This window comes from Notolepis coatsorum (assembly GCF_963971535.1).
Source record: "Notolepis coatsorum genome assembly, chromosome: 11".
In the NCBI taxonomy this organism is placed as follows: Eukaryota; Metazoa; Chordata; class Actinopteri; order Aulopiformes; family Paralepididae; genus Notolepis; species Notolepis coatsorum.
In genome coordinates this window covers 98,269,730-98,341,818 of record NC_140175.1, presented here as the reverse complement: position 1 = coordinate 98,341,818, position 72,089 = coordinate 98,269,730, and the positions used below count along the sequence as shown (strand labels likewise).

Sequence of the window (72,089 nt, the reverse complement as noted above, 5' to 3'; positions counted from 1 at the left end):
GGTTGTAGTTCTGGTTCTTCAGGTTGTAGACATAGGGTTCTGGAAGGAGTCAGGGTTCTTATGGTTGTAGTTCTGGTTCTTCAGGTTGTAGACGTAGGGTTCTGGAAGGAGTCTGGGTTCTTCTGGTTGTAGTTCTGGTTCTTCAGGTTGTAGACGTAGGGTTCTGGAAGGAGTCGGGGTTCTTCTGGTTGTAGTTCTGGTTCTTCAGGAGTCTCCTCCTCAACTGAAAGGAACAGCAGATTACAGATGAATGTGTGTTTGGGTCAAAAGGTAACGGAGGGACAAAGCAACATTGCATATAACATTTTCATCAGAAGGCCGTTCTTTAGTTGTTCTTGTTTCATTGAATCAGGATACATTAAGATGGGAGCCTCGTCGTTCCATTGTTACTGCACTGTGCAAACCTGTCCCACAGCATCCACAACAGTCACATCAACAGAGAGGCAGGAGAATAAGGTCAAATCAACGCAAATAAAAACTGACCAATCAATGGACTAGTGAAAATTCACTAGAATGCAGGATTTGAAAAAAAAATTTAATTTTCTTTTTTAAATCCTGCATTCTAGTGAACGTTCATAGTAACACTGCACTTCAGACAACCTACAGCTGGTGATGGTGTCTAGGTCTTCACGTGTTAAACAGCTGAGAGCAGTCACTGCTGTTTTTTGTAGTCTTCTTTCATACACAGTACACACATCTAGGGCTGCATTTTACATTTCGTTGTACCATTCTTGTGACAATGACAATAAAGATCATTCATTCATTCATTCATCTGTACTAGTTTCAAGTTTCTTTAATAGTTGTCATACAGAAGTACAGAATACTTTCATACAAAATGCTTCTTACTGTTACGCTCCAGAGACTGTGCTAGACAAGATAGTATCAAATAACATAGTATAGCATGTAATTTAGAAGAAGAAAATGAGGTCACAGTGTTCGGTATAGACATATGTACAATGTTCTGAGTTACCATATAATATACAATACTATGCAGTGTACTAATGTACAGTACTATATAGTGCAAAGCAGAAATGGGATGAGGTACAGTTTAGGTACAATTTACAGTAAGGTGTACGAGTTGTAGTGCAATCCTTCATCAATAAATATAAAGTGTGGGGAGTGGGTGCTACAGTGTGTTTGTTTAAAGTGGGTGTGTGCTATAAAGTGTGTGGAGTGGGTGCTACAGTGTGTCTGTTTAAAGTGAGTGTGTGCGTGTGGATGTGTGTGCTATGTGCGTTTGGTGGTTGTTGTTGTGTAGTGTTCATTGTTCGTTTAGCAGTCTGATGGCCTGGGGATAGAAGCTTCTTCTGAGTCTTTCTGTGCTCGCCTTGAGACTCCGGTATCGCTTGCCTGACCGCAGCAGTTCAAAGAGGCAGTTGTTCGGGTGACTGGAGTCTTTAATGATTCTCTTAACCTTGCCCTTGCAACGCTTGTTGTAAATGTTCTGGAGGGTGGGGAGCCCCCCTCCAATTGTGCGTTCGGCTGAACGTGTCACTCTTTGTAGTCTGCTTCGGTCTTGTGCAGTGCTATTCCCAAACCAGGAGGTGATGTTGCCAGTCAAGATGCTCTCTATTGTACATGAGTAGAAGTTCTTAAGGATCTTCTGACTGACTTGGAACTTCCTTAGGCGCCTGAGGAAGTAGAGGCGTTGTCGTGCCTTCTTCACAACACTGTCAATGTGTGTGGTCCATGTCAAGTCCTCGGATATGTAGGCTCCGAGGTACTTAAAGCTGTTGACTCTCTCAACCGGTTCCCCCGTCGATGCTGAGGGGGCTGTAGTCCTTGACCCCCGACCTCCTGAAGTCCACAATCATCTCCTTTGTTTTGCTGACGTTCAGGGAGAGGCTGTTTTCCTGGCACCATCCCGCCAGGACCTTGACCTCTTCCAGGTAGGCCCTCTCGTCGTTGGCAGAGATCAGGCCCACCACCACTGTGTCGTCAGCAAATTTGATGATTGTATTGCTACTCCGCTGAGCCACACAGTCGTGTGTGTACAGGGAGTAGAGGAGGGGACTCAGAACACAGCCCTGGGGGGCCCCTATGTTGAGGGTGATGGATGAGGAGGTGCAGTTGCCTGCTCTCACCACCTGGGGTCTGCCAGTCAGGAAGTCCAAGACCCACTGGCAGAGGTCATAGTTCAAGCCCAGGTCCCTGAGCTTGGCTATGAGTATCGAGGGGACTATGGTATTGAATGCCGAGCTGTAGTCGATGAATAGCATTCTCACATAGTTCCCCTGCCTAGAGCTGCCGCGGTACTGATGTTTTCCTTACCGCACGGATTTGCAAAATATTTCCTACCGCCGCGGTATTACCGCACGCACAAAAAAAAAAAAAAAAAAAATTTGAATGCATTTTTTTTTTGTAGTAGTCTACTTTTTATAGCATATAGCCTGCCTCTAGTCTAAATGTCGATCTTTAGAGGATGACTTTGCAGCATGAATATTGTTTGGGATTCGGCAAGCACGCATTAGTTATTGAAAGTGAAACACGGATTCGAAGTTCCCCTCTGGTCGTGCGCCGTTCACTCGGTGTCGCGGGCAGGGGTGGTTACCCCCCCGACCCTTCCTTATTATTATTACTATAAAGTTACTACTTTATAATAAAGGCATTCGTTTTGTGGCATTACCATTATATAGTTATACGTTCAATATCAGCGTATTTACCGGACCATCTCAGTTCCTTTCTTTGCTCAGAGCGTGCTGAGTTGTCCCATTCTGCGGTCTGTTAATAAAGTTTTCAATCAGACAAGTGTATAGAACGAAGGGCTTTTATTATAACATTCGTTGCAGACAGTAAAATCATTATGTCTCGTTTAGTACTCCTGATGAGCGATGGTAGTCCACTCCGGCGGGGAGCTAAAGCTAACGTTATTAGCCGTATTGTGATGAGCTCTGATCAATGGCTGGCATTCAGGATGTAAAAAACTGCAGGACGCTCCCAACGTGTGACTAGGGGTGGACGGTATGGTCTAAAATTTATATCACGGTATAATTTGAAGCATAGACGGTAACGGTATATATCACGGTATCAGTGTTTCTGTTAGAATAATTTTTTTTGCCTGATAGGCAGGCTATATAAAGAATGACATCCTCAAGGCATGTAGATTTATAATATTTTAACTTAAAACTAGGCTACTTTTGCGTATAAAGTCATTATATTCCAAATAAAATAAGTCCCGAGTCGAGACTCCTGCTCCCATTGCAAACAGCGGGGCTGGATTTAGCTAGAAGCATATGTAGCTGCAGAGCCGCAGAGCGAATTGAATTGAATAAGAATTGAGACAAAGGTGCCACTCATCCTCAGCTTTAAGAATTGACAATTGTGTCAACAAATTGACACATGTGTCAACAAATTGACACATGTGTCAACAAATTGACACACAAAATGCTTAGAGACGATGGGGGTCAGAACGGCGCAAGGGTGGGGGGGGCGCTGTTTGACGGGCCTGTGACCAGACCTGAAAGAGCCACTGGCTCTGCGGCTCTGCAGCTGCATGCTATTCGCAAATCCACTGCTGCACGCCTTCCTCCCGGCTCCCGCTGCTGCCGTCGTTATCATAACACTACACACATATCGTAATGTTTACAGCAAACTGTAGTTGATCACCAGGTATGTTTTATTAACGTAGAATAATTCATATAAGAAAAACGATAGGGAAATATCTTACCTTTCTCCACTGGTTAAAAATGCCAGGAACTGAAATTGAAACTTGCTGTGCGCCGCGGTGATATGTGTTTATTATGAGATGACAATTGCATGTTGACACGCCCACTGCGCGAAGCCTTCTAAATAACTTTTTCCAGTTTGCACATATCTATTATCTATGACTAATTCTATCTATTTTTAGGGGCAAATGCGATTGAAATAGTCGCGCTGTGGTTACATGACGTCATTGCTATTTTAGAGCTGCTCTACCGGTTAAACGGTATAGTCAAAATCCATACCGTAGAGCAAATTAATACCGTTTATACCGTATACCGTTTATACCGTCCACCCCTATGTGACGCGTCTCTCTTCTGACCAATCAGTGGTCTGCAATGTTTCACGTGACTTTTCTGGTACCCAATAGGGTCGCTTGGAACCTCGATAGAGAAGTAGGGTATATCTGCAGAGCCGAAAGCCCAACGAGAGGAGGGTACTTCATTATTATTATTATAAAAAACAGCGGTGATGCGGTATTCAGCCTACTCTGCGGTGGCCGTGATGCAACAGCGATACCGCGGTAATGCGGTAATCGCGGCAGCTCTACCCCTGCCTCTTGTCCAGGTGTGATGCTGCTGTGTGCAGCACATGGGCTATGGCGTCCTCCGTGGACCTGTTGGGGCGGTATGCAAATTGCAGGGGGTCCATGTTGATGGGGAGGGAGGAGCAGATGTAGCCCTTTACTAGCTTCTCAAAGCACTTCATGGCTATGGAGGTGAGAGCTACAGGGCGGTAGTACTATATATACATTTATGGCGTGATTATGAATCTCGGCCATCATGTACCGGGCCGTCGGGCTTAAAGGAATCACACACACATACCGTGATTTGTTATTATGGTGACATTTATTGTGACAGAGTTAGGGGGGGGGGGCACCGTCCCTGGAGGTCCTGAAGACCAGGTCGATGCGTGGAGTGGACGGAGCCCCTTCTCCATCTCCCTGCTCCAAACATCTATTTAATATATGTCAGATATTAAACTGATAACTACTAGAACCCACCTCACCCCTGCCCACTTTGACAACCTAGGATGGCTTAGAGTAGACGACAGAGTACAGCAACTTGCAATGGGCCTGGTCTACAAGATACACTACACCACTAAGGTACCCATGTACATGTCAAAATACTTCCCAAAGGTCAGTGAATACCACGACCACAACACCAGAGGGAGCTCCACAAATCATGTTAAACCCAGATTCGGCTCAAACAAGGGACTAAACACGTTTAGCAATTATGCCACATCAATGTGGAACGCCCTACCCAAAGCTGTAAAGGAATGTGAACACTACCCACTTTCAAAAACACTCAAAGAACAGTACGGGAGACTGCAATTCGAAACTGGCCCCTACAAATGTCCTAACCCAAGGGCGGCTAGGTGGTGTAGTGGGCAAGGCACTCGCCACCAGTGTGGAGACGCTAGGATTCGCGTGTTCGAATCCAGCTCTCCACATTGTTTTCAGTTTAGCTGGTCGTCCGCAGTAATACACATTGGCCGTATTACGGGGAGGGAAAACTGAAGGGTGGGGATCGAACGTTGTGAACAAGCGACTCCTACAAGTCGGTTGGTGCGCCTGCGCAGTAGAATCAGGAAGTGTCGGGGGCAGCGTGAGCCTCCCACGCGTTACGCGTCTCTACAATTCGTAGCCGCATTTCTGCAGACCCCTCTCTGATTGGTTGAACTCCATTTTTGCAGACCCCTCCCATTTCTGCAGACCCCTCTCTGATTGGCCCCCCGCATGAGCCGAGACAAGCTCCTCTAGCCAGGAGTCGAAACTCCGTTAACTCCAGAGAGAGAGGCTGAACGCAATTTATACGCATGGAAGTATTGATTACGCCATAACGAATCATTAAAAGATATATACCGTTAACTGGAATATGTTGTGTGTGCCTTTACACATGTTGGATAGGATTATGTAATTGGTTTGTATAGCGTCGCGTATAACGTTATTTCGTGTGACTTCACGGTTTATTCACATTTCACAATTCATCGTCTTGTTTACATCAGGGTCCCCCATGTTCAATTCATGATAACATATATGACATACAGGTAGACAGATGGACAGTACTGCTACATCTAGACATTTATGACATACCAGATTTTGAACTTGTGGTAGGCCTAGACATTTTCAATTCATCGTCTTGTTTACATCAGGGTCCCCCATGTTCAATTCATGATAACATATATGACATACAGGTAGACAGATAGACAGTACTGCTACATCTAGACATTTATGACATACCAGATTTACAAATACAGTACTGTTTGGGATACAAAAAGAGTCCAGAAAAGAAAGGCTATACATTTGACGTAGAAACTGTACATTGGAGGAGGTTGGGTGGGTGGGGGGGACCATACATTGCTTCTTCTAAGTGTCTATGCTTTTTTTTGTCAGTATTTACTGGCTTTCAAAAAAATAACATCTTGTTGCTTGTGTGTTGAAGGACTTTTACCGAAGGGTTACACATATCATGTCTGCACGTACAGACGTGCGGTGAACCCATTCTGGACCTGCGTTGACCATACCTCTTTTGAGGCCACTGTGCGAATGACTCACCAGTCTGAGGAGGAGATCCTGGTGTGGGCAAGGTCGATGCAGGTCACCTGGAGAGTGGCCCATACATATATGTCATATATGTTATCATGAATTGAACATGGGGGACCCTGATGTAAACAAGACGATGAATTGAAAATGTCTAGGCCTACCACAAGTTCAAAATCTGGTATGTCATAAATGTCTAGATGTAGCAGTACTGTCCATCTGTCTACCTGTATGTCATATGTTATCATGAATTGAACATGGGGGACCCTGATGTAAACAAGACGATGAATTGAAAATGTCTAGGCCTACCACAAGTTCAAAATCTGGTATGTCATAAATGTCTAGATGTAGCAGTACTGTCCATCTGTCTACCTGTATGTCATATATGTTATCATGAATTGAACATGGGGGACCCTGATGTAAACAAGACGATGAATTGAAAATGTCTAGGCCTACCACAAGTTCAAAATCTGGTATGTCATAAATGTCTAAATGTAGCAGTACTGTCCATCTGTCTACCTGTATGTCATATATGTTATCATGAATTGAACATGGGGGACCCTGATGTAAACAAGATGATGAATTGAAAATGTCTAGGCTAATAAACAACTTGTGACAAATAACTCTTGACTTGACTTGACCACCAGCCTCTCTCTCTTAAGGCATTAACTGGGTTAATTAATCTAAATGTTATATTGTAACTGTCTAGTTATTGATTGATTGAATTGATTGAAAACTTTATTAACAGATTGCAGAATGGGTATACAGTACACAGTACAGCTCAATACATACAATTGTTAAGGGAATGCAGACCCCAGAGAAAGACTTTCGTCTTGTTTACATCAGGGTCCCCCATTTTCAATTCATCGTAACATATGACATACAGATAGACAACTGGGTTAATCTAAATGTTACATTGTACAGTAAGTGGGGAGTGTAAACAAGTTGACCGCTGGCTGTGTTGTGAAATGTGAATAAACCGTGAAGTCACGCGAAATAACGTTATACGCGACGATATACAAACCAATTACATAATCCTATCCAACATGTGTAAAGGCACACACAACATATTCCAGTTAACGGTATATTTTTTTAATGATTCGTTATGGCGTAATCAATACTTCCATGCGTATAAATTGCGTTCAGCCTCTCTCTCTGGAGTTAACGGAGTTTCGACTCCTGGCTAGAGGAGCTTGTCTCGGCTCATGTGGGGGGCCAATCAGAGAGGGGCTTCGCTCAACCAATCAGAGAGGGGTCTGCAGAAATGGGAGGGGTCTGCAAAAATAGAGTTCAACCAATCAGAGAGGGGTCTGCAGAAATGCGGCTACGAATTGTAGAGACGCACGCGTTACTCCTCGACACTGAGAGATCGAGCTGCGCAGGTGAAAGGATGCGACTGCTGTTACCTCAAGTACCGGAGGGGACTTGTGCTATGTATGACTTAGTCCACATTGCAGCCGGCTTGTGGGAGGCAAGAAACAGCGTTCGTGACAGGGGAGGGTTGAATTGGATGATACGAAATTGGGATGGGAGAAAATATAGAAAAATGGGAGAAAAAGTGGATAAAAAAAAAAAAAAAAAATCCTAACCCAACCCGCTCCAATGTACAGTAAATGACCAAGTATGGTTGTCAATATTCCAATGTACAGTTTTGCTTGTACAGTTGTACAGTGTGTCCCCCCCCCCACCCAACCACCTCCAATGTACAGTCCCCCCCCCACCCCACCTACCCAACCTCCTCCAATGTACAGTTTCTACGTCAAATGTATATACTCTCTTTTCTGGACTCTTTTTGTATCACAAACAGTACTGTATTTGCAAATCTGGATGTCATAAATGTATAGATGTAGCAGTACTGTCTATCTGTATGTCAGATATATGTTATGATCGCTTAGAGTAGAGGCTTAGAGTAGACGACAGAGTACAGCAACTTGCAATGGACCTGGTCTACAAGATACACTACACGACCAAGGTACCCATGTACATGTCAAAATACTTCCCAAAGGTCAGTGAATACCACGATCACAACACCAGAGGGAGCTCCACAAATCATGTTAAACCCAGATTCGGCTCAAACAAGGGACTAAACACGCTTCGCAATTATGCCACATCAATGTGGAACACTGCGGTCAAGTGAGCCGTCTTTTGCTTTTGCGTGGTCAAGCGAGCCGCTCTTGTTTTTCGAGTGCGCGATTAGTTCCAGGTTTACGGTAATGCATTCAAACAACCCTGGGAGGCTGTTGTAATGAACCGACGTGACTTTTGAACACAGTCTCGCAAGTAGATCTTACAGAAATACTTAATATGACATTGAATGCGCATCGAATCAATAGGACGTTTAGTCTAATCAATAGGACGTTTCGTATGTGCAGTATTATTGAACATCGAATCAATAGGACGCGCAGTATATTCGACCACTAAACAAAAGCTAGACAATTCCACAGAGGAACACTTCCGGTGAGGATTTCAAAGTAAAGGATGGCATGTGGTTCATTTCTATTATTTCATAAGTAGTTTATTACACTGCCATGTTTGTACTTAATACTTCTCAAGACTACTTGCACAAATAATATTAACTACTTTTACTGTGTACTTTGAGTAATTTGAGTTTCAAAGTCCTTTTTATAGAACAATGAGTATTTTCGACTAACTTTGATGTGGGATAAAAAAAAAGATTTTCCCATAAGCACTTTATGAAACTGCCATGGTTGTACTTAGTACCCCTTAGACTACTTGTACAAATTATATGAAATATTTTTACTGTGTACTTTTTGAGTAATTTCAGTTTTAAAGTCCTCAGAATCAGCATTTTCGACTAACTTTGATGTGGGATAAAAAAAGATTTTCCCATAAGCACTTTATGAAACTGCCATGGTTGTACTTAGTACCCCTTAGACTACTTGTACAAATTATATGAAATATTTTTACTGTGTACTTTTTGAGTAATTTCAGTTTTAAAGTCCTCAGAATCAGCATTTTCGACTAACTTTGATGTGGGATAAAAAAAGATTTTCCCATAAGCACTTTATGAAACTGCCATGGTTGTACTTAGTACCTCTTAGACTACCTGTACAAATTATATGAAATATTTTTACTGTGTACTTTTTGAGTAATTTCAGTTTCAAAGTCCCCAGAATCAGCATTTTCGACTAACTTTGATGTGGGATAAAAAAAGATTTTCCCATAAGCACCTTATGAAACTGCCATGGTTGTACTTAGTACCTCTTAGACTACCTGTACAAATTATATGAAATATTTTTACTGTGTACTTTTTGAGTAATTTGAGTTTCAAAGTCCCCAGAATCAGCATTTTCGACTAACTTTGATGTGGGATAAAAAAAGATTTTCCCATAAGCACTTTATGAAACTGCCATGGTTGTACTTAGTACCTCTTAGACTACTTGTACAAATTATATGAAATATTTTTACTGTGTACTTTTTGAGTAATTTCAGTTTTAAAGTCCTCAGAATCAGCATTTTCGACTAACTTTGATGTGGGATAAAAAAAGATTTTCCCATAAGCACTTGATGAAACTGCCATGGTTGTACTTAGTACCTCTTAGACTACCTGTACAAATTATATGAAATATTTTTACTGTGTACTTTTTGAGTAATTTCAGTTTCAAAGTCCCCAGAATCAGCATTTTCGACTAACTTTGATGTGGGATAAAAAAAGATTTTCCCATAAGCACTTGATGAAACTGCCATGGTTGTACTTAGTACCTCTTAGACTACCTGTACAAATTATATGAAATATTTTTACTGTGTACTTTTTGAGTAATTTGAGTTTCAAAGTCCCCAGAATCAGCATTTTCGACTAACTTTGATGTGGGATAAAAAAAAGATTTTCCCATAAGCACTTTATGAAACTGCCATGGTTGTACTTAGTACCTCTTAGACTACTTGTACAAATTATATGAAATATTTTTACTGTGTACTTTTTGAGTAATTTCAGTTTTAAAGTCCTCAGAATCAGCATTTTCGACTAACTTTGATGTGGGATAAAAAAAGATTTTCCCATAAGCACTTGATGAAACTGCCATGGTTGTACTTAGTACCTCTTAGACTACCTGTACAAATTATATGAAATATTTTTACTGTGTACTTTTTGAGTAATTTCAGTTTCAAAGTCCCCAGAATCAGCATTTTCGACTAACTTTGATGTGGGATAAAAAAAGATTTTCCCATAAGCACCTTATGAAACTGCCATGGTTGTACTTAGTACCTCTTAGACTACCTGTACAAATTATATGAAATATTTTTACTGTGTACTTTTTGAGTAATTTGAGTTTCAAAGTCCCCAGAATCAGCATTTTCGACTAACTTTGATGTGGGATAAAAAAAGATTTTCCCATAAGCACTTTATGAAACTGCCATGGTTGTACTTAGTACCTCTTAGACTACTTGTACAAATTATATGAAATATTTTTACTGTGTACTTTTTCAGTAATTTCAGTTTTAAAGTCCTCAGAATCAGCATTTTCGACTAACTTTGATGTGGGATAAAAAAAGATTTTCCCATAAGCACTTGATGAAACTGCCATGGTTGTACTTAGTACCTCTTAGACTACCTGTACAAATTATATGAAATATTTTTACTGTGTACTTTTTGAGTAATTTCAGTTTCAAAGTCCCCAGAATCAGCATTTTCGACTAACTTTGATGTGGGATAAAAAAAGATTTTCCCATAAGCACCTTATGAAACTGCCATGGTTGTACTTAGTAACTCTTAGACTACGTGTACAAATTATATGAAATATTTTTACTGTGTACTTTTTGAGTAATTTGAGTTTCAAAGTCCCCAGAATCAGCATTTTCGACTAACTTTGATGTGGGATAAAAAAAGATTTTCCCATAAGCACTTTATGAAACTGCCATGGTTGTACTTAGTACCTCTTAGACTACCTGTACAAATTATATGAAATATTTTTACTGTGTACTTTGAGTAATTTCAGTTTCAAAGTCCCCAGAATCAGCATTTTCGACTAACTTTGATGTGGGATAAAAAAAGATTTTCCCATAAGCACCTTATGAAACTGCCATGGTTGTACTTAGTACCTCTTAGACTACTTGTACAAATTATATGAAATATTTTTACTGTGTACTTTTTGAGTAATTTCAGTTTCAAAGTCCCCAGAATCAGCATTTTCGACTAACTTTGATGTGGGATAAAAAAAGATTTTCCCATAAGCACCTTATGAAACTGCCATGGTTGTACTTAGTACCTCTTAGACTACGTGTACAAATTATATGAAATATTTTTACTGTGTACTTTTTGAGTAATTTGAGTTTCAAAGTCCCCAGAATCAGCATTTTCGACTAACTTTGATGTGGGATAAAAAAAGATTTTCCCATAAGCACCTTATGAAACTGCCATGGTTGTACTTAGTACCTCTTAGACTACCTGTACAAATTATATGAAATATTTTTACTGTGTACTTTTTGAGTAATTTCAGTTTCAAAGTCCCCAGAATCAGCATTTTCGACTAACTTTGATGTGGGATAAAAAAAGATTTTCCCATAAGCACCTTATGAAACTGCCATGGTTGTACTTAGTACCTCTTAGACTACGTGTACAAATTATATGAAATATTTTTACTGTGTACTTTTTGAGTAATTTGAGTTTCAAAGTCCCCAGAATCAGCATTTTCGACTAACTTTGATGTGGGATAAAAAAAGATTTTCCCATAAGCACTTGATGAAACTGCCATGGTTGTACTTAGTACCTCTTAGACTACCTGTACAAATTATATGAAATATTTTTACTGTGTACTTTTTGAGTAATTTGAGTTTCAAAGTCCCCAGAATCAGCATTTTCGACTAACTTTGATGTGGGATAAAAAAAGATGTTCCCATAAGCACTTTATGAAACTGCCATGGTTGTACTTAGTACCTCTTAGACTACTTGTACAAATTATATGAAATATTTTTACTGTGTACTTTTTGAGTAATTTCAGTTTTAAAGTCCTCAGAATCAGCATTTTCGACTAACTTTGATGTGGGATAAAAAAAGATTTTCCCATAAGCACTTGATGAAACTGCCATGGTTGTACTTAGTACCTCTTAGACTACCTGTACAAATTATATGAAATATTTTTACTGTGTACTTTTTGAGTAATTTCAGTTTCAAAGTCCCCAGAATCAGCATTTTCGACTAACTTTGATGTGGGATAAAAAAAGATTTTCCCATAAGCACCTTATGAAACTGCCATGGTTGTACTTAGTAACTCTTAGACTACGTGTACAAATTATATGAAATATTTTTACTGTGTACTTTTTGAGTAATTTGAGTTTCAAAGTCCCCAGAATCAGCATTTTCGACTAACTTTGATGTGGGATAAAAAAAGATTTTCGTATAAGCACTTTATGAAACTGCCATGGTTGTACTTAGTACCTCTTAGACTACCTGTACAAATTATATGAAATATTTTTACTGTGTACTTTTTGAGTAATTTCAGTTTCAAAGTCCCCAGAATCAGCATTTTCGACTAACTTTGATGTGGGATAAAAAAAGATTTTCCCATAAGCACCTTATGAAACTGCCATGGTTGTACTTAGTACCTCTTAGACTACTTGTACAAATTATATGAAATATTTTTACTGTGTACTTTTTGAGTAATTTCAGTTTCAAAGTCCCCAGAATCAGCATTTTCGACTAACTTTGATGTGGGATAAAAAAAGATTTTCCCATAAGCACCTTATGAAACTGCCATGGTTGTACTTAGTACCTCTTAGACTACGTGTACAAATTATATGAAATATTTTTACTGTGTACTTTTTGAGTAATTTGAGTTTCAAAGTCCCCAGAATCAGCATTTTCGACTAACTTTGATGTGGGATAAAAAAAGATTTTCCCATAAGCACCTTATGAAACTGCCATGGTTGTACTTAGTACCTCTTAGACTACCTGTACAAATTATATGAAATATTTTTACTGTGTACTTTTTGAGTAATTTCAGTTTCAAAGTCCCCAGAATCAGCATTTTCGACTAACTTTGATGTGGGATAAAAAAAGATTTTCCCATAAGCACCTTATGAAACTGCCATGGTTGTACTTAGTACCTCTTAGACTACGTGTACAAATTATATGAAATATTTTTACTGTGTACTTTTTGAGTAATTTGAGTTTCAAAGTCCCCAGAATCAGCATTTTCGACTAACTTTGATGTGGGATAAAAAAAGATTTTCCCATAAGCACTTGATGAAACTGCCATGGTTGTACTTAGTACCTCTTAGACTACCTGTACAAATTATATGAAATATTTTTACTGTGTACTTTTTGAGTAATTTGAGTTTCAAAGTCCCCAGAATCAGCATTTTCTACTAACTTTGATGTGGGATAAAAAAAGATTTTCCCATAAGCACCTTATGAAACTGCCATGGTTGTACTTAGTACCTCTTAGACTACTTGTACAAATTATATGAAATATTTTTACTGTGTACTTTTTGAGTAATTTCAGTTTTAAAGTCCTCAGAATCAGCATTTTCGACTAACTTTGATGTGGGATAAAAAAAGATTTTCCCATAAGCACTTGATGAAACTGCCATGGTTGTACTTAGTACCTCTTAGACTACCTGTACAAATTATATGAAATATTTTTACTGTGTACTTTTTGAGTAATTTCAGTTTCAAAGTCCCCAGAATCAGCATTTTCGACTAACTTTGATGTGGGATAAAAAAAGATTTTCCCATAAGCACCTTATGAAACTGCCATGGTTGTACTTAGTACCTCTTAGACTACGTGTACAAATTATATGAAATATTTTTTACTGTGTACTTTTTGAGTAATTTGAGTTTCAAAGTCCCCAGAATCAGCATTTTCTACTAACTTTGATGTGGGATAAAAAAAGATTTTCCCATAAGCACCTTATGAAACTGCCATGGTTGTACTTAGTACCTCTTAGACTACGTGTACAAATTATATGAAATATTTTTACTGTGTACTTTTTGAGTAATTTCAGTTTCAAAGTCCCCAGAATCAGCATTTTCGACTAACTTTGATGTGGGATAAAAAAAGATTTTCCCATAAGCACCTTATGAAACTGCCATGGTTGTACTTAGTACCTCTTAGACTACCTGTACAAATTATATGAAATATTTTTACTGTGTACTTTTTGAGTAATTTGAGTTTCAAAGTCCTCAGAATCAGCATTTTCGACTAAATTTGATGTTGGATAAAAACAAATCTTCCCATAAGCACTTTATGAAACTGCCATGGTTGTACTTAGTACCTCTTAGACTACCTGTACAAATTATATGAAATATTTTTACTGTGTACTTTTTGAGTAATTTCAGTTTCAAAGTCCCCAGAATCAGCATTTTCGACTAACTTTGATGTGGGATAAAAAAAGATTTTCCCATAAGCACCTTATGAAACTGCCATGGTTGTACTTAGTACCTCTTAGACTACGTGTACAAATTATATGAAATATTTTTACTGTGTACTTTTTGAGTAATTTGAGTTTCAAAGTCCCCAGAATCAGCATTTTCGACTAACTTTGATGTGGGATAAAAAAAGATTTTCCCATAAGCACCTTATGAAACTGCCATGGTTGTACTTAGTACCTCTTTACTCAAAAAGTACACAGTAAAAATATTTCATATAATTTGTACAGGTAGTCTAAGAGGTACTAAGTACAACCATGGCAGTTTCATAAAGTGCTTATGGGAAAATCTTTTTTTATCCCACATCAAAGTTAGTCGAAAATGCTGATTCTGAGGACTTTAAAACTGAAATTACTCAAAAAGTACACAGTAAAAATATTTCATATAATTTGTACAAGTAGACAGTCTAAGAGGTACTAAGTACAACCATGGCAGTTTCATAAGGTGCTTATGGGAAAATCTTTTTTTATCCCACATCAAAGTTAGTAGAAAATGCTGATTCTGGGGACTTTGAAACTCAAATTACTCAAAAAGTACACAGTAAAAATATTTCATATAATTTGTACACGTAGTCTAAGAGGTACTAAGTACAACCATGGCAGTTTCATAAGGTGCTTATGGGAAAATCTTTTTTTATCCCACATCAAAGTTAGTCGAAAATACTCATTGTTCTATAAAAAGGACTTTGAAACTCAAATTACTCAAAGTACACAGTAAAAGTAGTTAATATTATTTGTGCAAGTAGTCTTGAGAAGTATTAAGTACAAACATGGCAGTGTAAATAAACTACTTATGAAATAATAGAAATGAACCACATGCCATCCTTTACTTTGAAATCCTCACCGGAAGTGTTCCTCTGTGGAATTGTCTGTAGCTTTAGTTTAGTGATCGAATATACTGAATGAATGAATGAATGAATGAAAACTTTATTAACAGATTGCAGAATGGGTACAGTGCAGTACAGCTCAATACATACAATTGTTAAGGGGACTGCGCGTCCTATTGATTCGATGTTCAATAATACTGCACATACGAAACGTCCTATTGATTAGACTAAACGTCCTATTGATTCGATGCGCATTCAATGTCATATTAAGTATTTCTGTAAGATCTACTTGTGAGACTGTGTTCAAAAGTCACGTCGGTTCATTACAACAGCGTCCCAGGCTTGTTTTAATGCATTACCGTAAACCTGGAACTAATCGCGCACTCGAAAAACAAGAGCGGCTCACTTGATCACGCAAAAGCAAAAGACGGCTCACTTGACCGCAGTATGTGAAACGCCCTACCCAAAGCTGTAAAGGAATGTGAATCACTACCCACTGTAGGAAGACGCGCACCGTTAGCCTAGCTTAGCGTCAGTCACTGGAAGTAGGTTCCTCCATTAGCCTTGTTCCCAACGTCTTCCTACTCCTACTGCATGCACAGAGAAGAAAATGTATGCATCTTCTTGTCTAACTCCAGGGTAGATGGCAAATAAGCTAATTTCCCAAAATGTTGGAGTGTTCCTTTAAGGTTAAAACAAATCCCATAATTAACTCTGGACTGGTCCTCCGCGAAACGCAGTACAAGTATGAGGGAATTTTAATGGAATTTAACTTACCAACACGGTGTCTTCGTGTTAACTAGATAACCAAAACGTTTCTTCTTCGGGTTGTTCATCGTAAAAGTTATGATATTCCATCATTCCAATGATTACAGCAAAGGGAAAGCAGCGTGCGACTTGAAAACACATGATGATGCCGCTGAACTGTGCAGTGGGTTCGACTCGAGTCCAGGTGAAGTGAGGAGGCGCCATCAATTAACTATGCAGATTGTAGTGAGCAGATGAACCAGTCAGAGGAGAGGAGGCAGTTGTTTATCTAACCGAGGAGTGTGCAGATGAACCAGTCAGATGGAGAGGAGGCAGTTGTTTATCTCACCGAGGAGAGGTGTAGTGCAGGGTGAGCCAGTCAGACAATAGAGTCAGAGGAGAGGTGTTAAGCTGTTGTTTATCTCACCGAGGAGATACAAGTGGGAACGAGGTTAACCCTTTCAGTGCCGCACTACCAAACGGTTAATGTTTGTACCACTAGGATAGGATACTCTACAGTGTTGGGGAATCTTTTACCAAACTACTAACGTTAGCTACTTCATAATGAAAAGTAGAACTCAAATCTATCTAAAATAATAATACAATAAAAGGCGGGGTGGGTACATTGGATTATCGACAAAACCTTACTTGGTCCCAAGAAGAGGGTCTTGTGTATTATTGGGTTAGGACATTTACTGTACATTGGAGGGGGTTGGGTTAGGACATTTACAAGGGCCAGTTTCGAATTGCAGTCTCCCGTAGGTGCTCATTGAGAGTGGTTTTAAAAGTGGGTAGTGATTCACATTCCTTTACAGCTGTAGGTAGCGCGTTCCACATTGATGTGGCATAATTGCGAAACGTGTTTAGTCCCTTGTTTGAGCCGAATCTGGGTTTAACATGATTTGTGGAACTCCCTCTGGTGTTGTGGTCGTGGTATTCACTGACCTTTGGGAAGTATTTTGACATGTACATGGGTACCTTAGTCGTGTAGTGTATCTTGTAGACCAGGCCCATTGCAAGTTGCTGTACTCTGTCGTCTACTCTAAGCCATCCTAGGTTGTCAAAGTGGGCAGGGGTGAGGTGGGTTCTAGCAGTAGTCTGACCAGTTTGTTTCGAGATGTTTGTAATCTTGTTTTTAGCGCCTTTGAGGTGCTTTGGTACCGTGCAAGCATAGTCGTAGTACCCTTGAATGAGTGCTCCTGCCAGAGTCTTCAGGGTATTCTTGTTTACCAGAAAGGAGATCCGGTACAAGAATCGAGTTTGTTGGTTGACTTTTTTTTATTACATTGGATGCCATTTTGTCACAGGAAACGGCGTTATTATGATTGGAAGAGCGATTACTCGTTACTGAAAAAAGTAACGCCGTTATTTATTTATAACGCAGTTATTCCCATCACTAAATCCCACGAGTTCAATGAATGTGGCATCCCAGGTTAATGCTAGAGTTGTCTGCTGTCATAAATGTATAGATGTAGCAGTACTGTCTATCTGTATGTCATGTATGTCATATATGTTATGATGAATTGAAAAAGGGGGACCCTGATGTAAACAAGACGAAAGTCTTTCTCTGGTCTGCATCCCCTTAACAATTGTATGTATTGAGCTGTACTGTACCCATTCTGCAATCTGTTAATAAAATGTTCAATCAATCAATCAATGCTATCAGCGTTTGAGAGAATCGGTCTGTCTGTCACTGTTGCATTTTTTTTATTACATTGGATGCCATTTTGTCACAGGAAAGATTTGCCTCTAGGATGGAACCTAGGTATGTAATTTCATCTTTCTTTGTGACAATATTGTCACCCACTGTAACTGAGAAGCCGTCGGCCTTGCTGAGTTTGTTATTTTAACCGAAGAGAATGGACTCTGTTTTGCCCATGTGTAATGATAGTTTGTTGTCAGCGAGCCAGGTGCAGATTTTGCCTAGTTCCGAGCTGAGGGTTTTTTCAACCTGTAACTTGTTCTTGTCAGAGACCAGCAGGGCAGGAACAAGTTGCAGTCACAAGCTGACGACATGTCATTTGCATAAATTAGGAACAGTAGCGGTCCTAGTATGCTTCCTTGTGGAACACCACAGCTCACTGTGAGGGGGGGGGGGAATAGGGCACCATTTACCTCCACCATCTGTTCTCTCCCCTCCAGGTAGGATTCCATCCAGTGCAATACAATACATTTAGCATAGAATAAAATAAGATGACTAAAATAAAGATTACTATATACAGTTAGAAAAAGTGTGCAGTACAATACAATACATTTAGCATATAATAAAATAAGATGACTAAAATAAAGATTACTATATACAGTTCGAAAAAGTGTGCATTGCAGAACAGGATGTAGATATTTTACTATGAAATTTAATAACAAAATGGCTATGTACAGTTCCAAAGAAAAACTCATCCCACACTGTTATTTTATGAGAACTGCCTGCCTGATCAAGGTATGCAAAAACTTGATTTATTGTACTATAAGGCTGAAAGTATTCTTGACCAGGAATGTGGGAGAATAGTAATATATGTGTAATAACAATATGTACATTGAAAATATTTTTTTAAATAAACAAGGCAGATGGCATAACTTCAGTTTGGAAAATACTGTATATTTATTTAGTAAGTAGATGTGTAATACATGGCACAATCAATCAATTTTCATGCATGTTGAGAAAAATACATGTGGCATTTAAGCATCTGGAGTGGAATTCATGATTATGTACAAAAACGTCCAAGGCCACCCAGCTAGGGGCTCACATGTCCTCAGGCCGAGCCTCCTTCATCACCCAGCTAGGGGCTCACATGTCCTCAGGCCGAGCCTCCTTCATCACCCAGCTAGGGGCTCACATGTCCTCAGGCCGAGCCTCCTTCATCACCCAGCTAGGGGCTCACGTGTCCTCAGGCCGAGCCTCCTTCATCACCCAGCTAGGGGCTCTCGTGTCCTCAGGCCGAGCCTCCTTCATCACCCAGCTAGGGGCTCACGTGTCCTCAGGCCGAGCCTCCTTCATCATCATTGCCCGCCACTCATCGTCAATCCTCCAACCAACAAGAGCGCAGTAGGCCACGCCTGCGATGTGAGTGTGGCCAGTATCCAGTCTCTTAGGCTGACCACACTTGATGCACGTACTGCGCAGTCTGGGGGACATGAGGAAGAGGTGGTGGAGGGGCCTGCCTGTTGGTCCTGAGGCAGTGGTCTGGGGGACATGAGGAAGAGGTGGTGGAAGGGCCTGCCTGTTGGTCCTGAGGCCGTGGTCTGGGGGACATGAGGAAGAGGTGGTGGAGGGGCCTGCCTGTTGGTCCTGAGGCAGTGGTCTGGGGGACATGAGGAAGAGGTGGTGGAAGGGCCTGCCTGTTGGTCCTGAGGCCGTGGTCTGGGGGACATGAGGAAGAGGTGGTGGAGGGGCCTGCCTGTTGGTCCTGAGGCCGTGGTCTGGGGGACATGAGGAAGAGGTGGTGGAGGGGCCTGCCTGTTGGTCCTCCGGCACGGAGAAGGTGAAGGGCTGTCCTTGTCCCACCTGCTGCTGGAGGGACAGTGCCATCGGTGGAGGCAGAGGCTGGGCGGAGGCGCTCGGAGCAGGCATGACCCCCAGTCCCTGCTTCTGCCATGCAGAGAACCTGTCACACAAACACAAAGCACAAACATGTGTTAGCATTCATCTCCTCATAATGCAGACAATCACATTATGTACATTTGACCATGTGAAAATGTTACACCACAGCATACTGTATATACAATAATATATCTTACCACTGTGATAGGGTCCTTTTATTCAGCTCACTGGGGCAGGGGGTGGAGGCCGATGGAGCAGGGGGTGGGCCTGTACTTCCATGGCTACAAGGGGAAATTAAATACAAGGGAGAAAAAGGCTATAGATTTATTTTCAATACCTGAAATGAAAACTAAACATGCAAAGACATTTGGTTATGAGCTCTTGCAAAGCAGTGGGAGTAGGGAAGTGGTTATGAAGACAGCAGACACTACAGTGAAGACAACAAGCACTAGTACACAGTCAGACACAGTGTGGTTATGAAGACAGCAGACACTACAGTGAAGACAACAAGCACTAGTACACAGTCAGACACACAGTGTGGTTATGAAGACAGCAGACACTACAGTAAAGACAACAAGCACTAGTACACAGTCAGACACACAGTGTGGTTATGAAGACAGCAGACACTACAGTGAAGACAACTAGCACTAGTACACAGTCGGACACACAGTGTGGTTATGAAGACTAGGGGCAATTGAAAAATCTAATTTCTCTCCATCTTAAAAACATTCACTTATACAAAAACAGACTGAACAGATATATATAACAGACCTGCTGGGGCAGCGGACTGAGAGCAGGGGATGCAAACAGGCTGGATAAGATGGTCAAGAAGGCCAGTAGCGTGGTTGGGGTGGAGCTGGACTCTAGCGAGGGTGGCGGAGAGGAGGAGCCTTGCTAAGCTCCAGGCCATCAGGGAAAACCCCTCCCACCCACTATACAGAGCTCTTGCAAAGCAGTGGGAGTAGGGAAGTGGTTATGAAGACAGCAGACACTACAGTGGAGACAACAAGCACTAGTACACACTCAGTCAGACACACAGTGTGGTTATGAAGACCGCAGACACTACAGTGAAGACAACAAGCACTACACAGTCAGACACACAGTGTGGTTATGAAGACAGCAGACACTACAGTGAAGACAACAAGCACTAGTACACAGTTAGACACACAGTGTGGTTATGAAGACAGCAGACACTACAGCAGACCAGGCTGCAGAAACAAATTAGTGGGGGGGCATACAATGTTCTCGGGGGGGCACAATGGTTTTTCAACACAGGTTCCCTTTTATACGTTTCAGCTGGGACAGCGGCGCTGTGGCTTGCTTGGCGCTGCCCACGGTGCTGAACTAAACAGCAGAGAGGCAATTGAAAAATCTAATTTCTCTCTATCTTAAGAACATTCACTTATACAAAAACAGACTGAACAGATATATATAACAGACCTGCTGGGGCAGCGGACTGAGAGCAGGGGACACAAACAGGCTGGATAAGATGGTCAAGAAGGCCAGTAGCGTGGTTGGGGTGGAGCTGGACTCTAGCGAGGGTGGCGGAGAGGAGGAGCCTTGCTAAGCTCCAGGCCATCAGGGAAAACCCCTCCCACCCTATATACAGACTTGGCTGACAGGAGGAGCATGTTATAGGCTCACACTACCTAAATGCAGCACTGAACAGCACAGGAAGTCCTTCATTCCGACAGCCATCAGACTATACAATGCATCACTGTGCCTCACTGCATCACTGAGCACAGAGTGACAGTTACCATCTTCCTGGACTCTTACTTTTTAAACAGCACTGTGCAATATTACACCTACTGTAGACTTCAGTATATTTTTACTGTATCTTTTATTCTATTTCATTTTATTCTATTCTCTATTTGTTTTGTTATTCTTATTCGTGACTTGTTCTGTCTAAATGTTTAATGTTGAGTGATTTGCAGTGTCAAATTTCCCTCAGGATAATACATTTCTATATCTTTGAAAAGTCTCCATTTATTCAACACTTCTGAATTCACTGACAAACTGAACAAAAATAAGGTGCATAAAAAAAGCAAACAAAATTCCTCCACAGGCTACTCACCATCATTAGTAGAGCGGCAAGCGGCGTTTGGGGACAGAGTGAAATCTTCTTAAAACACTGCCCCTCCACTCATTCCTGAACTTTTTTGTTAAGTCCTTCTCAAATGCCAACTAAATTAAATTGGCCTTGCGTCGATGAAGCATACTAAGGCGATGTTCTTGAGGGTCGAAAACGAATTATCACAGAAAAGGGGGGGGGGGGGGGGGCGGAGGTGTGCCAAATCTGTCAGTTACCTAACAAGGCAGAAGGGTTAAAAAATTCAATTCAAGGGCACTAGGTGGCACTAGGTTTCTTCTCTGACCCATCCCCAGTGATAACACAGGCTGCCGGCATGTCTTTATGAATGGAAATATCGAATAAAAGAAACAACGATGAAAACCCGACTATACTCTGGTCCTTATACATTTACATTTAGTCATTTAGCTGACGCTTTTATCCAAAGCGACTTACAAGTTCTGTGCGACAAGACAGCAAGAAGGGTATAACTCTATCAGCTGAGTAACAATGTTCATCAAAGTGTTGCGTGTTACAGTGTAGGTTAGTTTATTAGGACAAGTGCATGACATTAAGGTTAGTCGGGGTTAGATTTTTTTTTTTTTTTTTTATCATTTCAGATGATAATACTTATACTTAGACTTATACTTAGATCCTAATATGAAAATGGGTCCGGCTGTGTTTCTTCAGGTTAGATAACTTACTGAAGCTCCTCCCACACTCCTCACACTGGTGGGACTTCTCTCCTGTGTGTGTCAGCATGTGGACCTTCAGGTGACCTACCTGACTGAAGACCCTCCCACACTGTTTCCACTGGGGGGGCATCAGTCTTGTGTGGATCCGGCGGTGTTTCTTCAGGTGACTTACCTTACTGAAGCCCCTCCCACACTCTTCACACTGGTGGGGCTTCTCTCCACTGTGGGTCAGCACTCCCTCCCTACTCACCTCCCTCACCTCCTCTGCCTGGTCCCCTTCATGCGGCCCGAGGTGCGTTCCCTCCAGACGCCGCCGGACGTGCCGCCGGCCCTGGCTCCGGACGGGGGTCTGGAACAAATGTGTAAAAGGTTGTGTCAGAATAAGATCAAGTGGGGGTGTTAAACTGTCGTGAACGATTCATCTCTTGAACGCTCTTATGCTGACAGCTGACGTCATATCGGTCAGCTGGTGCTAATAAAGGGTTATCGCTGGCTCACGCGTGGGCTTCAGTCAGTAGGCTTAATTTAAAGGCTTGTTCGAGATGGGATAGGCGGACGCAGATCTGCGCAGGTTTTACTACGGCCTCGCCAAGCGCGTTGCATGAGTCATGACGGTTAGAATGTTGTCCGATTTGCTCTGAAAGTCTGACGAGGCGAGGCGCGGAACTCCCGCGGGAGCGAGCCGCGCGCAGCCTTCAGAGCGAGGCTCCACAGTACCTCTCAGCCCAATAGGGTCCAGCTGCAGACTCGGAGCCTCGAGGTCCAGAATGGTACTTCCGCCCTGCCACAGGACTATTAGTCCTGTGACAGGGCTATGCGCTGATTGGCGGAAAGTACGGAAGTATCTCGAAGTACGTCTGACGTATCTCGAATTACGTCTGACGTTTCTCTACGTTAGCGAACATTAAATGTTGTATTCATAAAATAATATAAAATCAGCAGCATGGGGAGGGCCGGGGGGAGGGGAGGTACAGGTAGTAGAAGACAGAGGTACAGGTCACATAATTATAGTACAGTGGAGAAGTAAAAATAGAATAAAAAGGCAGTGTAAACAATATACAATATTATTAACTCTAATAATAACACGCCTCGCGGGTCATTATAATACGAGAGCCGTGCGTTGTTCATGGGACGGGGTAGCACGGTGTGCAACCTCACTCGCTATTTGCATATCAATAGCTCCGGTTGTCAGGTGTGTTAAATACGTTCTCAGACACATTCACACCTAACCTTGTTGTGAAGACGTGTTACATTCCATTCGTAGAGGCAATTAGGCACCCAAGTGCCCAAGCGAGGGGACATTAAATGCGCATTCGCGGGAGCGCGCGCACGCGCCGGGAGCGCGCGTGCACGTGGTGCGTGTCACCCCAGATGATTTCAATAACGCACCACTGGCCGTTAGCTCTTAGGCTAGCTCGTTATTAGCTATCTATAACATTAAACATTATCCAACATGTTTAAAATAGTTAAAAATACCGCGACAGCCCTAAATTATAAAGTATTTAGCTCCCATTTGAATAATACAAAATAAATAATAAATAAAATTCACCTCACCTCACTACAGTCGAACGGCATCTTGGTTGATAAAAGCAGGTTGTCAGTTATATCCAGTTCTGTATCCAGTTCTGTTCGCAGTTCTGTTCGCAGTTCTGTTCGCAGTTCTGTTCGCAGTTGTGTATCCAGTTCTGTTTCCAGTTCTGAATGCCGTTGAGAAAATATCTCCCACTTTTATATCAGCTGAGATGATCACAAAGCCACGCCCCTAAGTGCCCGTTGTCCAATCACATTCGATCACGTGAGGATGACTGAGCGTGACGTGGGATGACTCAGGTGCGTCTCTACATTTCGTATTCGCATTTCTGCAGACCCCTCTGATTGGTTGAACTCCATTTCTGCAGACCCCTCTCTGATTGGTTGAGCGTCATGGTACAGTTAGCGTAAGTGGGGAGTGTAAACAAGTTGAATGCGTCGCGTGAAATAACGTTACGTTACAATGTACAGTTTCTTATTAACCCATTAGTTAATGCTTTAGACAGTTACAATGTAACATTTAGATGAACAGTTAATGCCTAACTAGACAGTTACAATATAACATTTAGATTAATTAACCCAGTTAATGCCTTAAGAGAGAGAGGCTGGTGGCCAAGTCAAGTCAAGAGTTTTATTTGTCACAAGTTGTTTATTTGCATACAAGTTTACAATGAAATGCGGGTGGTCTTGCCCGCAACGATGTGCATAATACAATAGTAATAACATATAATAGAATCCAATAGAACGACATTGTGCAATAAAACAAGTAAACATGCAAATCATGCAACATGCAAATCTGGTATGTCATAAATGTCTAGATGTAGCAGTACTGTCTATCTGTCTACCTGTATCAGTGTATGACCCTGATGTAAACAAGACGATGAATTGAAAATGTCTAGGCCTACCACACACACACACACACAGATCAACGAATATGGAATGTCCCATCTTTCAAATCTACGGAAGAACCCATGAGGACAGAACAGAGAACCACAGAAGGTCACATGACTGACGAGGAAGCTTTGCGGTCACGTGACAACAGAATCCCAGAGAGCACGTCTGTGTGTCGGCAGCAGCTCCACCAGTGGATGAACTCCTCACGTCTGTGTGTCGGCAGCAGCTCCACCAGTGGATGAACTCCTCACGTCTGTGTGTCGGCAGCAGCTCCACCAGTGGATGAACTCCTCACGTCTGTGTGTCGGCAGCAGCTCCACCAGTGGATGAACTCCTCAAGTCTGTGTGTCGGCAGCAGCAGCTCCACCAGTGGATGAACTCCTCACGTCTGTGTGTCGGCAGCAGCTCCACCAGTGGACGAACTCCTCACGTCGGTGTGTCGGCAGCAGCAGCTCCACCAGTGGATGAACTCCTCACGTCTGTGTGTCGGCAGCAGCTCCACCAGTGGATGAACTCCTCACGTCTGTGTGTCGGCAGCAGCAGCTCCACCAGTGGATGAACTCCTCACGTCTGTGTGTCGGCAGCAGCAGCTCCACCAGTGGATGAACTCCTCACGTCTGTGTGTCGGCAGCAGCAGCTCCACCAGTGGATGAACTCCTCACGTCTGTGTCGGCAGCAGCAGCTCCACCAGTGGATGAACTCCTCACGTCTGTGTGTCGGCAGCAGCAGCTCCACCAGTGGATGAACTCCTCATGTCTGTGTGTCGGCAGCAGCTCCACCAGTGGATGAACTCCTCACGTCTGTGTGTCGGCAGCAGCAGCTCCACCAGTGGACGAACTCCTCACGTCTGTGTGTCGGCAGCAGCAGCTCCACCAGTGGATGAACTCCTCACGTCTGTGTGTCGGCAGCAGCTCCACCAGTGGATGAACTCCTCACGTCTGTGTGTCGGCAGCAGCAGCTCCACCAGTGGATGAACTCCTCACGTCTGTGTGTCGGCAGCAGCAGCTCCACCAGTGGACGAACTCCTCACGTCTGGAAGACAGAAGATCACAAACAAATGTTACCGCTTCAAGAAAAAAAAATAGCAGAAAAACATTGTTCTTTTGTAGTGCCGTCAGGCGATTAAAAAAATTATTCGAATTAATTACAGGATTTGTAATGAATTAATCTAATTAATCGCATTTTAATCGCATAACCATTTTAGGCCTGATATTCTATAATCATATTTCAAATTGCATGTGTCCGGATGGCAGAATTCAGTACTGCATCTACAAAACCTTCTGTTTAATCATCTTCCATTTATTAATTTGCTTAGATTTTTCAGGTCTGGTCAATTTGAGCATGGTGTTATTCACAGTCAAAGATAAAAAAAAAATTGATATTTTCATTTGGTTCATTACAATTTACTCAAGCCTAGTAACAGACACAGTATTTCTGACACTGGGAACATGCAAATAGACCATATATATATTAAAAAAAAAAAAAAAAAAAAAAAAAAAAAAAAATGTAAATGTGTATTCTATTCTATATGCCATATGGAATGAATGAGATAAAAAATAAAAATAAAATGTTTTTCTTTTAAAATAAATGTTGAGTTAATTTTTCATAACGCGATCATTTGCTGTGTAATTAATTAATCTAATTAACGCGATAAACTGACAGCCCTATTCTTTTGATTAGCAACTCAGGGGGAAATGTTGCCCCATCACCACCCAATGTCCACGAAGTTGCCCCGTGTGTAATAACTCTGAGGCAGGTTAGCAGCCACTGACCGGATCCCATCAGGCAGCTTGGTGTCCTTGTGTCCGTCCACCTCGAGGGCCAGCTTGGTGTCCTTGTGTCCGTCCACCTTGAGGGCCAGCTTGGTGTCCTTGTGTCCGTCCACCTTGAGGGCCAGCTTGGTGTCCTTGTGTCCGTCCACCTCGAGGGCCAGCTTGAACTCGCTGTGGAAGCGGCCGCCGTAGATGGACTGAGCCATCAGGGTCTTCAGGGCCCCGCCCAGGGGATCTTGTCTGGGGAGGTGTTCTGACGGCCCTGCAAGGGAGAAGGTGTGAAGAATGTCAGTACCACACTGGGGCAGGTAGTAGGGCTGGGCGATATGGCCAAAAATGATATCACGATAGGGATAACGATATCATATCACTCGATATCTATAATTATCGATATTGTTATAAGTATTTTTTTTAAACAACAGATGTATGTTTATTTTGCAGCAATTCTTTGTCGTTGTCATCTTTAGTGTTACATCCCCTCACACTCCAGTTCTCAGGCTGCAGCTGGTTTGAAAGCGAAAGTAAACCGGCTTCTCTGCTGGCTGTGGCTCCAGGGGAGTTGAACAGTTCTGGCTCTGCTAGTTTCTTTTCTATCCTTTGGTGCTTTTTTGGTGGACAAGCCACCGCACATGTGCACCGTGACTCGTGACTGGAGTCTAGTTCTGCTAGCTCACATAGCCTACTGTGTATAGACGGTTTCAAACTGTATTTTAAATTAGAAAGCAAACAAAATAAATGGACAAGAGAAATATATATCTCAATTTGGTCAGTATTGTCATTTGGACAAGCAAATCCATTACTTTAAGTTGCAGGCAAGAAAGACAAGTCTGTCCCCTGTCTCTGGTTTTAAAACTGCCCAGTTGCAGGTCACACAAAAAGAAAAAAAGAATAATAATTGTATTGATATTTTTTTTATTATCAATCGATATCGATTATTAAAATATATCGCGATAATTATCGTTATCGTTTTATCGCCCCGGCCCTAGCAGGTAGGGTCAGTACCACACTTCGGTTGTAGGGAGGATAGAAGCCCCTCACATGTCCCCTCCGATACACAAGGAGGCAGCCTGTTACATCTTTTCACCTGCCAGCTCGGACTCTCATTGGCGAGGAGTAACGTGCGGGAGGCTCACACTGCCCTCGCCATTTCCTGTCTTTTGCTGTGCAGGCGTCCCCAACCGAAATGTAGGAGTCGCTGTCCACAACACCAGATTACCACCCATCGACTTCCCTCCCCGCTGACTCTGCCAATCGAGTTAGTATGATGGCCGGACCAAGCCGGAGGCAACGCTGACACCCGGATTCGAGACCGGAGTCTCTTGTGTTGGTGACGAGCACAATGTCCGCTGCGCCACCCAGCCGCCCTGTAGTGTACATGTTCTTAAGTGGTGAGGCATGATGTCATTAATCTGGACATCTACCCTGATTACAACTACACTGCAAAAACATGTGATCTTATCAAGTGAAAATATCTTGTATTTGGTACAATATTGAGTAGAATTATCTTGAATTCTCTTATCCCACTGGCAGATCATTTTGATAATTCCCCCCCCCCCCCCCCCCCCCAATGTAATCTTGTTTTAAGAAAACAAGATTAACCTTTTCTTAAAACAAGATTAAATTGACCAAAAATCAAGAAAAAAATAAGCAAAATGATCCGCCAGTGGAATAAGATAATTCTACTCAATATTGGACTTATTGTACCAAATATAAGATATTTTCACTTGATAAAATTTCATTTTTTTGCAGTGTACAAATATGCAGCTACCTGGGCCTCCAGAACACTTCTAGTGTCAGCGGACACACCAAAAACATCCTAGCTAATTCACACGCACACGACTCCATGAACATGAACAATCTCGAACAATTCTAAGGCAGTTTTTAAGTTATTTCTCCGGCAGCGTGCGCTAATATGGATTTCGGCGGCACGTGCGCGCAGCACAGCTGTTGAATCTTCTTTCAGGGGAAACACTGTACAGTATTGTGACTGTGGGGGCCTGGAGAGGAGAGAACACAGGAGCTGAGGAGCTGGCGGACACATTCCAACACCTCTTCAACCTCTCGCTGAGACTGAAGAAGGTTCCCCGGCTGTGGAAAACATCCCTCATCGTCCCTGTGCCCAAGAAGGGACGCCCCACCACTCTCAATGACTACAGGCCGGTTGCTCTGACGGCACAGGTCATGAAGGTCTTTGAGAGGCTGGTTCTGGAGCACCTAAAGCCACAGGTGAGAGACTTTACGGACCCCCTGCAGTTTGCATATCAGCAGAACATCGGTGTGGAGGATGCCATAATCTACATGGTCCACAAGGCCCATCTACATCTGGAGAAGCCGGGCAGCTCAGTGAGGGTAACATTCTTTGACTTTTCTAGTGCCGTCAACACTATTCAGCCTCCACTACTAGCTGAGAAGCTGTCAGTGATGGGGGTGGAGGACGACTTGGTGGCCTGGATCTTCAACTACCTCACTGGCAGACCACAGTCTGTCAAACTGCAGGGGTGCCACTCCGACGTGCTGATCTGCAACACTGGAGCCCCCCAGGGAACTGTATTGGCACCAATGTTCCCCCTAAGGTGCGCCTGTGCGCGCACACACATGGCAAAACGCTCCCGCGCACATCTGAAATCTGTCGCGCACAGAAACGTTTGTGTAAAATATGCATGTAGTTAAATTGACTGGCGCGTTGCACCGAATACTACGGTAACATGTTGCGTGTGACGTTACCAAGAGAAGCCTCGCTTTCAGTGCTTTGTGGGCGGCGCTACTGCGCGCTCACACAGACACACACAACAGAGCAGGAAGCGGACAGATCCGACCAGCATCGCTGGCTCCTCACAATGCCAATGCGAAAATGTACATTACAGATTAACTGCAGAGAAAATTCCCAATTTATTTCTTGTTATTTATTTTGTCCAGTAAGACTTGAAAATATATATTATTTTGTCATAGGTTGATTTAGTTATTTTCTTGAGATTTGTCAGATAGATTACTTTAGGCATAATACAGCATGTTGAGTAACTTTGGTTATAGAGAGATATTATTTTGTTATATAAAATAATATAAACAATAATTGTATATCCATACAGAGGAGGCATACTTTAAATATATTATAATGATAAGGCATCTTTGAGTAAACTTTGAGTATCATTAAGTATCTTGAGGCTGAAGGCAGTACTGTACTCTTTAAAAAAAATCACAATATGGTCACCCTTGAAGTCGCATTATAATTCACTTAATAAAATAATGACGAGTCAGCCTCCTAAAAAGACAAAAGTTAGTTACACGACTCACACTGCCGCCGCCAAAGTAAGGACTTTGCTCTGTATCGTCAATCAATGGTTAAATAAATATTTGATTAAGGAATATAATATGCCTTTTTGTATTATTTCTCGGTGTATCAGCAAAATGTATATATTTTTATGTTAGACATTGAGGGAAATTAAGATTCTCAGATTTTTTACAAACCGCCGCTTATCAACTAACCGGTTAATCGGCAGGTGACGTATGTTGCTCAGTAGTTGCTGATGTCTGCTCAGGAGGTTTGAGTGTTTGCTCAGACAGAAAAAAAATTAGAAGGAACATTGATTGGCACCCTTTTTATTCACCCTGTACACTAGAGGATGACATCTTTTCGGGATTCCCACGGATGGGAGTCAATTTCACTTTGAATCCCGTGATTGGGCAGGACCGGGAGTAAAAGTCAACGGGAGCAGAAGGGAGTGGGAACTATGACAACAAAATCAACAGGATTTGGACGGGAGTGATACATCGGTGCATCACTAATGTAAATGTTTGGTGGTTTTATATTTAACTAAGGCAGACATCAGGGCTGTACAGCGTGCTATGAAAAAATCGGTCTGTGCGATGAATGAATTTACTGCACTAGCACCGGTGCGATAGGCATTCGGTTCATATCGATACTCTTATTTTGAAAATCCTGTGGCAAGTCTCATTTCCGCCCAAGCGCAGCTCCAGCCATAATATCTATGGCTCCGGCAGCTAGCAACGTTCGGTTCATATCGATACTCTTATTTTGAAAATCCTGTGGCATTTCCTCCCAAGCGCAGCTCCGCCAGCCCAACAACAACAGCGTGCTATGTTATGTTAGAGTGCACATTTTGCGACCAGGAAATAAGTCCCTGCCTGTTTTTCCCTGCAACGCTTCCAATGCATCTTACATGCTTTGCATCCTCACCAAAACTAACTAGTTAGCTGCTACTGGTAACTAAACTAAGCTAACCCGGGTCAGAGGCAGGGAAGACAGTGAGGAAAGGGAGGGGGCGGGGGAGCCTCAGCCTCTCTCTGTCCCTCTCTCTACATCAATGATTTTAAGTAGGTGAGGTCAAAGGAGTTGGATAGTATTTACTGAGGATGGCCAGATAATGTTGATATTTAAACATAACAAATACAATACATAATAAATGTATACATGATCATGCAACATAAAAAGAAATTAGGAACTGTTTGGGAGAGGGAGGTAGGAAGGGGTTTTAGGTTGTGTGTTGTGAGTTCCAAAAAGTTATTTCAAGTTTAAAAGCTCAATATATCAAAACGTGGCACTTTACAGTAAACAGGTCTATTTGTATTAAAACAATAGATTGTTTTTGTTTTTCATTGTTTTTTGTTTTTCATTTAAATGTCTGAAAGAGCTAAATTTATTTATTTCAAATTATATTTTTGTTACCTTTTTTGAGTTGATCTAAATGTTACTGATTGTGTTGAATGGGCTTATGATATCATCTCATATCGATTGCAGGCACCTACATCGTATCGTGGCAGACTGTGATATTAGCAAATATCGTATCGTTGTCCAAAGAATCGATATCGTATTGTATCGTGATGAAACTGGTGATTCCCACCCCTAGTAGAGTCCATACATCCAACACCAAATCCCATAATTCCTTACACGTAACGTGTCTGGCTGTGTGACGTCAACTTGTCAGCATGAAAATGACAGCCAAACATGGCACTGCAACTAAATAACACAAAACAATAGGCACATTTGTGACTGTTACAAATATAACACGTTTTATACTTGTGCTACAAGATTTTGGCCTGTGCTACAAAACTATCAACCTCTGTAGCACCAGTGCTATGTGCAAAAAAAGTTAACATACAGCCCTACAGACATGATGTGACCCATGTACTGCATATTTTATACTGAGGAAGAAAAACGGAGCAGGATTGGTAAACGGGAGTGGGATTCTATAAAAGTTTGACTCGGGATTGGGATCAGTCCTCTGTGGGAGTGGGAGGGAGTGGGATTTTTTCGAAACTCTCACTTTCTGTGGGAGTGAGAAGGAGCGGGAGTCAAAATCCACTCACATGTCAGCCTCTACTGTACACCTCAGACTTCCGCTTCAGCTCCGGGAACTGCCATCTCCAAAAGTTTTCTGATGACTCCTCCATCGTTGGATACATCACCAACGACAACGAGGAGGAGTACAGAGCTGTGGTGGAGAGCTTCACAGAGTGGAGCAAGGAAAACCACCTACAGCTCAACATCAGCAAGACGAAGGAGATGGTGGTGGACCATCGGCGGAGCAAGAGGAAGCCCCCAACTCCCATCATCATCCAGGGGGTGGAGGTGGAAAGGGTGGAGAACTACACATTCCTGGGTGTTCTCATGAACAACAAACTGGACTGGACGGACAACACGAGGCCCTCTACAGGAAGGGACAGAGCAGACTGTTCTTCCTGAGAGGGCTCACGTCTTTTAATGTCTGCAGCAAACTGCTGCAGATGTTCTACCAGTCTGTGGAGGTGGGTGCCCTCTTTTTCGCTGTGGTATGCTGGGGGGGGCAACACCAACACAGACAAAATAAACAAACTGGTAAAAAAAAGCAAGCTCTGTGGTGGGAGCGGACCTGGACAGTCTGGAGGTGGTGGCAGAGGGGAGGACGAGGAGGAAGCTGCATGCTATCCTTGAGAACCCCTGCCACCCCCTCTATGATGAGCTGACCGCAATGCGGTCCACGTTTAGCCACAGACTCATCCCCCCCCCGACATACCACAAAGAGCTTTGGGCAGTCCTTTGTGCCGGTGGCAATCAGGCTCCACAACCAGGCAGTGCCAGGACGGGCCAACTGCTGTAGACTGGAGGAGCTGGGTTGTGGACTGTAACAAATTAATTTAATTATTTAACAACACATTCATGATTGGACTTGTTTCTTTTTCACCACTTTTTTAGCTCTTTCTAGTCCTATTTTTGCTATTTGTATCCCTGTGTACTTGTCCATCTTGTTTTTAACACATATAAGTAGGTATATAGAGGGTTAGATACAGGTGTATAAGTAGGTATATAGAGGGTTAGATGCAGGTGTATAAGTAGGTATATAGAGGGTTAGATGCAGGTGTATAAGTAGGTATATAGAGGGTTATATGCAGGTGTATAAGTAGGTATATAGAGGGTTAGATGCAGGTGTATAAGTAGGTATATAGAGGGTTATATGCAGGTGTATAAGTAGGTATATAGAGGGTTATATGCAGGTGTATAAGTAGGTATATAGAGGGTTATATGCAGGTGTATAAGTAGGTATATAGAGGGTTATATGCAGGTGTATTTATAAGGGTATCCTTATGATCAGATGGCAGCCATACTGACCTGTTGCATCTGTTCAGCATGATGGCGTTCTCAGTACAGAGGTCGTCAGCTGGGAGGCAGTTGGCCTGCCAGCGCAGCCTCTCATCCGCGTTGGAGAGGTACTCGGTCCTGGCAATATCCGTTTCGGAACTGCGGGAGAAATTCAGGCAGAAGGGTGTAAGATGCCAGCATCACATTTAATTTTTTTTATCCACTTTTTCTCCCATTTTCTATATTTTCTCCCATCCCAATTTCGTATCATCCAATTCAACCCTCCCCTGTCACGGACGCTGTTTCTTGCCTCCCACAAGCCGGCTGCAATGTGGACTAAGTCATACATAGCACAAGTCCCCTCCGGTACTTGAGGTAACAGCAGTCGCATCTTTTCACCTGCGCAGCTCGATCTCTCAGTGGCGAGGAGTAACGCGTGGGAGGCTCACGCTGCCCCCGACACTTCCTGATTCTACTGCGCAGGCGCACCAACCGACCTGTAGGAGTCGCTGTCCACAACGCCCGATCCCCACCCATCAGTTTCCCACCCCCTAATACGGCCAATGTGTATTAGTACGGACGACCAGCTAAACTGAAAGCAAATGTTGAGCGCTGGGCTCGAACTGACGAGCCCAGCGTCTCCAGCATTTCGTGGCGAGTGCCTTGCCCACTACGCCACGTAGCCGCCCCCCAGCATCACATTTTAAAAGAGGAACCTTTAGGTTATGATTCTGCAAAAGTACACGTAAATAATTTGTGCAAGTTTTGAGTTATGAGATTTTGCAGCAAGGATGCAATGCGATGACATGGAACACTGACCCAATATCAGCACCAACTAATCAGGTTTAAACGAATACAAGACTGATTGTGAAGAGTTATCGACATAATGACGGACCTGAATGTTGGCCTGTTGTAGGTGATGGGACCAGGTGGTGAACAGGTTCCGTCTCACCTGCTGGTCAAAGTAACCGGCGTAGGCGATGAAGGCTGCCGCCAGCAGACAGTCTCCGGCGATGGTGGCCATCTGGTTCTTGAAGGTCTCGCTGGTCTGCCCCCAGCGCTCCCCCTCAGCCGACAGGCTCTTCAGCAGAGCATGGCTGCGGTTCACCTAGGACAAGAGAGAAGGGGATGAAAGTTTATATATATCTTTTACAGTTTATCATTATTAGTGATTCTTTTTTTCTTTATTTAAACTCTGGAGTCATTGAGGGAGACCCTCATTTTCAATGGTGCAGAGAGTACAAAGCATAACATAACAGGACACAATCAATTTAAAACAATAGATCAATCATAAATACATAGGTCAGACAATTAATAATAATAACAACAACACAGTTCATAAGCAAGAACAATTAGCAGAAACAACTACATGTTGATGGTGGGCGGTTATTGATTACAAATCTAAAAACTTCCAAAAGAAAGAGTGCTTAGTTCTAGGTCACGTTGTAATAGATTCCATGATTCCTCTGCAGTGAAAAACAGAAAAGCAGTCTTGCCAAGATTAGTTCTAGATTAGTTGTAGATTAGTTGTAGCTCGGGGAACCTGGAGAACTAGACGATCACTGGAGCGTGTTCGGCGTGGACCAGTGTTCCAGAGCAGCAGAGATGAGATGAGTGCCACGTTACAAAGTAGGGCTTTATAAATAAACAAATACCAATCCTTATCTCGTCTGTCAGATAAAGAGGACCAGCCAACCTGAGTATCAAGAGAGCAGCAGTCTGGCTGGGGGGGGGGGGGGGGGGGGGGGGGGGGCGTCCAGAGGGGGAGAGAATGTGTATTAGAGCAGGGGTTCCCAAACTTTTCAGGCCGCGACCCAAAAATAACAGTGTCAGAGAGCCGCGACCCCCACTATTATAGGCGGTAATAATTTTTTTTATAAATAAATAAACATTTTTATTAATTAATAAATTTTTTAATAAATGGAAATGTATGGTTGAAACATGCACACGTTCAAACGCACACACACTAATAAGCATTGGAGGCTTTTAACCAGGGCCGGACTGGGGAAATCATTCAGGCCAGGAAATATAGTGCAAAATATAGCCGCAGTCAGCGTCTATGCCTTCTACAACGCCGTTCGGTTTCTGGGTTCCTCTGATTGGCCACTAAGCCCACGTGACCGCGCGCTAGCACGCCCCCCTTATCGACCACTCGCGCTGTGAAGCGAAGCGGGGCGAGGCGTAGGGATGGGTACCGAATTCGGTACTTTTGAGGCACCGAACCGAAACATGTCAGTACTACCGAGTATCGAATCAAGTGAGAAACCGAAAAAAAATAAAAAAAAAATAATTTTTTTTTTTTATTATAATTTTTTAAATTTTTTTTTTTTTTTTACTTTTTTCTTTTCATGTCAACGTTCACACGCACAATATATGCTTACCTAGGATTTGACTTGATTCAACAACAAAGCAGTCGGAGCAATGACAAGCCGAAAACTGTCGAAATTGTAGTTATTTGAAGTTTGGATTTTTTTTTTAACGACTGAGGTAGGTAAATAACATTTCTTGAGACTAAAGTACCGAAAAAAGGTACCGTTGGGTACCGGTATAGATTCACAGGTACCGGTATCGGTTCAAATGTGAAAGGTACCCATCCCTAGCGAGGCGGTGGTTTCTCCCCGGCTCCGTTTGCCGCTGACTCGGTCCAGCTCCAGCAGCAGCGGCCGCCTTCTCTCCGAGGCGGCTCGTTCTTATTAATCCCCCATTGTTCAGGTCCACATGGTCGCACAAACACCCGTTGGAGGAGTAGTGGGGGAGAAATGAATGAATGAATTAATGAAAACTTTATTTAACAGATTGCAGAATGGGCAGTACGGCACAATACACATAATTGTTAAGGGGATGCAGACCAGAGAAAGACATTTATGACATACACAACATACATAATAATAATAATAAATCAAATTTATATAGCGCCTTTCATAGAACCCAAGGTCGCTTTACAATCAGGACAAAAAATAGGGCAAGGAAAGTAGGGAGGGAGGGGGAAGAGGGGATGAGGGAAAGTAGGGGATAATGGACCTAATTTAATCTAAAACTAACTGATGGGGAAAGCCTTGGTGAAGAGGTGTGTTTTTAGAGCGGATTTGAAGGTGTCCAGGGTTGGGGCGTTGCGGATTTCGGGGGGGGAGAGAGTTCCAGAGGGTAGGGGACGCCACGCTGAAGGCTCTGTCCCCAAAAGTCCGTAACCTGGTGCGAGGGATGGAGAGGAGACCTAGATCAGAGGATCGTAGGTTCCGGGATGGAGTGTACTGGTGGAGGAGATCAGACAGGTACCGGGGGGCGAGGGCATGGAGGGATTTGTAGGTGAGGAGCAGGAGTTTGAAGGTGATGCGGAACCTGACTGGAAGCCAGTGGAGATGGATGAGGGTGGGGGTGATGTGCTGCCAGGGCTTGGTGTGAGTGAGAACCCTGGCAGCTGAGTTCTGGACATACTGGAGCCTGTCCAGGGCTTTGCTGGGTACCCCGAACAGGACTCCATTACAATAGTCCAACCGGGAGGTGACAAATGAGTGGATCAGGGTCTCCGCCACAGAGTCTGAGAGTGAGGGTCGGAGACGGGAGATGTTCCTGAGGTGGTAGAAGGCAGACTTGGTGACAGATTTGATGTGGGAGTGAAATGAAAGTGTGGAGTCAAGGGTGACGCCCAGGTTACAGACTTCGAGAGACGGGGAGATGGGACAGCCGTCAACGTGGAGGAGGAGATCTCCAACCTTCCCGAGCAGTGCCTTGGGGGCCACAACCATGAGCTCTGTCTTTTTGCTGTTGAGTTTGAGTAATTTGGTTGCCATCCAGGTTTTTATAGCGTGGAGGCAGTTGACTACAGACTGTGGGGGGAGCTGGGAGGATGGTGAGGTGCTGATGTAGAGCTGAGTATCATCAGCATAACAGTGGAAGTTGAGTCCGTGGTGACGTATAATCTGACCGAGGGGGAGCATGTAAATGGTGAATAGTAGGGGACCCAGCACAGAGCCCTGGGGGACACCGTGGTTGACTGGGGCCGGGGGGGAGGATGAGCCGCTGACGCTGACAAACTGAGATCTATTAGTGAGATATGAATGAAACCATGACAGAGCTGTACCGGTGATGCCTAGGTTGTCGGAGAGGCATTTGAGGAGGACTGAGTGGGATATTGTGTCGAACGCCGCGGAGAGGTCGAGAAGGATGAGGAGGCTGATGTGTCCGGAGTCTGCAGCAAGGAGGAGGTCATTAGTGATCTTGATGAGGGCGGTCTCTGTGCTGTGATGTGCTCGGTAGGCTGACTGAAGGGGTTCGTAGAGCTCATGGTTGGACAGATGTTGATGAAGCTGGGCGGCGACTGCCCTTTCCAAGGTTTTGCTTAGGAAAGGAAGGTTGGAGATCGGCCGGTAGTTGTCCAGCACCTCAGGGTCCAAACCAGGCTTTTTTAGGATGGGAGTGATGGAGGCGGTTTTGAAACAGGAGGGAACTATTCCAGATGACAGAGAGGAGTTGATGATGTCCGTTATGATGGGGCAGAGGGTAGGAAGGCAGGCCTTGACCAGTACCGTAGGCATGGGGTCGAGGGAGCAGGTGGAAGCTTTGGCTCTGGTAACCAGCTTCATGACCAGCGGAACATCCACTGGGGAGAAGGAGGAGAGAGAGCACTGGGGATGGAGGGATGCAGCTGGGAGCATGTAGTCCGGCGTCCGGGGTAAGTGAGGAGGGGAGGGGGCGGGCACCATGAGTTGTTGGTGGATGGAAGTCACTTTAGCCTGGAAAAAGTCCAGGAACTTAGAGCAGAGGTCAGGAGCATCGGTGTGGGAGGCAGTGAGAGGGCGGAGGAGACGATTTATGGTTGAGAAAAGCGATCTGGGGTTATTTTGCTGTGAGGTGATGAGGGTGGAGTAGTATGCGGTCCTAGTCTTGGAGAGAGCCTCTCTGTAGGACCTCACGTGGTCGACGAAGGCCAGACGGTGGACGGTGAGGCCAGATCGCCTGGAGAGTCGCTCCAGTCGTCGACTCACTCTTTTCATAGAGCGGAGGTCAGAGGTAAACCATGGGGCAGGGCGAGGAAAGGACACATTCCGGCTTCTGAGGGGCGCCAGAGAGTCCAGGCTGAGGGAGAGGGCGGCATTGTAACAGGCCGCTAAGGTGTCCGGGGAGGTATCGGAGGGAACCGGGGCCATGTGGGTAGTGATGAGGTCAGATAGGGCTGATGCACACACTGACTTGGTGTCCCTGAATGTGAGGGTGCGCGTTGGGCGCTGCCTGGGCGGGGGGATAGGGACAGTGAAAAGAATGGCATGGTGGTCAGATACCGCAAGGTCTAGACACTGCAGGTGGGAGGGGGGGTTACCGGTGGAGCAGACCAGATCCAGAGTGTGACCTTTGGAGTGGGTGGGGCCCTGGACATGCTGCGTGATGCTGAGGCAGTCCAGAAGCGACAGGAAATCAGCGGCAAAGTTGCAGTTGGTGGAGTCAACATGAATGTTGAAATCTCCGAGCAGATAGGTGGTGAGGGACCTGGAGCAGAAGGAGGACAGGAGCTCGGTTAGCTCTGACAGGAAGGTGGTGGAGGCTTTGGGGGGGCGGTAAATCAGGGCGAATTGAGGTTGAGGTTCAGGAGATCCGGAGAGAGAGAATGTAATGCATTCGAATGATGTGAGATCAGGAGTGGGGATCTCCTTGACCTGGAAGTCTGTACGATGAATGACAGCCAGCCCGCCGCCACGGCCCGTGGAGCGCGGTTTCTGGAGGTAGATGTAACCAGGGGGTGTAGCTTGGTTTAGTGTGATGAAATCCTGTTTATTTTGCCATGTTTCAGTCAAACATAAAAAATCCAGTTTTCTTTCAGTGATGATATCATGGATGAGTAGTGCCTTGTTATTGAGGGAGCGAGTATTGAGCAGCATGAACGTGGCTGTGGAGGAGACAGGCAGAGTGGGAGGGGTGCTACTGTCTGAGCAGGCCAGGGGCTTCAGACAGCTGGTGCGCACGTGAGGTGTGTTGTGATGACGTTGATGAACAACACGGAAGCGCAGAGCAGATACTACCACTGGAATAGTGGAATCTGTGCAGATGAGTTTGTAGCGGGATGCTCGATGTATATAGCGGGGGCGTTGAAGGAGTCCGAGTGATCTGATGGTATCCAGCCAGATTGGCGCAGCTGCGTTGAAAAAGCTCCGAAGTTGGTGAGAGGAGTATGTTAGCATATCGACCGGAGCAGCTAACCGGCTAACGACCAGCCACACACAACGAATCCAGCCTCGGACAACAGCACACTGCGGTGGAGTGATCAGAACTCACGAACAATCCAGGTACATGTAGAGAGTTAATCCAGTTGGGGAAAAACATGTGATGGAAAAAAGATGATCCAAACCGAAAACCCAGGAGTAGAGGGAAGCCGGCTGGCTAGTTTGACAACGGGGCTAACGATGCTAACAGCTGACGCTGACAGCGGGCAGGTAGCAAACACTAGCCCAGCTGATCAGCAGAGAGGGTGAGTAAACACAAAAACCGGATAAATGAAAATTATCACACTGTTATGGCAAAGTAAAAAAGATCTGAATCTAACGTTAGTAGCCCAGACAAAAAAATGTTTAGTAAGGGAAGGAACGTTAACTCAGACATTAACATGTCTGACGAGCACAGAGTTGCCAGTCGATAATTCTTTCCATTTAAAAATATTCCTCTTCTTCTCCCCCACTACTCCTCCAACGGGTGTTTGTGCGACCATGTGGACCTGAACAATGGGGGATTAATAAGAACGAGCCGCCTCGGAGAGAAGACGGCCGCTGCTGCTGGAGCTGGACCGAGTCAGCGGCACACGGAGCCGGGGAGAAACCACCGCCTCGCCCCGCTGGCGCTTCGCTTCACAGCGCGAGAGTGGGCGATAAGGGGGGGGCGTGCTAGCGCACGGTCACGTGGGCTTAGTGGCCAATCAGAGGAACCCGGAAACCGAACGGCTTTGTAGAAGGCATAGACGCCCCCAGCCAGGCCACTTTTTAAGCAGGGGGTCTGGGGGTCCCCCACCAGGACATTTCTTGTTACAAAGACTTCATTTCCTGCATTCTGGTGCAGGAATTTTTTTATTTGTACCCTATAAATGCCAGTGTTTGTGATGGCATCACAAATTATTGTTAAAAAACAGGCTAGCATATGTATGATTAGCAACAACACAGATTTGTATGGATTTTCAGTTTTTTTGTAATTGATAAATACAATATTTTATTCAACTTCAGCCCTGATCATAACACCACATATTCATTTTATAATTCTAACCCTTTAAATGCCAGTGTGTGTGATGGCATATATTTGCAATATATCAAATGCAAAGTAGATTTTTCTGGGGGGGGATTATTACAGGCTAGCATGTGTCAATGATTAGCAGTCCCGCCTCCACCAATCACATGCGGCTCCCTTTGTGTGTGTGTGAGAGCAAGAGAGAGAGAGAGAGATTTCTCCAACTTGTGTGAATTGCAGTGATCTCCTGGTTGTTCCCCACCTAGGTTATCCAACTATTGCGCTGGTGCAACTAGAAACACTGGCCTGGCATGCTTCTAAGTTCAGTGGCCTGACTGCAAAAAAATAAAAAAAATGTAAATGTAAAATAATTATTTTAAATCATCTGGCGGCGACCCCCCCCCCCCCCCCCCGGCGGCTCTTTGGGAACCCCTGACTTAGGACACTCAGAGCAGCGTCGATTATGTGTTTTGGACTATAACGTTTGATCAATAAACGCGATCGATATTTGGAATGGCGATCAGGAATTGGATTAATCTTTTTGCAGAACATCTGATGTGAGGTAAGGAATTTGTTACGAATCTTGGGTTAATCAGATGTCCCTATCGCGTGTTGCTTTTTAACAGCGGAGCAGTGCAAGAATGTGACAATTTGACCATGTGACCGCGGCAACGCGGGAGAGCGGCAGTGCGGAAATAGGCTGTCTCTAAGACAAACTCTAACCTTAACCAGCTCCTTAACAGCGCCTAAACTTAACCGTTCTAACCTTAAAGGGGAACTCCACTATTTTGGGAAATTAGCTTATTTAACATCTTCCCTGGAGTTAGACAAGAAGATACATACCTTTTTTGTCTCTGTGCGTGCATTTTAGCTTTGGGAATAGACGCTCCGTTAGCATAGCTTAGCTTCATCACTGGAAGTGAGGCAGGACAGTAGCCTTACAGTGCCTTACAGTGTATTGCAAGGTCTGACATTGACCAAATTTGATATGCATGACCTTGGTGGGCTCTAGGTCAACTCCTGAAAAGGGGGTCAATGTCAGACCTTGCAATCAAAAGTTAGGGGGCGCACTGAAATTATGGCAAGGGTTATTAGCCTCCTAACTTTTGATTGCAAAGTCTGACATATACTCTCGATAATCTAGCGTTTATTTGAAAACTATTCATAAATCAGCCGAAAAGTTACGTGTTTCGTGTATTCCACTAAAGGGCGATTATCGCGGATTTCTCTGGAATTACTAGAAATCTCCAAAACTATACTCTCCAGGGCTCTACAGTGCGACCATATTGCTCGCATATGCCCCTAAAAATATGTGCGTGCGAACATGCAAAATCAAGTACTTGCCCGGTGTGCGAGTGGGGCCAGCGAGTGCAGAGTACAGCCTCTCATTCGTCCTTTTTTTTCTCCGCTGCGAGAATCGTTAAAAAACTACAAGTCCCACTTCCGGTTTGACCGCGGAAGAACATGGCTGCTTAACTCGTGAGCACCCCGACAGCAAAATGATTTAGCCCCGGGAAACATTTATTAACAACACCAGGGTATATATTTAATAGGGATGACAGAAGGGGCTATCACGAGACGTAGGGCGACCACGATTACAACTGAAAAGGACGACGGAATGGCAGAGAATGACGAAGTAACGGGAGGAAAAGATGGCGACGATGACTGTGAACAAGAAGCCACGCTGTTGAACATGTCAACGAGCTCAAAGACTTCAGAAAAGACAATGAGCGTCAGTTTCGGGAGATAAGGAATGACATGAACAAAATGAACGACAGGCTCGGTGAAACGGAGGGGAGAATCGGAGAAAATGAAAATGTGCTTGATGCGGCGACGGTTTTAATAAAAAAACTGATACAGAGGCAGGCCGACATGGAGGCTAAACTGCTCGACCAAGAGGGCAGAACGAGGAGAGAGAACCTGCGGGTGTATGGTATCCCGGAGGAGAAAGAGGGAAAAGACATGCATGGATTTCTAGACGGCTTGTTTAAGGACGCACTCGGACTGCCTCATGACATGGACCTTCGTATCGAACGAGCACACCGGGCACTGGCCCCAAGGCCTAACAACCCACAGCTGAAGCCACGGTCAATCGTGGTTAAGTTTGGGAGTTACAAAATGAAGGAAGAGATAATACGCCGAACATGGCAGAAGAAGAACGTCTCATGTGGCAACGATCGCTTCTATGTCGACCATGACTTCCCCACTGAAATACTGAAGCGAGGAGAATATGCCGAGGCCAAGAGAATAATGAAGGAGAAGAATCTCAAGTTCCAGACACCGTATCCAGCGAAGATGAGGGTATTCTACGAGGATGGCACCCGCCTGTACCAGAGCGCGGCGGAGGCGACGGCGGATATGGCAAAACGTGGATTCAAGATCACCGTGGTGAACCCGACTACCGACCCGGACCGAGAGGAGATAATGCGTCCGTCTACCTGGCAGACAGTGGGAAGAAAACGGGGACCGGGGGACGACATGCAGGCGACGGGGACTGAACGCCCCACACAGCAGGGCAATGGTCATCACGGATACCGGGAGAAACTACAGGGATTCAGACGGGGACAGTCGGAGGCGGACAATTGAGATAAAGTTCATGAAGCGCATGGATACAGATAAGTCACGGGGGCATCGTCATAGAATAAATAACATCACAAAATGCCAATATGTATATAAAAGAAAAGACAAAAAAAAGGGATTGAAAAAAAAAAAAAAATATATAAAAAAAGAAATATGTGTAATGAGAATAGAGGGCAATAGATAGGAGAATATGATAAAACTGTGGGAGGGGAAATATCCCGGATGGATACAGGAAAAATATAACGAAATGAACCACAGGCCATTATGGCTATGTCATAGAAGTTACAATATACCAATATATATCTGAGAGATATACAAATGTTAATTGTTGGAAACGTTACCGTTTTGTCAAGTTCAGTTGAATTGATCGCACTATATAGATTACAGTGTGAGCCATACGTTACATCAGGGTATACAAGATAGTAGGGGCACAGTTTTGGGCAACCTGCCTTGTGCCATATGCACTCCTCTGTTAGTCGAGGGGGACCAAGGTGCATGGGTGAGTATCGATCTCACACTCGGTACGACTGTTCTATCTGGGGTCATATCGAACGTAGCTTGGGTAAATGTGGGGGGGGGGAATGTATTTATGTTTTTTTTTATATGTTCTTTTTTATTTCATTGTATGCTATACTATTGTATATATATCTTCACAGTCTCAGGCACTAGAATACGTCCTGGATTGCACAGGGGAGATGCATTACGAGGAATATGGGGCTGATTAAAATAATATCGTGGAATATAGACGGATGTCATCATCCCATTAAGAGAAAAAAGATATTGACGTTCTTGAAACAAAAAAAGACAGATATTGCACTAATTCAGGAATCACACCTGGATGAGGAGGAGTCGGCCAAGCTTAAAATGGATTGGGTGGGACAAATATACTATAGTACGTTCTCTTCTAGGAAGAGGGGGGTGGCAATATTGGTGAGAAAAAACTTAGACCTAAAGGTGCACAATAGTTTCTCACATGATGAGGGAAGATGGGTTATACTGGATGCTGATTTAGAGGGACAGAGGACTACTTTAGCTAATATATATGCGCCCAACGGGTCATCCTCAGACTTTTTCCATGAGGTATGTGAGGTGATCAGGAAAATAGGGAATAGCAACATAATCATAGGGGGGGGGACTTCAACTTGGTTGGAAACACCTTAATGGACAGATCGTATCAACCCAGGACCGCTGACAACACAGGGAGACTGGCGGTTGGTGTTCTGATAGAGGAATTGGGTCTAGTGGATATTTGGAGGGTTATGAACCCACAAGAAAGAGACTACACGTTTTACTCTCACCCGCATTCCTCATACTCTAGAATAGATTATTTCCTGATCTCTAGCGCACTGGTAGAACAGGTGGCAAGTACTGGGATAGGGAACATTGTAATATCTGACCATGCTCCGGTTGATTTAGTGATCACATCCATGGAAGAAGGGCAACGATCTCGGAGATGGCGATTCAATAACCTGATGTTAAATGATGAAGGATCGTGTGCGTACATTAGAACTATATTTAAGGAATTTTGGGAACTTAATGAAGGGTCAATAGATGATAGTGGCATAATGTGGGACACATGTAAAGCTTACATGAGAGGACGACTCATACAATACGGTGCGATACTAAAAAGGGCAGAGAAACAAAAAATGACAGCGTTAGATGAGGAAATTAAAATACTCTCGAAACAGCACAGTCAGAGACCAGACCCAGAAACGTGGAGAAACCTAAGCAAATCCAAATACGAATTGAACAACATATCAAAAGAAGGCTGAATATGCGTTATTTAGGACCAACCAAAAATACTATGAACAAGGGGAGAGAGCGGGTAAAATACTAGCGAATAGGGTTAAACAAATGCATAATCAAAATATTATATCCTCGATTCGTAATAAAGATGACAAGATCATTACAGACAAAAAGGAAATTAATAATGTTTTCAGGTGCTTCTACCAGGACTTGTATACCCCACAGAAGGCGGTGGATCAGCTAAAAATGGACGCGTTCTTCGACAGAATCAAATTACCGTCATTATCGAAACAACAGGTAAAATCAATGGAGGGGGGGGTCTCGATAGAAGAAATACACGCGGCAATCAACAGCCTTAAATTGGGTAAAGCACCAGGAGACGACGGGTTTACTCCCGATTTCTACAAACAATTCAGTGATATAATTGCTCCGAGACTATTAAAAGTATATGAGGATTCATTGTTAAAGGGGGGCTTGCCCACTAGCTTGAGATCTGCCACTATTACATTACTACAGAAAAAGGGCAAAGACCCTCAATGCTGTGGAAGCTATAGACCTATATCCCTGAGCAATTTGGAAGAAAAAGTATTGGCAAAGATACTTGCGAATAGAATAGAAGATGTATTACCAACTCTGGTGCATTCAGATCAAGTGGGCTTTGTGAAGGGGAGAAACTCAGCTGATAATATCCGCAGACTCCTACACATAATGTGGAAGGTCAGGAATGATGTAGAACCTACAGTGGCCTTCTCATTGGATGCCGAAAAGGCCTTTGATAAGGTGGAATTTGCATTCTTATTTCACACACTAGAGCGCTTCGGGTTCGGACCATCGTTTACCGGGTGGGTAAAACTGTTATACACAAATCCGATGGCATCAGTATTGACCAACGGGATCGTATCCTCGCCCTTTAACCTAGGGCGGGGGACGAGACAAGGTTCTCCGCTTTCTCCCCAAATGTTTGCGCTCTTCCTCGAACCACTTGCTATAGCACTAAGGACTAATCAGGACATCAAAGGGATAATAGCGGGACAGGTAGAACATAAATTATTTTTGTATGCGGACGATATCTTATTGGTATCCAGCAATCCCCGAACAGCAGCTGGGGTCATTGGAACTATTATCGAGTCCTTCTCCGAAATATCTGGGTACACAATCAACTGGAGCAAGTCAGAAGCAATGCCTCTCTCTAAATGTTGTCCCCCTGATATCAGAAGGGGGTGGCAATACAGATGGATGCCGTCAGGGTTGATATACCTAGGAATAAAGCTGATCCCAGGTCTGAAAGAGTTGATGCAAACCAATATTGCCCCTATAATCGAACACATTAGTGCTCGGACACAGAATTGGGCCAAAATGAATATGTCCCTCCTGGGAAAGATAAACCTAGTAAAAATGATATTGGCTCCCAAATTAAATTATATCCTATATATGTTGCCGCTGACTCTCCCGACCCAATTACTCAAACAGTATGACAAAGTCATTAATGTTTATCTGTGGGGGGGCAAAAGGCCGCTATTTGGACGGGCCAAAATGTATGCAGCAAAGGAAAATGGCGGCTTATCCCTGCCTAAACTAGACTGGTATCACTATGCATTCTCGCTCTCCCAGCTCTCCAAACTGAATCACTCGTCTGAGGAGGCACCTGCTTGGGTCAAGATGGAGGAGGAAATGATATATCCCTCATCTCTGGAATCCTTCCTGACACAATCAGACAGACCTATACCTTTTAAAAACCCTTTAATGGCATTTATCAGGGAAACTTGGAATCAATCGCACAAAATGACTGGTGATAGCCCATATTTAACTACGAGAGCCTCTATATGGTATAATAAGAAACTAAAGATTGGTAAGAAATCAGTCATATGGGACGATTGGATTAAAAGGGGGATACATGTACTAGGGGATATAGCCGGGGAGGATGGGGTCTTGCCTTTTGAGGATATTAAAGAGGATTTTGATATAGATAATAAAAACTTTTATAAATTCCTACAGATTAGACATTGTATATCGTCATCAATAGGAGGACCAAAGTGTGGCCCGATTACTGCAATTCAAGAAATATTCTATAAAGGATGGCGTAGGAAAGGCGGTGCGTCAAGATTTTATGATGTTATAAGAGAATACAATGCACCCAAATTGGCGGGTCTGAGATTGAGCTGGGAGAACGATGTACGTGAGGATATTACTGAGGAAATGTGGGAGAAACTGGTGTCCAAATGGAGTAAATTCTCTAGGGAGGCGCAATCACAACTTATTTTTTACAAAGTGTTGAACAGAAGCTATTGGACGCCTAGTAAACTGGCCAGACTGAAATTAAGGGACAGTGACATCTGCTGGAGATGTGAGAAGGAGACAGGCACTTTACTGCACATGTTGTACGAATGTGAGAAGGTCCGGAAAATGTGGGATCAAATTGTGATATTCCTAAGTAAGGTCTTGAATGTGAAGATAAATAACGCCCCAATGGCATGTGTTTTGGGTATAGTACCGAAAGGGATTAAACTGCCTAAATACCGGGGAATGTGGTATAGAATGGCCATGATATCAGGATGTAGAATTGCATTACGACATTGGAAATCACCTGTTGATATTACTTTTAAAGAATGGATGGAACTAATGTTCCGGACAGCATCATATGAAAGGGTGACGTATAGAGTCGCAGGGAGAGAGGATATTTTCGCTGAGGTATGGGACAGTTTTCTACACCTGACTGAACGGTCTGGGGACAAATGATTAAGATGGGATTACAATATTATCAAGGATGAATATGAAAAAGGGGATTTGATCTGATGGTACTTGTGCTTTATAATGTATTGTGTATATATGTACATATATTTTATGTCCGGATGGTGTGTCTATGGAACGGTCACTGTCTCTATCACACTCACATGTGCGCAGGTATAGCCGCATACAAGTATCTAGGATACACATATTCATATGTGTACATAATAGGTTTACACACACTCATATACACAAGGATAAGGTATACACGTCAGGGGCACACATACATGCACATACTCATTTATAGGAAATAGGCATACACATACCTACATATACACATAGTTGAAATATAAGCTTTCACTGACACATAAGGGGGATACACATGTATATAGGAGACACACACATACGTAGCTGAGACGCACATATATATACACATCTGAGATATACACTCACATGGATACGAAACACACACAAGAAATAGGAGTACAGTCACATACCAGGAAGATGCACACACACACATATGAGGCATGTACACATGCTTACGTGATACACGTACCCACATACATGTGTCGGAGACATGCGTGCATGCATGTTATCATGCACAACTGCATATGTCTGGGGCGCTTTCTCTCACATGCAATATGGAGAAGGGTGGCATCCCGATAGAGGATGCAGCACATACCTGCTCGAAGGTAGTTCGGTCTACATGCAAGGTATATATATCAGGAATGTATACGCATAATGTATAGTATAGTATGTTTCTTTTTTCGTAAGTCTTTTTTTATTTTCCATGTCAGTTATTAATGTATTTGTATGAGTCCTTTACATGTTTTGAATGTTCTTACAAAAAAGAAAAAGGCAAATCCTGGAAATTGAATATAATGATGTGGAAAGAGATGTTTGGAATGTTGGAGAGATTTGTGCAAAAAAAAAAAAAAAAAAAAAAAAAAAAAACTACAAGTCCCACAGTTCACAGCCGCATAAACGTTCCAATCACAGTAGTTTCCTGTGGTCACGCGACTGGAAACCGAAAGTAATGATCAGCGGCTGCGTCACTGTGTGAGTCAAACAATAATACAGCCATGTCGAAGCCCATTCATTTTTATTTTGCGCGAAAGATACCGGAGAATGAGAAGTCAGGCGAGGCAGCTCATGTTACAGAGGTGATGGTTAACGTTAACGTTAACCAAGATACTGACGCTAGCCAGCATGCTAGCGAAGTTGGCCAAGCTAGCGAGGCTACACCCACTGTAGCACCCAATGTAGCCACTGTAGCTAGCGAAGCTACACCCACTGGAGCCGGAGGGAAGACATACAAATTTAACGTGAATTGGCTAAACATTTCCCCATGGCTAGAGTTCGAAAACAATGTCATGTTTTGTAAATATTGCAAAGTAGGATCGATGCATTGCGATGCATTGTTACACCCCTACAACTGGCCCACTGTGTATGTGTGTACAGCTAACTTGGCTAGCGTTATCAACCGCAGAGGTGGGCAATGGGTCCAGCTGTAGCGCCGGACGGCCAGAGTGCAAGCGGTGTGGCAATAGGGTCCAGCTGCAGCGCCGGACGGCCAGAGTGCAACGGTGTGACGTCGTAATTGGCAGAATTGACTGTCAATCAATGGTTAACCTGACACGCAAACTACTGTACTGGAGGTGTACAGTATTTCAATAGGCAACCCTGAAAGGATTATTTTTCTAAAAGAGCAACACTAGCTCCCCCCTCTACTGATGGCCCTGGTTGTAAAGCCAGTGTCTCCTTTTTGTTCAATATCACTGCCTTTCTTATTAGGCCTAGTTGTTGGCTACAACTTTGCCATAGTAGGCATTAATCACTTAATTAATAGTTCAAATGTCTGTCCCATTCCCGTTTGCACACGCAGATGATACACACACACGCACACAGTGGGCCAGTGACTTTGGTGGTATGTGCTATTGCACAGATGTGTCCCGTTTGCACATGCACGCACAGTACAAATATACATTTATTTTTGAAAAAAAAAAAAAAACTCTGTTACTTGACATATTTTCACTGTGCTCCTAAATATTTTTGGGTGCTCCTAAATTTTCTCATTTAGGAGCACCTGTGCCCCTAGTGAAAAAGGTTAGCGTAGAGCCCTGCTCTTATACAAAACGGTATCAAACGTAAAAATGTACCAATGAAAAAACTATCCGTTTCGTACATGTTGACTGCAAGCAAGTAATTGATAAGTGACGGGTGCATTAGACCCATAGCCATGGCCGTAGCCAGCTATGAGGTCACCGAGGTCCGGACCTCGGTAACTATTTGTAACTATTAAAAAAAAAAAAAAAAAGTATACATTTTTTTTTATAAATCTTTTTTTTTTTTTGGGTCAACGACCGGCCCACTACTAGGCTGAGACATCGGCCCATTGGTACTGACTGACACTGGGCTGGCCCAATCACATCTCTTACTAAGCACCCCCCCCCGCCAGTCGTGCAGGTATATGACTGAGAGGGGGGCTGGTACATGACTGAGATGGGGCTGGTACATGACTGAGAGGGGGCTGTGGTACATGACTGAGAGGGGGCTGGTACATGACTGAGAGGGGCTGGTACATGACTGAGAGGGGGCTGTGGTACATGACTGAGAGGGGGCTGTGGTATATGACTGAGAGGGGGCTGTGGTATATGACTGAGAGGGGGCTGTGGTACATGACTGAGAGGGGGCTGGCTGGTACATGACTGAGAGGGGGCTGGTACATGACTGAGAGAGGGCTGGTACATGACTGAGAGGGAGCTGGTATACATGACTGAGAGGGGGGCTGGTATACATGACTGAGAGGGGGCTGTGGTACATGACTGAGATGGGGCTATGGTACATGACTGAGATGGGGCTGTGGTACATGACTGAGAGGAGGCTGGTACATGACTGAGAGGGGGCTGGTACATGACTGAGAGGGGGCTGGTACATGACTGAGAGGGGGCTGGTACATGACTGAGAGGGGGCTGGTACATGACTGAGAGGGGCTGGTACATGACTGAGAGGGGGCTGGTACATGACTCAGATGGGGCTGTGGTACATGACTGAGAGGGGGCTGGTAGATGACAGAGGGGGCTGGTATACATGACTGAGAGAGGGCTGGTACATGACTGAGGGTGTTTTCACACCTGTAGTTCGTTTGCTTTGTTCCGATTCAGGGACTATTATGATACAATTGTTGCACTTGATTCTTAGTTCGTTTGTGTTCACACGGCTGTGTTCACACGGACCAAAACAAACGCACGCGCGAGCAAACTATCACTCATTGGTCAGATTTTGGGGTGTGCCCCCCCCCCCCCCAACCCTGAATATCCGCATTACATTGAAATCGGGGAGGAGAGAGCGGGGGAGCAAATTAATGAATGTGGATGAGAGCCGTGATGTAAGTGGTTGCAGATACGGCTGTGGGGGTGCTAGAGACATGATCGAATAGTCTTTTATGCGCCTCAATCTCCTGAACACGGCGCGAGCCATTCCTAATCGATCAGAACTAAATCGGCAGCGAAAAAGCCCATTTTAAAGCACCTATTATTACCCATGCACATGCGCAGATTGCCACAGAGTCTGGAGACGCGAGATGACGCACGAATGAATGTGGACTGTTCCATCAGAGGGGGGAGCTTCGGTGGCCAGTGTCCTTTCAGCCGACCAGGATAATGAAACAATGATCCCACTAAATGGCCAGAAGCGTCTTATGGCGACATCTACAATTACCTCATTGAGTCTCCAGGTAGACTAATGTTTATATTTAAGTGCAGCGGTCTGTAGCCACTCACATTACCACCGAAGCTCCCCCCTCTGATGGAACAGTCCACATTCATTCTCTCTGTGCGAGAGAGAGGGAGAGAGAGAGTCAGTGAGAGGGAGAGAGAGAGAGGAGGTGTTGTCTCGCACGGTGCTGCTGTTGCAGCGTCACTACAGTCACTAAACTTTCTGTACACTTGCGTGTTCTCCAGCATCTGACGAATGCCCAAATATCAACGAGGCAGTGTACCGAGTCATCGCTGCTCCACGTTGACCCACGGCTCACTATTATTATTATTGTGTCGGTTTGCTAAATCGATTGCATTCTCACAGCATACAAGTCCGCTTCGGGGTCGGTTGTAACTGCGCCGAGACCACCCTCTCCAGGTGGTCTCGGTCCGCTTGTTTTGTTCCGCAACAGAATGTGATTGCTGTGTTCATATATGCCCAACTGAACCGAAATAGCGGGTAAACGCTCCAGGTTTCGGATCAACAGCTCCAAACGAGCCAGGTGTGAAAACGCCCTGAGAGGGGGCTGGTACCATGTATTGGGCATCATTGTAGGTCAAACCATTAAAAAGTTAATTTCCACGGCAGCCATTTTGGATTTTGGTCTCTCACAAATTTCCCCCGCCTTTTTAAAAAATCCATTGAGAAACGAAGTGCCACAGATGACCCAACTACTAGGTCCATATCGTATCATCATAATATTATTTTTTTAAATCATTAGGATAAGGGTTCCCTTGATAAAGATGCATGAAAAGGCTGTATAATATACAACACCAGTAGCTCAACTGCAAAAACTGCTTTTTTATTTGATTAGATTTATTTGGAAATTAAAAACACATCATAAAAACAAATGATCTTGACCAATTTGTATTCCTGAGGATATCACCTAAAAGCATTCATTAACAAGCATTAACACTTATTTCCAAGGTGGTCCTCGATGGAAGACATAAAAACACAGCACATTATAGCCTACTCAACTGCAAATTTTTCCTCAACTGCAAAAATGTATGCCTACTTATGTATTAGCCTACAGGGAAAAACACATTCACAACAGGCAGCAAAGTTTGTTTTCAGCCAAGTATGGTAATAAGGTAACTATTAGGATATATATGGTATGGATTACTTACTCTTAATAACTTATTACTATCTGTGGTAGCTCTAGTCTCCACCTACACAAATTGTTTTTGTGCTGTCCATTGATCATGCACCTTCACGTGGTAGGCACATAGGTCAAACTCCCCAAACAAACACACCATTGATTTAATTGCCATATAAGATGAATATAAAACAAGAAGGTGATCTATTAACTGTGTAAACCTTATGCAATATTCATCATTGATATTTGAATACTTGAAATCTGTATGAACTGAGTAGTTAGTATCAAATGAAATAAGATGGAACTGCTCCATGCATTCATTGAATAAACAACTATTTTCTCATTACCAGTATGGTATTGTTTAAATTGTACAGCTTTTTGCACATCTTTGTCAGGGGATTCCAACAATTCTGGACCTGAATGTACCAGTTAATTGTAATCATCTCTCTCCTTATGTCTAGTCAAGCCAGGTTGTGGAGGAGAGAGACAGGGATGAACAGGCTATAGACTACGTTGCCCATCCTGAGCCTGCTATGATGCAGGTGTTTTTACATCACCACCCAAAACAAGATTCAGCCAAGAGCGAGTGAGTACACTGGTCCACTTGTCCATGGCACTTACTACCCAGCTTTGTAATGGGTTGGGGGGGGGAATAGTACAGTAGGTACGCATATTTAAGGGGACCGTAAGGATGGTGTACTGGTGGGTGGTGGCCGACCGATTATAGTGGGCCGGTCTGGGCCAAAAAAATAAATGGACCTCCCTAATTTCTAAACCCTGGCTACGGCCCTGCCCATAGCCATAATTTAAGATAGAATTTAAGCGTTCGCAAAGTGCTGACATAGAAGCCATAATTCGGGCATATGGGTGTGGCTCTGTGTGAGTTAAGAGTTGTGAACAAAATTATGTACTGGAGGAAGGATATTTTACGGTTGAACAAACCCATCTTCATTCAGATATCTTAAGGTGAGAAGTCAAGGGACCCTTGTTAGCCCACAGCATCAAATTTAAACTATCTTAAAACAGCTTAAATGTGTTACAGAATCTACCCCCTCTACCAGTGAGCTAGCATGACATGGTCACTCACTACTAGGGCTGACCCCTATTAGTCGATTAGTCGACTAATCGGTCGAAAGGAGCCGTTGTCGACTGGCCAACCTCTTAGTCGAATATATATATATAAAAAAAAAAAAAAAAAAAAAAAGGGTATCATTCTTTCCAAAAGAAAAGAGGCCTAGAAGCGTGGCTAACGCTAATGGCACGCATACCAGAGGCTAACTGCCTACGAAAACAGGCACAGAGGCACTGAAAGAGGATTTCACCCATCTAATGAACACACTAGACTAGACAAATATCAAGATGTATCCATCAGTGGAACAATTGCATGCTTTTGCAGAGGACAAGAAGCCTTCAGTAGACTCCTTCAGACATTAAGCACCCCCACAGCCCAAATGGAATGATAAAAAAAAAAAAAAAAAAATTATTTCTTTCAAAATATTATACCTAAAAAAAATAGAAATAGAAATTAGTCGACCAAGTCGACTAACGGCAAATTTTGGCCAATCATAGTCGACCATCCAAATCCTTAGTCGGGGACAGCCCTAGTCACTACCTTTGGATATTTCTTGCCGCTATGATCCATTTCATAAACATTAAGGGGCAGCTGGGTGGCGCGGCGGACATTGCGCTCGTCACCAACGCAAGAGACACCGGGTTCTAATCTGGCTGTCTGCGTTGCCTCCGGCTTGGGCCAGCCGTCATGGGTGGGAAGTCGATGGGTGGTAATCTGGTCGTTGTGAACAGCGACTCCTACAGGTCAGTTGGGGTGCCTGCACAGCAAAGTCAGGAAAATGGCGGGGGCAGTGTGAGCCTCCCACACGTTACTCCTCGCCAAATGAGAGTCCGCGCTGGAAGGTGAAAAGATGCGACAGGCTGCCTCCTTGTGTACCGGAGGGGACATATGATGCAAGGCTTCTATCCTTCCTACAACCAGCCAGTCGGGGGCATATGCGAGCAACGATCAGGACAGGGGAGGGAGAATTGGCACGAGAGGTAAATTGGGATGGGGAGAAAAATCACAGAAAAAAGGAGGAGAAAAAGTAGATCAAAAAGAAATAAACATTTAAGGGGATTTGGAAGCCAAGTCACATGGACGACCGTAAGAGCAGAGGGAGCTCCACAAATCATGTTAAACCCAGATTCGGCTCAAATAAGGGACTAAACACGTTTCGCAATTATGCCACATCAATGTGGAACGCCCTACCCAAAGCTGTAAAGGAATGTGGATCACTACCCACTTTCAAAACCTCTCTCAAGGGACACCTACGGGAGACTGCAATTCAACACTGGCCCCTGTAAATATCCTAACCCAACCCCCTCCAATGTACAGTCATTTACCTAGTATGGTTTTGTCAATAGTTCAATGTACAATTGTGTTTGTTTGTACAGTGTCTCCTCCCCCCCCCCCTCAATGTACAGTGTTACTTGTTTATACAGTGTGCCCCCCGCCCCCCCCCCCCCCCCAACCACCTCCAATGTAAATTACCCAGTATGGTTGTCAATATCCCAATGTACCCAACCCCCCCCACCCAACCTCCTCCAATGTACAGTTTCTACGTCAAATGTATATACTCCCTTTTCTTGACTCCTTCTGTATCACAAAAAGTACTGTATTTGCAAATCTGGTATGTCATAAATGTATAGATGTAGCAGTACTGACTATCTGTATGTCATGTATGTCATATATGTCTATATGAATTGAAAATGGGGGACCCTGATGGAAACAAGACAAACGTCTTTCTCAGGTCTGCATCCCCTTAACAATTGTATGTATTGAGCCGTACTGTATTGTACCCATTCTGCAATCTGTTAAATAAAGTTTTCATTCATTCATTCATTCAGAGAGCGGGTGATGTCGACTAGCAGCTAGATGTGGCCAACAGATGCTACCTTGGCCTGCAGCGCAGCCAGGTCAGGCTTGATGGCCTGGGCCTCCGACATGATGGCGTACTCCTCCTTGTAGCGGCCGATGCTGGACTCTAGGTCTCGGATCATCTGCTCCACCTCCTCCGCCTTCGACTGGTCGTCTGTGGCGTCGTCCTCCAGCTTCTGCAGCTCGTTACGCAGAGGCTCCACACGCTTCAGCATGTCTGCATAGTTCAGCTGGAGGAGAGAGAGGAGAGGAGAGGAGAGAGGAGGAGAGGAGAGGAGAGGAGAAAGGGAGAAGAGGGGAGAGGAAAGGAGAGGAGAGAGGAGAGGAGAGGAGAGAGAAGAGAGAAGAGGAGAGAGAAGAGAAGAGAGGAGGAGAGGAGGAGAGGAGAGAGGAGAAGAGAGGAGAGGAGAGGAGAGAGAAGAGAGGAGAGGAGAAGAGAGAAGAGAGGAGAGGAGAGAGAAGAGAGGAGAGGAGAGAGAAGAGAGAAGAGGAGGAGAGAGAAGAGAGGAGAGGAGAGAGAAGAGGAGACAGGCTGTTAAACACTAGACTGTAAAAATTATTAGAGATCAATCACAAAATAAACTATTTATTAGACTTGAATGTACTAGGTAGAAAACATTACAACTGTGCTGCATAGGCACTCACAGGAGTCTACAGATTTGTTTGCAACATCAGTAGTCTTTGCATGAAGGTACCAATGGTCCTGAATTGTTAACCCCTTAAGCCCCCATCTTATATATATATATATATTCATTTCACGTAATAAATAGATCAATTAATCCATATTAATTAATGTTGCGTTTCTTTTTCAAATGTAGCCATAGTAAAGACCCTAACCCTGTCAAAACAGCAGTCAACGTGTATATTTTCAGCACTACGTTTGTTTATGATTTTAAGTGTTATTAGCGAAATATGAGTTTATACATTTCTCTGCGCATTGCATCGGAAACGGGAGGAAATGACGCCGTCATGAAATCATTGTAGTCCTAAGAAAGAGGAGACCCAGGGCTTTCGATGGACGTCGCTCACACCAGCCTGTCAAAGCTGCTAAAATATTCTATGCAAAAGATGCTGATGTTATTTTTGTGATTATATCTCACGGGTCGAACAAACCTGAATGTTATTGCCATAAAATACAACGTATATGGTTTCTTTACCCTTCTGTGAACGTCTACAAAAAAAACATGTTGAAATCTGGTGAAAATGGCAGAGATATGGACATTATACGAAAGTAACTGTACTTACAGTAGATTTCATTCACAGTCTTTGCTGCCCTGTAACAGGCACCTAGTGGTATTAAATCCAGATTTAACTCTGCCATTGGAAAGAGCCTAGAGGAGATTTGGCCCAACCCATAGATGTATGACTTGGCCATAATAAGGTCATTTATAGGCCCGATATTCTATATTCATATTTCAAATTGCATGTGTCCGGCTGGAAAGATTCAGTACTGTATCTACAAAGAAAAACTGTAAATCATCTGCCCTTTATTCACTTGCTTAGATTTTTAGTACACTTTATCTCAAGAAGGTGCAGAATGAGCTTTCACGTCTGGTCAATGGTGTTATTCACAGTCAAATAAAAGAAATGTATATTATCTGTTGCTTCATTACAATTTACTCAGCTAGGGCTGGGCGATATGACGATATTATATAAATATCGGGTACAGTTCATTAACGATACACGTTTTAAACGTATCGCGGATATCGTGATGTTTTTCCCTCACGTTAGAGGCCGCCACGGCTGAGATGAGACTTACAAGCGCAGTGCTAAATGCTTTCCTCTCTCTCGCCTCTCCCTCTCGCAGAAAAAAAAAGTCAGTCACACACACACTTGCCAAAATTACGTCATCTACACGCACATACACGCACGCAAGCGCACACACCTAGCCAGAGACAGAGAGGCGGTGGCTCGGTGCTAGGGATGCCCCCTGAAACCCAGGAGTAAGCTCCGACGTTAACGATACTGCTATCTGTAAGTTAGTTTATGAGCGGATTAGCTACGGAGCTAACAGAGTGTACCATCCATCTGCGACGCAACAGTGGCAGCAACAGTGGACACGGAGTAATGTTAACGTTATGTGGAGTTCATACTACACTACACGTATGAACTCGACATAACGTTAACGTTACTCCGTTTCCATGAAGTGTTTAATTAGCAGCAATCTGTTGTTGAAAATGTAACGTTAACCGGAAAACCGGAAATGGAATGAGAGGACAGGAAGCCATCATGAAGTGGGCTTCTGGCCCTTGTAGTCATATATATTGTAGTCTTTTAGTCTTATTAACTAAAAGATTTTAACAAAATAAAAAGCAGCAGCACTATTGGATAACTGAGTCATGTTTGCTATGTATTTCTTTCTTTAGGGGAGTAGGACATTTGTTTCACAGTTTTAGCATGATGTTTTATAGATGGCTAGGTTAAACACAGGTTTTTGTTTTTAAGAGGGGGGGTTTGATTTGATTGAAGTTTATTTCAAGTATGCAACACAACAAACAAACATCAAGTACAGATATAGCCTTAAGCCGTTCAAATAATAAATGTATACATACATGTAAATAAATAAATAGTTACAATATGTAATCTAATCATCTAAATCTAATCTAATATAAAAAAACGAAAGGCTAAAATGCTAAATATATAATCTAAGAATCCAATAATCTAAATCTAATATATAATATAAAAATGCTAAATGCATGAGTCTTTTGTCTTTAATGTTCGCTTGCAAACTCAAATACTGTCTTGGTAAGCCTCATAATGAATTGTTTGGGGAAAAAAGGAAAAACATCGTGATGTGTATCGTGTATCGCCGAAAGGTCAGAAAATATCGTGATATCATATTTAGGCCATATCGCCCAGCCCTAACTCAAGCATAGTAACGGAGAGATGGGGGTGCCCTCGTGGCACATACCATCAGGGGCGTAGCTGGGGGGGGGGTAGCTTAGGCACTGGGGGGGGCCCCCCAAATATTTTTTTTTACTAGACATCACAGGTGTATTATTGATGCTCTCATTGATACTATGTTTGTTTCTGAAGTGTGTGTGTGTGTGTGTGAGATATATAGAGAGAGAGGGGGGGCTTTGGTAGACTATTGCATTGGTCCATTCATTGAAGATGAACGCAATGCGACATCCTTTACTAGGCTCACCCACCAACAGTGCAGGTGCTGAACTGCTGATCCGAATGTATAGGTAAAAACCATATTATGCGTTTTCATCAATAAAAAAATGGCAAATAAAAATTCCGCTTGCGCGCTCGTCTGCCGGCTCCATTTGCACTACAACTCAGACCTCATTGCACCGTACCCTAGGTTGTACCTCGTCCCATTTCTGCATTGTACTTTATATTGTATTATAACTCAGTTACTAATTTTTTTCTACCGCCGCGGACTGTCGATCATGAAATAAGACATTTAGACTTTTACACAGAGTAGCTCCTCTCTGTTGGGCGGTGCAAGGAGGAGGGGCTGCCCGGGGGGGCAAAGAGGCCAAGATGGCGTCTTGAATCTCACCTCAGACAGAGAGTCGCCTGTTCCGAATCCCGCCTCAGACGTGACATGGAAACGAATCCCCATTACATACTGTACACTGATCGAGTTGTGGAATACCCATGTAGAGGTGCTATGTTAATCTAGGGCCCCAAACTAGTCTTTGTATGGATTTGCCATTAATATACATCTCTATCACAAAAGCGACTGGATGCGGCTAGGTGGTGCAGTGGGCAAGGCACTCACCACCAATGCTGGAGACGCTGGGTTCGAGCCCAGCTCTCCACATTGTTTTCAGTTTGGCCGTTCATACTAATACAATTGGCAGTATTAGGGGGAGGGAAAACTGATGGGTGCGGATCGGACGTTGTGGACAGCGACTCCTACAGGTCGGTTGGTGTGCCTGCGCAGTAGAATCAGGACGCGATGGGGGCGGCGTCCCTCCACAGCGCAGACCCCTGACGCTGAAAGATCACGCCGTGCAGGTGAAAAGATGCGACGGCTGCTACCTCGAGTACCGGAGGGGACTCGTGTAATGTATGGCTTCGTCCACATTGCAGCCGGCTTGTGGGAGGCAAGAAACAGCGTTCGAGACAGGGGAGGGTAGAATTGGATGATACGAAATTGGGATGGGAGAAAAAGTGGATAAAAAATAATAAAAAAAAAAGCGAGTGAAAATCTATTTATTGTGGTCCCTCGACTAGCAGCTTCCAATAATAAATGCAATAAATTTAGCATAGAATAAAATAAGATTACTAAAACAAGATTACTATACAGTTCGAAAAAGTGTGCAGTGCAATACAATAAATTTAGCATAGACACGCAAATTCGTGAAGCATTCCTTATTGTTACTGTATTTTATGAAATATTAGTATGAAATCATATTTACTGACTCTCCCATATTATTTGGCCTTATGCTACTTACTACCCTCTAGTGGCGAGCTGTGGTAACTGCAGAGTCTCTGCTCTGGCTTCAGTGTTGATTATCTATTCGACACTACCCTCTAGTGGCGAGCTGTGGTAACTGCAGACTCTCTGCTCTGGCTTCAGTGTTGAATATCTATTCGACACTGCTTTTTTTCTTTTCTTTTTTTAGACCCCAGTGAATTATAAATGTAATCTTTACATAGACCGACTTGTTTCTGTTTAAAACTGTAGGACCAGTGAATTATAAATGTAATCTTTAGGTAGACTGACTTGTTTCTGTTTAAAACTGTAGGACCAGTGAATTATAAATGTAATCTTTAGGCAGACTGACTTGTGTTTCTGTTTAAAACTATTCTCCACTTGCACAAACGTGCGGGCGGCATATCCGGTTACTTCTACCATGTGTAGACTTGTTCCGGTCCCGTCACAATACATAGACTTTAGCAACTTTCCTCCCGTCAATTAAACAACTTTATCGTCACTTTTCTTATTACGTTTAGAAATTATATTTGTTTGCATTGTTAATCTGTTCACCATTAGTTTTTATCGTTAGTATTGTCAATGTGTTGACGTTTTACAAAAGGAAATGCGTGTGGACTGTGGAGTTGTGGACAGACTTCAGACAGAGGTACTGAAACGTTTGTATTATTATATTATAGAATGCAACAATCTATTTAATAAGCAAACGTGTGTTGTGCCGGTGGAGATACAGATACCGGTGGAGATACAGATACCGGTGGTGATATCGGTGGAGATACAGATACCGGTGGCGATATCGGTGGAGATACAGATACCGGTGGAAATATCGGTGGAGATACAGATTCCGGTGGCGATATCGGTGGACATACAGATACCGGTGGAGATATCGGTGGAGATACAGATACCGGTGGAGATATCGGTGGAGATACAGATACCGGTGGAGATATCGGTGGTGATACAGATACCGGTGGCAATATCGGTGGTGATATAGATACCGGTGGCGATATAGATATCGGTGGTGATATAGATACCGGTGGCGATATCGGTGGAGATATAGATATCGGTGGCGATATAGATACCGGTGGAGATACCGGTGGCGATACATATCGGTGGAGATATAGATACCAGTGGCGATATAGATATCGGTGGTGATATAGATACCGGTGGCGATATCGGTGGAGATATAGATATCGGTGGCGATATCGGTACCAGCGGCGGCTCTCAAACTGGTTCCAAGGATGATTCTGAAGCAGATTGTGGCTCCGGGTTGTAGACGTAGGGTTCTGGAAGGAGTCTGGGTTCTTCTGGTTGTAGACGTAGGGTTCTGGAAGGAGTCTGGGTTCTTCTGGTTTCTGGTTCTTCAGGTTGTAGACGTAGGGTTCTGGAAGGAGTCTGGGTTCTTCTGGTTGTAGTTCTGATTCTTCAGGTTGTAGACGTAGGGTTCTGGAAAGAGTCTGGGTTCTTCTGGTTGTAGTTCAGGTAGAGCTGCCGCGATTACCGCGGTATCGCCGTTACATCACGGCCACCGCAAGAGTAGGCTGAATACCGCATCACCGCTGTTTTTTTATAATAATAATTGTTGTGAAGGATCAGATTAAACCAAATATATATATTTATTTATGGATATATATTTAATAGTATTTGTATATCGTTTGATATCCCCTGTATATTCCTTGTACAATATGCACTGAATATCCCTTTAGTCTACTAAACAGCCCATAATAGTTTCATTCTACCATTGGACGAGAACCTGGCGCCAGCAGCCATGCCCCTTGGTTCAAGTTCAATCGTGCCGCCCAACATGTCGTGGCAAGCCCGGTTCCGCGTAGGAATACGTCTGGCGAAATACGAATGGTACTATTTGTTCACAGCGCATATATATATGGCGCAAGTAAAGTAGAACTTTCTTTTAGTCCATTAGTTCTTTACCCTCCAACTAAGTAACAGACGCAAAGCCTCACCCACGACGCACGTGTGGTGCAGTAAGGCCTACTTGGCCTCAGAATAGGCATTGAGATATCGTGTGGATTAATAGTTGAATTGTCATAGTTTGGCACTATACCGTCGAGTTGGACGTATTTCTATTAAGCTAATAATAGTCTATTATGTATGGTGCATCGTTCGGTTAGAGTTATAAAGTGAGCAGTACCCCCATCGTTCCTGACGTTATCTGGAGTCTTAACCAGGCTGGGCAGACCACGTGTGGTGCTTGCATCCGAGGAGCTCCGGGCCAGGACGAGTGGACCTGTACATTGGATTACTTTACCCGGACGACGGCGAGCCTTCCACGGCTTGGATTATCTACATGCTTTGGGTGCTTTGATTATTCCATGGATAACGGCCAACACTGCTGAGTGTTGGAACTACCCCCCGGAGAGGAGTCCAGGTGAGACGGCGCTCTACTCCAGTGAGGTCGCCTCACGTCTCTTCATCTGTGGACCGGCAGCTACCGTCCACCAGAGGGTCCAGCTGTATTCATCTGCGGACCGAGGTTCTGTGGGCATCGTGTTCAGGACTCTGAATTCTCCCAAGAAATCGTCGGCCAGATGGGATACCGCCAGCGGCTCTTCTAACCCCCCCTCCTACTGTCTTACAACCAGCGGGACCCCCCCCCCCCCCCCCTTAGGGTATCCAGCTATAATCATTTAAGTACCATCGCTATAGTTCCCTAAAGAACCGGGTTGTATACTTACTCCCTGCGTAACCAGAGATTGGACATTCAATGTTGATTTACCTACGAATACTCATTTGCCATACAAGTGCATTTCAAATCATAAATGTCATTAAGTGAACGTTGTATATACCCTTTGCTATATAAAATATTCGATTTATACATTTGTGTGGACTTCGTTTCATCAGGTGGGAAAGTGTTCATCATATCTATATCATGTACTGGATGGCCAGAAGTTAAAGTACAAGAGGTAGTGGTTTAATAATACCATACTTATCAATACAGTCAGGGAATTGTACCCCTCAGTTACAATAATAAAGTACCCTCCTCTCGTTGGGCTTGCGGCTCTGCAGATATACCCTACTCCTCTATCAAGGTTCCAAGCGACCCTATTGGGTACCAGAAAAGTCACGTGAAACATTGCAGACCACTGATTGGTCAGAAGAGAGACGCGTCACACGTTGGAGCGTCATGCAGTGTGTTACCACCAATCGGCAAGCGCGTATTAGTTTTTTACGTCCTAAATGTCAGCCATTGATCAGAGCTCATCACAACACGGCTAATAACGTTAGCTTTAGCTCCCCGCCGGAGTGGACTACCATCGCTCCTCACGAGTACTAAACGAGACAATGATTTTTGTTGTGAAGGGCCAGATTAAAACTGATAATCTACCTTTATTGTTTGATATACTTTGTATATTATTTATATATACACGGAATATCCCTTTACCTGCGTTCAAACCAGAGTAATATTCGCTCTCCTTATTGGACAGCGCCCTAGGCGCTAGCTCGCAAGCCCCCAACGTCAGGTTCAAAGACAAGTTCAGGCATGTCAGAACATGCCCGGAGACAGCGTATTGATACCAGACAACGACTGCGGTTTGGGACTAGATAATCACTTAAGTATATATACAGCGCAAGGTGCGCACAGCAGTACGTTCAGTACCCTTACCCACCTTACCCCGAGCACCTGCTTGTCCATCTAAACAAGCCAACGTAGTTCATCGTGGTGAAGTGAGCAACTCGTGCGTTGAGAACATGTGCGAATAGAATAGTAAAGTGTCAGAGTTTAATGCAGTAACGTCAAGTTCGACCTAATCTAATGTGAAGTAAATAGTCGTTCATTTATTGTATATCGTGCGGCCACAGTTCGTTCGTGTGTAGCATTACCCAGCGGTTCGTCGTGTTTTAGCTAGTGTACCTTAGCCAGGGTGTGTGGCCTAAATACGTCGCCCACACCTGAGGAGGCCTAGTCAGAGAACCATTGCACATGTGCACAGGAGAACCAGCGTCGGCGATTGCAGAACCATTACTGGTTGGATTATATTGATTTGGAACGTGTTACCCGGAGAAGAGCCTCGTTGATTTCCACTATCGTTTGGGATTCAACCTCGTGAGGATTACCACTCGGGCTGGCCTCATGGACAGAGGCTGGCTAGCTGTCATCAGTGCTATCGAGCATTTGGATTACAACTATTGCTTTGCTGCTGATCGTGGGATTTACAAGGACCGACTCCTGTACGTGGAGTCTCTTTATTCTTCATTGAATCAGACTGAGTATCCGAACATTCCTCTACCCTCAAGGCCTTACACCCCGGAGGGAACCCATTGTCTCCAGGCGGTACCAGCGTTGCCTTCTATAGTTGCTATTATACGACAGTTGGTGTCAACTTAGACCCATCGTAGGATTCCTGCTATTCTTAGTGACTCATGCTATTGACTGACTTTACGCATATTCTTCGCCATACAAGCGCGACCCTAATTCTCATTCTGTAACCTAATGTTGCATAATAATAAAATACCCTCAAATACTATTTCTTTGTCAATGCCGTGTTCTTGTGAGTGTTCACCATCTATATTTGATGTACTGTCTGGCCAGTAATTAAAGTACATAACTAGCAGTGGTTTAATCTATCACAATCTTTAATACAGTCAGGGTTTTGTAACCCCTCAGTTACAATTTTACTGTCTGCAACGAATGTTATAATAAAAGCCCTTCGTTCTATACACTTGTCTGATTGAAAACTTTATTAACAGACCGCAGAATGGGACAACTCAGCACGCTCTGAGCAAAGAAAGGAACTGAGATATGAATTGAGTATTGCTTGCCTTGCTATGGTCCGGTAAATACGCTGATGTTATTGAACGTGTAACTATATAACGTTAATGCCACAAAACGAATGCTTTTATTATAAAGTAGTAACTTTATAATAATAATAAGAAGAAGAAAGGGTCGGGGGGGTAACCACCCCTGCCCGCGACACCGAGTGAACGGCGCACGAATCCGTGTTTCACTTTCAATAACGAATGTGTGCTTGCCGAATCCCAAACAATATTCATGCTGCAAAGTCATCCTCTAAAGATAGACATTTAGACTAGAGGCAGGCTATATGCTATAAAGAGTAGACTACTACTAAAAAAAAATGCATTCAAACTTTTTTTTTATTTGTGTGTGCGTGCGGTAATAACCGTGGCGGTAGGAAATATTTCGCAAATTTGTGCGGTAAGGAAAACATCAATACCGCGGCAGCTCTAAGTTCAGGTTCTTCAGGTTGTAGACGTAGGGTTCTGGAAGGAGTCTGGGTTCTTCTGGTTGTAGTTCTGGTTCTGGTTCTTCAGGTTGTAGACGTAGGGTTCTGGAAGGAGTCGGGGTTCTTCTGGTTGTAGTTCTGGTTCTTCAGGAGTCTCCTCCTCAACTGAAAGGAACAGCAGATTACAGATGAATGTGTGTTTGAGTCAAAAGGTAACGGAGGGACAAAGCAACATTTCATCTAACATTTTCATCAGAACGCCGTTCTTTAGTTGTTCTTGTTTCATTGAATCAGGATACATTAAGATGGGAGCCTCGTCGTTCCATTGTTACTGCACTGTGCAAACCTATCGCACAGAGCATCCACAACAGTCACATCAACAGAGAGGCAGGAGAATAAGGTCAAATCAACGCGAATAAAAACTGACCAATCAATGGACTAGTGAAAATTCACTAGAATGCAGGATTTGAACAAAAATTCATTTTTCTTTTTTAAATCCTGCATTCTAGTGAACGTTCATAGTAACACTGCACTTCAGACAACCTACAGCTGGTGATGGTGTCTACTAGGTCTTCACGTGTTAAACAGCTGAGAGCAGTCACTGCTGTTTTTTGTAGTCTTCTTTTCATACACAGTACACACATCTTACCAAGTGTTAGCACCTAGGGCTGCATTTTACATTTCGTTGACAATAAATATCATTCATTCATTCATTCATCTGTACTATTGATACATTTATGGCATGATTATGAATCTCGGCCAATAATGTACCGGGCCGTCGGGCTTAAAGGAATCACACACACTCACATACCGTGATTTGTTATTATGGTGACATTTATTGTGACAGAGTTAGGGGGGGGGGCACCGTCCCTGGAGGTCCTGAAGACCAGGTCGATGCGTGGAGTGGACGGAGCCCCTTCTCCATCTCCCTGCTCCAAACATCTATTTAATATATGTGTCAGATATTAAACTGATAACTCCTAGAACCCACCTCACCCCTGCCCACTTTGACAACCTAGGATGGCTTAGAGTAGACGACAGAGTACAGCAACTTGCAATGGGCCTGGTCTACAAGATACACTATACAACCAAGGTACCCATGTACATGTCAAAATACTTCCCAAAGGTCAGTGAATACCACGACCACAACACCAGAGGGAGCTCCACAAATCATGTTAAACCCAGATTCGGCTCAAACAAGGGACTAAACACGTTTAGCAATTATGCCACATCAATGTGGAACGCCCTACCCACAGCTGTAAAGGAATGTGAACACTACCCACTTTAAAAAAACACTCAAAGAACACCTACGGGAGACTGCAATTCGAAACTGGCCCCTGTAAATGTCCTAACCCAACCCCCTCCAATGTACAGTAAATGACCAAGTATGGTTGTCAATATTCCAATGTACAGTTTTGCTTGTACAGTTATACAGTGTGTGTCCCCCACCCCACCTACCCAACCTCCTCCAATGTACAGTTTCTACGTCAAATGTACTCTCTTTTCTGGACTCTTTTTGTATCACAAACAGTACTGTATTTGCAAATCTGGTATGTCATAAATGTATAGATGTAGCAGTACTGTCTATCTGTATGTCGTGTGTGTCATATGATGAATTGGGGACCCTGATGTAAACAAGACGAAAGTCTTTCTCTGGTCTGCATCCCCTTAACAGCTGTACTGTATTGTACCCATTCTGGAATCTGTTAATACATTTTTCAAATCAATCAATCAACAACAGATCGTCGTTGTTTTATTTTTAGCCAAACAACTGCAACGTTATTCGCGTTATTTACACGAATTCGCCATCGAAACACGAGACTTAACGAAAACTTGGATCCTTCGGTTGGAAATTGGATATTCCAGTGGAAACATTTGTCATTTTACATTATGTTAGATGCGTTATGAAATCCACGTGTTTGTCAAAATAACAGATAGAAGCAACAATTCACTTAAAGGAACACTCCAACATTTTGGGAGATTAGCTTATTTGCCATCTACCCTGGAGTTAGACAAGAAGATACAAACCTGTTTCTTCTCTGTGCATGCAGTAGGAGTAGGAAGACGCGCACCGTTAGCCTAGCTTAGCGTCAGTCACTTGAAGTAGGTTCCTCCATTAGCCTTGTTCCCAACGTCTTCCTACGCCTACTGCATGCACAGAGAAGAAAAAGGTATGTATCTTCTTGTGTAACTCCAGGGTAGATGGCAAATAAGCTAATTTCCCAAAATGTTGGAGTGTTCCTTTAAGGTTAAAACAAATCCCATAATTAACTGTGAACTGGTCCTCCGCGAAACGCTCGTTGTACAAGTATGAGGGAATTTTTATGGAATTTAACTTACCAACACGGTGTCTTCGTGTTATCTAGCTAACCAAAACGCTTCTTCTTCGGGTTGTTCATCGTAAAAGTTATGATATTCCATCATTCCAATGATTACAGCAAAGGGAAAGCAGCGTGCGACTTGAAAACACATGATGATGCCGCTGAACTGTGCCATGCCAGTGGGTTCGAGTCCAGGTGAAGTGACGAGAGGAGGCGCCACAATTAACTATGCAGATTGTAGTGAGCAGATGAACCAGTCAGAGGAGAGGAGGCAGTTGTTTATCTCACCCAGGAGTGTGCAGATGAACCAGTCAGAGGAGAGGAGGCAGTTTTTTATCTCACCGAGGAGAGGTGTAGTGCAGGGTGAGCCAGTCAGACAATAGAGTGAGAGGAGAGGTGATAAGCTGTTGTTTATCTCACCGAGGAGATACAAGTGGGAACGAGGTTAACCCTTTCACTGCCGCACTACCAAACGGTTAATGTTTGTACCACTAGGATACTCCGTGTTGGGGAAACTTTTACCAAACTACTAACGTTAGCTACTTCATAATGAAAAGTAGAACTCAAATCTATCTCAAATAATAATACAATAAAATAAATAAATGTGATTGATTGATTGATTGATTGAAAACTTTATGAATAGAATGCAGAATGGGTACAATACAGTACAGCTCAATACACACAATTGCTAAGGGGATGCAGACCAGAGAAAGACTTTCATCTTGTTTACATCAAGGTCCCCCATTTTCAATTCATCATAACATATATGACATACATGACATACAGATAGACAGTATACTGCTACATCTATACATTTATGACATACCAGATTTACAAATACAGTACTGTTTGTGATACAAAAAAAGTTTAAAAAAGAGAGTATATACATTTGACGAAGAAACTGTACATTGGATCAGGTGGGGTGGGGGGGGGTTGGGTAGGTGGGGTGGGGGGGCTGTACATAGGAGGTGGTTGGGTGGGTGGGGTGGTGGTGGGGGGGGGTAACTGTACATAGGAGGTGGTTGGGGGGGGGGGGGGTGGTGGGTAGGCGGGGGGGGGGTAACTGTACATTGGATTATCGATGAAACCTTACTTGGTCCCAAGAAGAGGGTCTCGTGTATTATTGGGTTAGGACATTTACTGTACATTGGAGGGGGTTGAGTTAGGACATTTACAGGTACCAGTTTCGAATTGCAGTCTCCCGTAGGTGCTCATTGAGAGTGGTTTTAAAAGTGGGTAGTGATTCACATTCCTTTACAGCTGTGGGTATCGCGTTCCACATTGATGTGGCATAATTGCGAAACGTGTTTAGTCCCTTGTTTGAGCCGAATCTGGGTTGAACATGATTTGTGGAGCTCCCTCTGGTGTTGTGGTCGTGGTATTCACTGACCTTTGGGAAGTATTTTGACATGTACATGGGTACCTTAGTCGTGTAGTGTATCTTGTAGACCAGGCCCATTGCAAGTTACTGTACTCTGTCGTCTACTCTAAGCCATCCTAGGTTGTCAAAGTGGGCAGGGGTGAGGTGGGTTCTAGCAGTAGTCTGACCAGTTTGTTTTGTGATGTTTGTAATTTTGTTTTTAGCGCCTTTGAGGTGCTTTGGTACCATGAGGTGCAAGCATAGTCGTAGTACCCTTGAATGAGTGCTCCTGCCAGAGTCTTCAGGGTATTCTTGTTTACCAGAGAGGAGATCCGGTACAAGAATCTAGTTCGTTGGTTGACTTTTTTTATTACATTGGATGCCATTTTGTCACAGAAAAGATTAGCCTCTAGGATGGAACCTAGGTATGTAATTTCATCTTTCCTTGTGACAATATTGTCACCCACTGTAACTGAGAAGCCATCGGCCTTGCTGAGTTTGTTATTTGATCCGAAGAGAATGGACTCAGTTTACCCAGGTGTAATTGTTGTGAAGGGCCAGATTAAAGCTGAGAATCTACGTTTATTGTTTTATATACCTTGTATATTATTTATATATATAAGTTATCTCCCTTTAAGCCTGCGTTTGAATCCTAGTAATATTCACTTTCCTCATTGGATAACGCCCTTGACGTTCTCGGCGCCAGACAACGCGCCCCTGAAGTCAGGTTCAAAGGCGAGTCTGGGCATGTTGGAACATGCCTGGTGCCGGCGCATTGATTCGAGACGAGAGCTGAGGCTTGGCACTAGAAAGCCACTTAAGTATATATATCGTGGAAGGCGCAGCAGCAGTAGTGTGATGTGTGATTCTAATGTAGTGTGAAGCAGTTCGTCTAAACAGAGTGTTGTGAACCTAACGTGCGAAGTGAATAGTAAAAGTGTCAGAGTTAATGCAGTAACGTCAAGTTCGACTTAGCTTAATGTGAAGTAAAGAGTCGTCATTTTAGTGTGAATCGTGTTACAGCAGTTCGTTCGTGTGCGGCATTACTAGGGGTGGGACGATACATCGATCCAGATCGATACATCGATGTAATTATCAACAATCGAATCGGATCGATGCGATGTAATAAGATCGATTCATATCGATACTCTTATTTTGAAAATCCTGTGGCGAGTCTCATATCCGCCCAAGAACAACAGCAGTAGCTCCGTGTGTGTAGATGTTACAGCATAGCATTCTCCCTTTCTGTGTGTGTGTCTTTGGAAAGACCAGATGAGGTCAGAGGAGTTTGATGTTTAAATGTTATTTAAACATAAACAATATAATACATAATAAATGTAGGCCTATACATGATCATGCAACATCAACAAATTGTTGTAGGAACGGTTTGGGAGAGGGAGGTTGTGAGTTTTGAGTTCCAAAAAATGTAGCTTAAAGTTTAAAGCTCAATATATAAAAACGTGGCACTTTACAGTGAACAGGAGGTCTATTTGTATTAAAAACAATAGATTGATTTTCCTTTAAATGTCTGGAAGAGCTCAAAAATACAAATGTCAAATGATATTTTCATTACCTTTTTTTTGTTGATCTAAATGTTACTGATTGTGTTAAATGGGCATATGATATCATCTCATATCGATCGCAGGCACCTGAATCTAATCGTATCGTATTGTATCGTGAGAGATTTTGTGATATCGGCAAATATCGTATCGTTGTCCAAAGAATCGATATCGTATCGTATCATGATGAAACTGGTGATTCCCACCCCTAGGCATTACCCAGCAGTTCGTTCGTTTAGTAACTAGTGCAACCTTAGCAAGTGTGCGTGGACTTAGTAGTGTTGTTCCAGCACGGCGCGGGACCCGACCCCCCCCTCCCCCCTTCCCACCCACAACAACAAAGCCCCCCAGCCCCACACAGAGGAACAGATCACAAACGAACAATACTTCGAACCTGCCAACATCAATGAAATAACCAACGCCAATGGACTGAACATTTTTCACATTAACATTAACAGCTTAAAAAACAAATTGGATGAAATCAAACAATTATTCATAAATGGTAAGGCAAACATACTGTGCTTCTCAGAAACTAAGCTTGACGATTCTGTAAAAGATCCAGAGATAGAGATTGAGAACTACTCAATAATCAGGAATGATAGGAACAAACATGGAGGTGGTGTCTGTGTGTACATACACAAGGACACCAAATTCATCAACAGAAATGACCTGAATCATAAATCAATTGAAACTGTATGGGTGGAAATCCTATTAGAAAGGGCGAAATCCCTACTGGTTGGCACAGTCTACAGGCCGCCAGATCATAGTGGCTTTTATGATACACTGGATGGGTGTTTAGCTGGAGTTGAGGATGTAGACAAAATTCTTATTGGAGACTGGAACACGGATATGCAACGAAAAGATGCACCCGTCTTCAAGTCATTCAGTAGGTTTTGTGATCTGCACGGCCTCAGCCAGCTAATCACCCAACCCACACATGTATGTGAATCAACTCAGACTACCATTGACCTCATTCTGACCTCCGACAAGTCCAAAATCTCCAATAAAGGGGTTATAGCATGCAGGTTAAGTGATCATTATATGATATTCTGTACCCGCAAAAAACTAAAACAAAAGGCTGGCTGCCACAAAACAGTCACATCTAGAGACCTCAAAACCTACTCTAGCGAGGCCTTCAACCTTGAACTGGAGAGTCTGGACTGGTCAGATGAACTCAATGGTACACTGGTTGAAGAAACATGGCTTGGTTTCAAAAGCACGAGCAGTGAACTCCAAGCCCACGTGACTGAACTCAAACTAGAAAGAAACAGACTAAGAAACGACGTAAACTCCATGATCAAAACTGCAAAAAAGAATTTCATCAATGACAAAACTGAAACAAAAAACAAACCACGTGAACTTTGGAAATTACTCAATAATCAACTAGGATGCAGTAAAAAACGTAAAACCAGATTCTCAAACATAAACATAAAAACGGACAACACGCTCATCACAGACAAGCTGGATGTAGCCAATTACTTAAACATTTTCTTCACAAACATAGCCACAACACTGGTAAACAAACTACCCTCCCACTCAGGGCTTTATGGGGTAGAACACATAGTAGCTTACTACAAAAACCTAGGGGTCCGCAAGGACGACTTCAAGCTGGAAATGGTAACAACAGATGAGGTACTCAATAAACTGAGCGCCCTCCAACCTAACAAGGCCACTGGCCATGACAACATCCCCTCCAAATTCCTCAGAGACTCAGCAGCCGCCATCACCCCAATCATCACACACATAATAAACCTCTCCATAAAACAGGGACACGTCCCCAAGGACTTCAAAATTGCGAGGGTGACCCCTCTGCACAAAAAGGGCAGCAAATTAGACCCAGGCAACTACCGCCCTGTTTCTATTCTCACCTCCATCTCGAAAGTCATGGAAAAAATAGTCTACGAACAGGTCGAAAAGTACCTAGCGGAAAAAAATCTAATCTAC

General features: G+C 43.6%; 1 protein-coding gene and 1 long non-coding RNA gene across 2 annotated transcripts; both read right to left on the bottom strand.

The window, feature by feature from the left end:
* Positions 1-19,557: 19,557 nt before the first annotated feature.
* Positions 19,558-22,908, bottom strand: LOC311236760. The gene is made up of 3 exons (XR_014620248.1): positions 22,752-22,908; positions 19,936-20,019; positions 19,558-19,802 (listed from the first exon to the last, which is right to left on the bottom strand). It is a non-coding gene; the product is annotated as an uncharacterized lncRNA (long non-coding RNA).
* Positions 22,909-33,382: 10,474 nt separating this feature from the next.
* LOC311237207 (cytoplasmic dynein 1 heavy chain 1-like) lies at positions 33,383-67,368 on the bottom strand (the record flags this gene model as incomplete). Its single annotated transcript, XM_084325016.1, has 5 exons — positions 67,246-67,368; positions 64,897-65,070; positions 55,329-55,541; positions 34,167-34,379; positions 33,383-33,430 (listed from the first exon to the last, which is right to left on the bottom strand). Exons 3-5 carry the CDS (start codon positions 55,524-55,526, stop codon positions 33,383-33,385), a joined length of 459 nt encoding a protein of 152 aa, XP_084181142.1. The 5' UTR covers positions 55,527-55,541; positions 64,897-65,070; positions 67,246-67,368.
* Between the last annotated feature and the right edge of the window lie 4,721 nt (positions 67,369-72,089).